Below are 72,089 nucleotides of genomic sequence, written 5' to 3' on the forward strand. Positions count from 1 at the left end.
CCATTCTCACTATGTCTTAGTCTTATAGAATTGAACTCAAATTGGTAGATACATATTCTATAGTTATCACCCCTTGTTTGATAATGAAATTCCACATAGCAACCCAAGAGGGGGTGAATTGGGTTTCTTTTCAAATTTTAAGGATTTTGAAAACTTAGATTGCACTAGTTTTAGATTGAATAGGAAATCAAAAATAGTATTTAAAGCAATAGTAAAAAGCTTACCATAAGAGAAGAGGTGAAGAGACAAGGAAGCTTTGACACAAGGATTTTTATAGTGGTTCGGTCTTAGCTCAAGACCTACTCCACTCTTCTCAAGTTACTCTCCTTGAGGATTCCACTATCTTCTCCAAGGAACTTAAATACGACGTTCCTTCCGCCTTGTACAAATCGAGCTTCACGCTCCAAGGGTCTTCTACGGCGCCCTTTGTGCCAAATACAAAGAAGATGAAATGAAAAAGCTTGCTTGCCTCTCGATAGGCTAATTTAAAGTAAAGCTCACTCACTCTCACAAGAACAAGATGAACAAATGAAGATCCTAAAGTCTCTCAAGAATAATCTAAGGTAAATGGCACAAGAGAGAGATGGAGAGTGAAGATCTTTAAGAGAAGGAGAATGAATGCCTTTTAGTACTCTTGAAATCTTTGTAAACTCCTTAGGTGATGTTCCAAGAGTCCCTAGGTTCATATATATAGAGGGGAGAAAAATACACAATTTTTTTCGCTCCCCAACGGTCTTCTCGGACTCCGGGCTCGGAGCTCCGAGTCTATTTTTTTTTTAACCTGGAACAATTCTTAGAGCTCCAAGAATTTTCTTGGAGTTCCGAGAAGCCTACGACAACAGATATTTTCTTATATTTTTGTTGTTTTTGTTTGTGCTTTTGGAACTTTAATTTATCAAGTGAAATGGAATGTCATGAGGGTCCAACAATGTTGGGACACCACTATGATCATTCAAAAACCCATTAAGTTCTAATTAGTTTGATTTTAAATCTTCTTTGTGCCATAGACCTAGACTATACATTAAGGACCATTTACATTCTAAATTTACTTGGTCTCCAATCTTGTTGGCACCTTGTAGAGGCTTTGACATGTCTTCACTCAACTCCATTAATGCTTGAGCCAAGCTTGAACTTTTGAGTTGAATGCCATTCTTGTGTTTGTGTTCAACCTTGTCTTTGAATACCTTTGAGATGGTGATGCCTTCTTCATGCCTTTGATATCCCTTTGAGCTTGAATGAATTGCCATTTGTCATGCACTCTTGAGGATGCTATGCTGTGAACATTATAACTTTGCCAAAGGAAATCATTAGTGTATAAAACATTTATTTTATAACAAATTGAGTTTGTTAATCATCAAAATATTTCAATAGGAGTACTTGTTGAACCCTTGGGCTAACAGATAATATCTACACGTATGAGATGTTAAATCTAAACTTTAAAAGTCACTCAATTGGTGCCTTTAGCCTTCTTGGATTCTAAGAGGGAGATAGTACATTCACACTAATTAAAATATCTAACAAATTGGCCTTGTGCCAACATCTCAAACATGAATAGGTATACATTTATATGTGATCTCCCTAGCTAGTTATGTATGTTACATACTTAGGGAAGTAAAGCTTGAATTTAAAAATTCTTATATCACATTTAGGGGGAGCATGAGCCAAAGATTGAAAATCTTTTGTGCTATGCTTGTTTATCATGATGAGCTGGACTATGACTATCATTTTATCATGATAAACCGACATTTGGAGAGTAAGTGTCATTGTAGCCCATAAAGGACATCCCTTTGGAGTCTATGCAAGGACATCCCTTTGGATTCATGCATTGCATGATTCATTTTCAAAGGGGGAGCTTAAAGGTAAATTTGTCCTTAGTTACTTATCATATGATTTCTAATGTGGTTATCACCTCACATATGATAAGTACACTCATTTGGAGCATGATTGTTCCACTCGGGCTTGTCTTGTGCTTTTATGTGTGTTTTAGAGTTTAAGATAAGTAGCCCATAGCCTAGGTCTTAGTGACATATTCTTCTAGGCTTATTGACTTATCTTGGATGATCAAATATGATATCATCTATTCCAAGAATAAGTTTTGGTGGCCAAGTATTCCATTGTCATATCTTTGGCCTATTATGTCATGTCATGCCTTAAATCTTAGGTTTATCTAAGGCCAATGACAAATACTAAGGGGAAAAGCTAATTATTGCTATCTTTATGTTTATATGGATCATTGTAAGATGCTAACACTATCCATTCAAACATTTCCTCACTAATTATGCTAAAAATTGCATACCATTAGATTAAAAAAAAAAAGAAGGGGGGGGGGGCTTATCATGCTAAACTTTAAACTTGCTTGTTTTCTTTCATGATAAGTAAAATATAAGCTTTAACTTGCTAATCTATTATTATATTACGATAGGGTAGAATTATATTGGATTTATATATATACAAAGATACACCCTAAATTTTTTTGCTAAAATTGAAATGTCTCTTTGTTTTTCCAACATAGGCTTGATTTGTTTTGTGATTATTCATTTCCTATGTTGATTGTTTCTTATCATGCTATATATAATTTGGATTATACTTTGCTTTTAATTGGTAACTCATGATAAGAAGTTAGGGAGAGCATCATATTCTCATTGAATATCTTTGATACTTTATGTAATTGTGCTTAAATGCTTAATCCTTCCTTTTTGCTAATGTCAAAAGGGGGAGAATTTGTGTAATTGATTAGATCCATCATCATATGCATTCTTGTACAATAATTTGTTAAATATAACTCATGCATATGTTGAGGGGGAGTAGTAATGATTAAATTGTCTATCTAATCCTCATAAGAGGTTCCTCCCACCTATCGAATCAATTTGGTTTGTCATCATAAAAAACTGAGAGATTGTAAGCCCAAGGGTTCCGCATGGGTTTTTTCAATCACCTTGTTTTGATGATTAACAAACATAAATTGATTAGTCTTTTATGGACTAATTGTTTGCCTTGAATGTTGTTGTGCTATACACAGGGAATTCACATGTCAATCCATGCTAGCACACACCATTGATGGCCTATGCTTGAAGATGAACCAAACAAAGGACAAAGGAGCTAGAGCATATTTGGACAAACCATACCTTGGAGGATCAACCAAGGAGAAGTTCCACACAACCATCTCAAAGTATTGAACAAACAAAGAAAGATCAATGAAGGCCAAAGCTTGTGGATCCACAACTTGTAAAGGAGCTTGAACCAAACGGTGGCATCATCCTTTGAAGGTGTCAAGCAAAGAAGCTCAACCTTGAAGATCCCAAAGCAAGCCAAGCACACCATTGAAGATCAAATGAAGATTGGCTCAAGAGAACAAGAGAGTACTTAGAATGGTAGTATGTATCACCTTTCTCTCTTGTGTTTTCTCTTATCAAGGCACATCTTAAAACCCCTAAAAATATATTTTTCAAAGAGACAAACACACCCTTTAAGGACTTAAATGGATAAGTGAATGGCCATGGTGGTGTACCAATATGTTGGGACCCATATGGCATTCAACACAACATTGAACAAAACAGAGTTCCGAAGCAACAACCTGGACCAGCAACTAAAACCTATCAAAACTTGTTTAATACATTTTCAAATATTTTTGAAAATATTTTTAACAGATATCTCTCATTTTTCTCATATCCGTAGAGTATAAGAACATCGAATTCCGATAAGAAACGAAGGAGATATGAATTTTTCAAATGAGACACTGTTTGCTGGAAATCCAATCTCGGAACTCCGAGAATTATTCTCGGAGCTCCGAGCTAGGAACTCCGAGAAATTCTCGAAGCTCCGAGAAATGATCCAGGTTCTAAAATAAAAAGCTCTGTTTGAATTCTCGGAACTCCGAGAATTTCTCAAAACTCCGAGAAATGTTTTTCTTCAAAATAATATAGCCGTTGTGGTGCAACGGCTAGTTGAATATTTGACCCAGTTTTGACTGTTTTACCCCCCAAACGGTCACATGGAGTTGGGACTTTATATATACCCATTCAAGGGTCCAAAATACATGATGAACATTGTCCAACTTCGACAAACCCTAGAAAATCATTTGTGAACTATTTTTGGGTTAAATTCTCTCACCAACCAAACTCTTTGTGTCTTGATTTGAGAAAATCATTTGAGATTAGTTTAGGCTTAAACTTGTTTATTCTTGAGAGCATCCTTGGAGCTTCAACTTGCATTGTAGCCTACATAGAGGCAAAGCTTTTATCTTCTTCTTTATTCGATCGGTGGCAAGGGCATCCGTTGTTTTTAATTCCCTTGGGTGAAGTGGTTAGAACTCGGTGGAGATGGAGCGTCATTGTAAAGGTGGAAGGGCATCCTTATTTAATTCTCTTGGATTGTAAAAGCCTTGGAGTCGGGCGTCGTGGAGGTCTCAGTAGTGGAAATCCTCAAGTGCGACCTTGAGAAGAGTGGAGTAGGCCGTTTGCCGAACCACTATAAATCTTTGTGTCACTTGTGTGATTGGTATTTCTCTCACTCCCTCTCACTCTCTTATTTGATTATTTGTGCTTAGAATTGAATGAGTAGTTAGCATTGATAATCAACCTAAATATCTTAACCTTGCTAACTAGGCTATTAAAATTACCTAATTAAGTTTGCTAATCAACAAGGGTTTTGAACTTATATTAATTAGTAGAAGAGGGAGCTTTCGCAAACGAAGATATATGAATAAAGCGGGAATGGGGAAATAAAGAGAGAGGGTTGGGTGACGGATGGGCCACCTGTCGTTTTGATTTTTTTTATAAACTCAGTTTAAGTTATTTACTGTCGGGCTGTAATAAATTTTATTTGGAGTTGTTAGGTTTTAATTTTGGAGCAGAGTTAGTTTTAAATAAATGGATGGATTTTATTATTAGTTAATGCTTCCGCTCATTTAAGTTGTTCCTTTCAAAAAAAAAAATTTGTGATTTTATTAAAGTAGTTGTAGCAGCCTAGTTATGGAACCGGGTCGTTGCAGTTGTGGTATTAGAGCTGCCATGTTTAGGCTGTGAGAAACCTGGTGAGCAAGTCTTGGGTACGTCTTAAGATGGGATACGAAGACCTAAATAATTAAAAGCTATGGCACCTCCCTGTCACTTCTGAACAAACTTAAAGGAAAACACACACCAACATAGATTGCTAGGATGAATGGGTTTAAAATCCACCCACGCACCCTAAAATGTAAATTGTTGTGTAAGAAAGATATTTTTTCTAGAATTAATTGTAGGCTTGTGTTGGCAGAAGATGAATACTTACCAGACGAGTGGAGCTAGGAGAGATGGCTAGGAATAGGAGCAGGACCCTCTGCGCATGCTTGCGGAGATACTTAGGGGGCAAGCCCGGACTCAGGTAGAAATAATGTGGCGTCAAGCGCAGTCCCAAGCAGCGAATTAGGAGGCTCTCCAAAATATTGCGGCAAATCTGGCCGTGCGCCAGCCAAGGGAAGATCCTACCCAACTCCATCATCAGTTCAGGGATTATCACCCTCCTGAATTCACTGGGATGGGAGACCCTATGGTGGCCGACGGCTGGATCTTGAGCGTCGTATCTTCGCTGTCATGGGGTGCAATGATGAACAGAAGATTAGGTTGGCCTCATTTCTTTCCACTGGCGAGGCAGGAGTCTGGTGGAGAACCACGGTACAGAATTACCCGACGGCGACCACCGAGACTTGGGCGCAGCTCAAGGCGAGATTTGATGCCCAGTTCTTTCCGGCACATGACTCACTGGTTGCAGACTTCGCAGTATTGAAGCAAGAGAGGTTGTCAGTGGCTGAGTATGGGGCAAGATTCAGGACTCTATCCCGCTATGCCCCGGGTTATGCCGCCACTGAGGAGGATAGGGTACGAAAGTTTGTGGACGGGCGCCGCCCCACCCTTATGGCCAGCATTATTATCTTTAATCCTCAGACCTTAGCAGAGGCATGTGCAAAGGTGGAAGTCGCAGAGAGAAGCGAAAGGATTGTTTCGGCTGCAAGGGTGCAATCTTCTGCAAACCGAAATCAACCACCACCTCTGAAGAAGCAGAAGTCAGAGGCTGTCAGTCATACTATCCCAATGTGTCCAACTTGCGGAAAGAGACATGCGGGTCAATGCTGGAGGGGCATGGATGTATGCTATTCCTGTGGGGACCCTAACTACAAACAGTACAACTGCCCTAGACTAGGCAGACAGCAAAGTGGGACCCCAACCCAGCAGCAGCCCCAGACTTTGAGGCAGCCTGCACCTCAGCAGAACCAGTGGATGGGCGACCAATCTCGACCACAGAATCAGGGAAGGCCAGGCCAGGCACCGGCTGCTCGTCTCTTCGCCCTTCCACAGCAGGAGGAAGAAGAGGGAAATGTTCAAGGGGAAGGTCAGTGGTGCTATTTTATTTTATCTTGCATTTAAATTTTATTTTATTTTTCCTAAAATTGTTGTGATAAATTTCTGCGGTTAAGAAGTAAAGTAGATATTTGGTCGATTTCGATGGATTGTCTCTTTTACATCTTAGAGGATGTGAGAGTAAGGATCTAGGGGTTGAGAGTTGAAAGTTTAAGGGAGATTTTGACTAGATGAAGTCTTTGAGGGCAGTAGGGTGTTTAGGTTTGCCATCCCTGCTCTTTTGCATATGGTGGCTTTATCGGTGCCTATAGAGTTGTTACGTTGATGCAGGGACTCTAAGAGGATAAATCAGATATACGGAAATTAGTATGGACCTGTCATGGAATAATGGACCAAGGAATAAAATGTAATTTTGATCATGTTATAAATTTTTGAATGGATAATGATGATGGCTTGCTTATGACACTCTGTTACACTAGAACTCTTTGATGATTTATTAGTGGATTGTAAACTTTGATCAATTATTGGAAATTACTGTTGAGTTTGAAGATTAGACTTCCCGATGGCTAGATTATTATTTCTATGTAACATCGGCTAACTCTATTTTGATACGATATACGGAATTCAGGATGGCTAGACTACTTGTGACCAAGGTTTAAAATTTCAATTTCAGTACCGGTTTCAGACCGTGAAATTTTGAAATTTCAACTGAAATTTCGGTTAAAATCTAGTACTTGACCCGAAACTAATATTTTATTTAATATTAAATTTCGGTGAAATATTAAATTAATATTAAAAAAACATATTTTTTGGGTCAAATTTGGGAAAAACCGAAATTTCAACCGAAATAAATGACCGTTTCGGTTTTGATGCATTTCGGTGTCGGTCTCCACCAAAATCCGAAATTTCGGTCCAAAATTTTGTATTTCGGTCGAAATTTAAAACCATGCTTGTGACAACTAGAAAATCTTCAGCTAAACAGCATCAGAAAAATCAAAAGCCACTCAGGTTAAAAAGGCGGGAACCGAGGTCATTATAATAGAAGATAGTGCCTCCGAGAGTGAACCCTCTGAAATCAAGGACGACCCTGATGCCTCGTCGAGGAACGACACGACCATTATTGCAAGAAATAACCCCAATGGAGCTAGGCACCAACCAATTTCAAGAGAGCACATATTAAGGTGGGCAGGAGTGAGACCCCGTCATACTCGGGAATGGAAGTCACAAGTGCCTTAGGCTCTGTTTGGTTGCAAAAAGTAGGGAAGACGGGTGAGTATTTCTAGGAATATGAGATACCAAATGTTGTTTGGTTGTCATTTTTTAGCTCAAATCCCATTGGACTTCTAGACATGGAAGAGACATAATTATTAGCTTTTGGCTTAGGTGGCGCCTATGTGGCGGGATTGTCCCCTCCCCTACTTTTCCAATGCCAAACCTTGTTTTTGGTAAATTTTAGAGGGGAGAAGAGTAGAATATGAAATGCCATGTGTAATCATTAAGGAAAAAGGCAAAGTTTGAGGTTTTGGCTGGCGAGGTTGTGGGTGAAAACTTTTCAACTATTTCTAAGGTATGATTATTGTTTTCTATTGGTTCAATTTCCTTGATTGCATATTCAGCTCAGTTGTAAGGCACGGTATTTGATAGCCTATGTGACACACCCTTTTTCTTGTTCTCCTAGGATAGTGAATTTCGGGGATGAAATTCGTTTTAAGGGGGTAGAGTGTAACGACCACAAAAAATTATCCCTTATATTTTTATGACAGCATAATCTGAAATTGATATTGACACTCCACTCTTATGTTTTTAAATCAAGTGGGGGTCATCTTGTAACTTAGTTTATAGGGTGTGAGATTATTTTCCGAGTAGAGGATCCTTCAAATCTTGGGCTGATGGGGGGCACATTCCAAAATTATTTTGGAATGTGTCATGCCATGTTCCCCCTATGGGGCGCCACCTTGTTGTGGCTGCCTTCTTAGTAAAAAAATAAAATAAAAATAAAAATAAAAAAATCTAAAGAAGGAATAAAAGGTCGAATTAGATTTTGCAAATAATAAGGGGAAGAAATATATTGGAAATTTCTTTCTTTTTAGCCTAAATTTAAAAAGAAAGTGTATCTATAATATCCTTTTTTCAAAGCGAGTAGGGTTGACTCCAAATTTGCACAATGGGTTAGTCAGCATTCGTTTTATTGTCTATATTTTTTCCATATTAGGCAAGCTAGCAGACAAACCACACCAATTTTGGGGCTGGGATATTCGGTCATGCACCCCCCATTATTATTAAATTGGGTCTCACTTTTGGATCTTGCTTACCCAAGGTGGGTTGACTTGAGTTGCTTCCATTTATATTGGGCCTTAATTTTCACTAATTAAAGAACAACTACAGTAAGTAAATAAATTAGTCTAACTATATTTTCTTATTTAAAAACCCTAACTTAAGAGAGAGGAGGAGGAGGAGGAGGAGGAGATTGGGAGCAAGCCAAAGAAGAAGGAGAAGAGGGATTGAGACTCACCTCTAAATTTACAAGTAGGTACCACCAACTGTAATTTTCTTCTTCCTTGTTTTGTTTCAATTGATTAAACCCAATTCATAACAACTCATTAAAACCCCTATTCTTGGCAACCATGAAACCCTCATTTAATATCACCTTCAATCCACACAGTCATACCCATGAACAACAAGCAACCATCTTAAAAAACCCCCAATTTATTTCAGCCATCTTAAAAACCAAATCGAGGCAACCCAAATCCAATTTTGAAATCCCCGGCTTTCGACTCATCTTACTCGCAAAATTTGTTGGGTGAACCATCGAAGCTTTATGATTCCACACCCAAATCTGTTGAGCAGCAAAGACGCCTTCACGCTCACCCCTCATCCATCTAATCCACGATGCTATTTGATTCACAATCAGTGCACTCCTCTGTGCCCGTATTTTTATCCATGAAATTCACGCCTTCAAAGGTCCGAACCCTCTTGGATAGGACCTGCAAATAGACAGGAAGAAGAGATGTGTTAGAGATGGAAAATAGAAATCGTATTGGGATTTAAAGAATAAAACATTAACCCTTTTTCTACCTTAGGCCACCCTTTTAGTATCATTGTTTCTACTTTCAAACACTACAACGGGGTGGTCCAGGTAAGAAAGGGTGTGAGTAAAACAAAATCGCCAGATGTTGTAACCCCTACTACAGTTCTTAAAATATATAGACCACATAGTAAAATTTCATTGTTAATACTACCACCCTATCATTTAAGCCCTTGAACATGGCCATCAGAGAATCCATCCATTTTAGTTACCCAAACCTGTGCCTCGTTCACTTCCAGCTTTATACAACCTACAATAAGAAATAAAGGTTTAGAACAAAGAAATGTTAATTGAAGGGGAATTTTGACACAAATGCTACATAATTGTTCAGGGTACTTCTCAAGTTGTTTTCGTGAAATTCTCATCAGCATTATCTCACTCCTTTCCACGCAACATCCAGGCAAGTGAATATGGACTCGCATCATAACGATAACTCAGTATAATTGTATGATTTTTTTATATGTAACTGTATTAGAAGGTAAAGACATTACACATGTTTCAATAACATATTTTTCCTAGACTTACATTTAAGGAAGTAAATTGCTGTAATATGTCTAATGTCAGAATAGGAGAAAGTTGTTAAATTAAAAGTAAGCCCAGCACGTTCACGAAGATAATTAGTAGAATCTGTATGCCATTCTAGGATTTGGGAATAAGGGAGGGAGGACTAAGGCAGACCCTTAGATCCGTCCTTGGGCAAAAGCCTAAAGTCACCCAGGCCGAGAGCGTATGACACCTGGCTGGCAATGCATTTCGGGTGGAACCATATGGTGACCCAAAGGGAACCCTAGAAAGGAGCACGTTCCATTAGGGGATGGAGTACTCCTTGATGGTCAATGGTTGACGGCTAGGCTAGAAGGCCACCGAACAAGAATTTATTGGGGAATGCCGTATGACCATTGGGGATGAGAGTACATATTGTTTGATATACTTCCACTCATATCTTTTCCTGAGTTTTGAATAATTAAAATGGCATCGTAGATATATCTCATTTATGTAGAAATTGCGAAAAATTGTAGAGTTTAAAATGGATTCTAACACAGTTCATTGATAATTGTTATACTTGTTGTATTGTGTTGCTTTTATGTCGTTAGCCCCTTTCCTTGCTGTTACAATGCTACTTTTCCCCTCCACAGGATTAGTAGAAGAGGGAGCTTTCGCAAACTGTAGACACCCCATTTTGCTCTACCTTAATCGATAAAGAAATTAGGGTTTGTTTTCCGTCGGTTTTCCAATGTCTTTCTTTCCCGCATCCGTTTGTTACATTTCTAAATATTTTTGGTCATTTCCGTCGTGTTTCGCATTTTCCCGCTAAATGTTGAGAAGGATTATTCAGAAAAATCTAAACTAGGGAGAATTTGTACCCGTTTGTGTGGGACCCGCTGGTGTGGGACCTGCTAGTGTGGGACCTGCTAGTGTGGGACCCGTTTGTGTGGGACCCGCTGGTGTGGGACCTGCTAGTGTGGGACCTGCTAGTGTGGGACCCGTTTGTGTGGGACCCGCTGATGTGGGACCCGTTTGTGTGGGACCCGCTGATGTGGGACCCGCTTGTGTAGGGCCCGCTGATGTGGGACCCGCTTGTGCGGAACCCGCTGATGTGGGACTCACCATTAGCATGACTTAACTTTCTCTACCATTTCCACTAACTTCATTTTTCCCTTTAAAATAACACCATTATCTCCATTACCATTATATATTCCATTATCCCCACCACCATTCCCACCATTACCATTATATATTCCATTATTCCCACCACCATTCTCACCATTACCATTATATATTCCATTATTCCCACCACCATTCCCACAATTACCATTGTTTATTTCCATTATTCTCCACCACACCCACCATTCACATTATATATTCCATTATTCCCCACCACAATTCCCACCATTACCATTATATATTCCATTATTCTCCACCACACCCACCATTCTCATTGTTTATTTCCATTATTCTCCACCACACCCACCATTCTCATTGTTTATTTCCACCTCTCCACTAAGTTTTTCACTATATAAAGAGAGGTGATGAGAGGAGGAGAAAAAAAAGAAACAACACATTGTTTTTGGATAGTTTTCTCTTTCTCTCCCTCAATATCTCTCACTCTCTCACTCTCACACTATCATTATCTACTTTCTCTCCTTATTTGTTTCTCCCCATCTCTCTCCCTTGTTCCATATAAAAAAAAAATATAAAAGAAAATAAAACAAAGAAAAAGAGAAAGAAAGCGGAAGCGGATCAAGCGGCGGTGCGATTTTCGAATTTTTCGGCTCTCGGATTCGGCGAGGATTTCGATCACAGGTAGGTACTTAATTTTTAGATTTTTCTAGAATTATTTGGTATATTTGCATGATTTTTAGTATTTAATTGGATTTAGTTGAAAATTAAATATGTATGCTCAAAATCATGATCTCCATGAGTGTTTCGAAAATAAAATATATACTAAATGAATTCCAAAATTAATGAAATTTCGTGGGAAACTAATATGATACCAGTACATTCTACCATAAAATTTTGAGAATTTTGAGAATTTGTTTGGTATATTATTTTATGCTTTCTTTGAAATTTACCAGCTTTTGGAGGAATTGTTACTGACATCAGATAACAACTAAAATTCTTAAAATTTTTACAGTAGTCTTCAATCTCACATTTCTAGTTACTGTAAAAGTTTCAAGTGATTTGGATCTGTTTTCATATGGGATGTAGGGTTAATTCATAATCTGGTCTGAAAATTAAAAAATCTGAAACTGATAGTAAATGGTTTCCAAAATTCATGCAAATTTCTCAGTATGTTATTTTTACTTATATCTTATTAATGTAGAAATTTCATTGAATTTAGATTCATATTTCTAGTGGTTTCTGTGTTATTTGTGCAATCTGGTCAATCAATTGTTAAATCGAAATTAAATATGAGCTTAATGTAAAAATCTGTAAAACTCTTTCCGTAAGTTACATTTCATCATATCTTGCTGCTGTAGAAATTTCAACTCATTTCGAATTCGTTTGCTACAATTTCACTTGTAAAATCACTCATATGTTTAAAATTGATAAAATTCATTGAAAATCCGAAATTAATTGAAAATCATCTGAATATTTCTAAAGAACCTTAAATCTCTGTCACACATTAACTCCTTAATCCATTGAAACAGAAATCTTAGGATCATTAGAATTCCCTGGAAAAATGGTCAGTGCATCCATAATCGTATCCCAATTGCAACCGATCTTTGACAATTTGAATACTTAAGCTATAGCATGTTGTTGGCTCCGAGGTTACTGTCCACGGAAATCCTGAGATATGCCAGGCAATAAGATGTTATAACCTAAGTATTAAATTGCGCAAGGAAAGAACGCACGATTCCCTTCCTTGGATGCTATTCTGGGCCGAAATTGGTGAACCCTAGAACCATTGGTAATCCTCAAGTGTCCATAAATCGAAAATCCAGGAAATCTGAAATTAATTAACTTCAAGAATTTGAATTGATTTGTCTCGAGTCTTCCGGAACCATTGGATTATGGTTTCCAATCTAAGAACCATTAGAGCCCAATTTAGGAACACTAGTGTTGTGTCGTGTCCTAAGTTTTAGGGAGTCCTAGAGTTAGGAGTCCAGCCTCATCACGGACGCTTGCTATGAATAGCAACCGTACCATAGGTCTAATTACACTAGTCACCCAATCTTTCCTTAAGACAAGCCTAGTAAACTAGAATGTAGGCAAACCTGCATTAGTCTAAGGAACAACTTGCATTTAGGTAAGAATCATACAGCATCTTAGATGAAATCCTAAGATAATAAAATCCTCAACTTGAATTAAATAACTACTTTTAAAACTGTTGAAACAGTCAAATCCGTCTAAGTCGGTGTCCTAGTTGAGTTAGGCATAAGTAGCTTAGCTTAGGTGCACCGAACTACGTCGACTCTGATCCCAGTGAGGCTTGGGTACGTAGGCAGCTTGGATGTCTGACGGCATACCACCCGCGAGTCGGCACCACAACAAATTGTGGTGTTTTGTATATTAATTTTCTTGTAAATGCTTAATCAAATCACTTAGGACTTTCCATGAAATTAGAATTCTAGGAGAACTTTCACTTAGAATGAATCCAGACAAATTAATAAATCAAGATACACATCTAGGATTCACATTGAAATTAGATCATAGGATGCATGTCACTTAGTTCGCACATTAACATAGAGTTGAATGAGCCATTTAAAATAAATTTAAAGGAGTTAGCTTTTGGAATCGAAGACCGATTATCGGGCAGGAATGGTGCATGTGGCGGATAACTCCCCATACCTTCCATTCTCGTAACCAGGTAGCGAGTCTAGATTTCTGGTTAATTATGGGTCCTAGATCCCACATCTAGGTGGCGACTCTGTCAGTCTCTTTCGTGTGGAATTCGGATTGCCTTAGTGATCCCAAGTTCACAGGAAAGATGGATTCAAATCAACAATTAAAAAACACACGCCAATCGCGTGGATACGAGAGACCAAGAGAGTGCATGGCGGCTCGCGCCCCACGCCCCTCTCGCGGGATCGTGTCCCACAGTCTGGCTACTCTGCTGGGGACCACCTAACTTCATTAAAATTTCAAAAGATAATTCATTTGAATTTAATTTAACTGGCTCATAAAAACTCTATACTTGTTAGATTAGTTTGTCTCGTTTTATTTTCTCATCACATTTTACTCGAACTTAATTTAACAAAACCTGAAGGCATCATAGATTGCGCGAACTTATTGCACACACTTACATCACTTGCATCTAAACCCTTGCATCTCACATGCACACACGTCCTATTTTAGGAACCCGGAGTGTTATCTAGCATGGTTGACTGGGATTTCATCACCTGGTGCCTCTGTGCTAGAGAAGCATTCCACCCTTAGCCTAGTACCTTTATGGTGCGTAAACGGATCTCTTGTTCACGTACTGATACGCCGGACACTGGTACAGTATATCGAACATGGATTCGCGCTAAGGGGACTCTTGGCCTTACCCCTACATTAACCCACACATGCATGCAGTATACGAACACATGTGCACCACATGTGTGAACCTAGTTTAGGATATCCTACCCATTTGTGTCTAGATTAGGCCGTAGTCCATCTTCCAATGGCTACGATCGGTCCTAGGTACACAAACAAAGTCATGAGTCGAGATCCTCTCTCCACTCCGCTAGATTAGGATTAGGGTTGATGCCTTCAGGTAACACTGTTAAAATGTGCGAAGACTAAAAACTTTTCCTTTGGGGTTAGGATATAAATCCCATCATTTCTAAAGATCTCATAGGATTAGTTATTCTTGATCTACCCGTTGAAAGTAATCCTATGCAATCTCACATTTTGATCATGTGTCTATCATTCGTCTCTTGTGGGATTCGATTATGTCTTCATTGGCGGAAATTGTGTCTCAATCATTTGATCGTGCAATCTTGATGATCCAATCTTGCCTGTACCCTTGATCTCTTCCTCCTCTAGGGGCTACCTTTTTCAAGAATATTTCTGCTAAATCCTTCAGAGTTTACTCTCATAATCCTTGAACTAAGGGCATTCCCCTCATCATTTGGATTCATTCTATTGTCCCAATTACTTGCTTAAATGTGTAATATTTTTCAGTCATTGAGAAGAAACACTCCATGAATGTCAAGCTCATATACCTCGTGTTCATTATTTCCATGACAGGGCAGTAAACACCATAGCTAACCCTACTATTCCTTGGGTTCGGATCTCTTCTCGATTGCAGAGGAAATCTGTCTCCCCGCCACCTTCTCTGAGGACCCCAGCATCTCCTTCTTTCCCATCCTCATCCTCCCCAATGGCAGAAAACCAGAACAGTAGTCTTCCACCCGCTGCTATTACCGATACTCTCACCTTGATTCTCCGGCAGCTTCAAGAACTCAAAGAAGAGAACCAAGTTATCAAGGCCCAGCTTTCTGAAAAGTTGGGGCCATCGTTGTCCAAAGATAAAGGGTCCATGCACCATACAGTTACTTCAGCCGCACTTGCCCAGCCAGTGTTCATTCCTATCCCTGACAAAACTGAAGAAGATTTTGAAAAAGAGCAGTACAGCGAAGATCGCAGCAGGCCTTCTCAGTCCATGGTTGATAAAGTAGTTATGGAGAAATTAGAAAGTCTTACTAGGAAGGTTCAGGACATTCAGTTTCAGGACCAGGGGGGTTTCAATCCAAGTGACCTCACACTGTTTCCCGAAATCCGTCTCCCTGCCAATTTTCAAATGCCAGATTTCGACAAATATGATGGTGTGGGTTGTCCAATCACTCATTTGCAGATGTTCACCATCATGTGTCAGCCTCAAGGCTTATCTCCTGAGCAAATGGCTCAATTGTTCCCGGTTTCCCTAACCAAGGTTGCTAGGAGATGGTTCATGGTCCTAGACAAGACTCGTTATAGGACATGGAGGGATATCGGTGAACAATTCATCAGGCAATTCACATATGATGATGGGACAGAAATCACCAGAAAGGATTTAGAAAGAACCAAGCAAGATTCAAGGGAATCTTTTCTGACCTTTGTGAAAAGATGGAGGAGAATAGCAGCTCAGATGATGGAGCGCCCTTCTGAGGAAGAGCAGGTCCAAATAATCATGAAAAATATTTCCCCCCAGCTCCAGTATCACATGTCGTTGCAGTATTATCCGGACTTCAAACACTTTATCGTGGCAGGCACCCAAATAGAGGAGGCTATGGCTCAAGGTGTGTTCAACCGAAGTAACCCGAATACCAAAGAATTCAGGAAGCCTCCGTCAGCTGAAATTAATAACCTTTCCCGCTCCAAGCCTCAGCCTTCAAAACCTCAGAACCCCATGGTGATGGATTATACCCAACCTGCTGTCGCACCTCGGCCACAGGCCCAGACAGAATTTACCCCTCTCCCTCTTCCACCATCTGTGATACTCAAGGAGTGTCTAGCCTCAGGTCGCATAATCCTGCCCGACATTAGGGCTCTTCCTAATCCTTTACCAGCAAATTGGCGAACAGATCAACACTGCATAGAAATTCTGGCCATCTCACTGATAATTGCATTGCCCTAAAATTCAGAATCCAGAGGTTGCTCGACAATAAAAGCCTTGTGTTTGAGCCAAGTCCCGTTGCTACCAATAACCCATTATCAAATCATGCAGTACTGCCGCCAGCCGTTCGCAATGCTTAAATAACTGAAGGTTCAAAGGGGCACAGGTCCGGTTGCAATGAAAAGAATCAGAAGTTGAAAGTACCATTTATGAGCCAGCTTTCGCCGAGCCTCCGAAGCTAGACAGTTGCGGCAGTTAAAGTTTTAGTCGTTTATTATTTTATTTTGAGTCAGCCATCATGGTCAGTACAATTGTTGAGTCCGGTTCTACAGTTCAAGGTTAATGCCTAGTCCAGGCAAGTTATCTTTTGCTTTTCTTTTAGAGTTGTGAATCCTGAACATGTTCAGGATAGGTTGTGAGATGTAGTATTTTTTTCTTTAAATAAAATTTCAGTTCCAATAGTTCACTTGTGTCTATTTCTTAAGTGTGCTTCTGATCTTAAAATAAGACTCCCTCCTCAAATGAGGACAAAATTGACGAAACTCCACTTGAGTCACAACGATTACTTGAACAAGAGGAGGAGCGCCAATCTCAGCCTTTCAAAGATGAAATTAAAGTGGTAAACACTGGCACTGAAACCTTGATCCAGTAAATGCCGATTGAAAATACATTACCCTCTGAAGAGTGTGAAGAATTGGTAAACCCATTTTGAGGATAAAAAGATGGTCCAGTAAGCGTTACCATTAATGCCAAGAGAAAGACCCAGATAGAAGGTTCAAGAAAGAATGAAGTGAATATCATATGCTATGCAAAGGGCATGGAGTGGAAACAACTTTCATATTTCCAATCAATGACCTTGGTTCTCAAATTCATAACATGAAGCTAACAAATTCAAGATAAGAAGTTCAAGAGCAAGTATTGAAAAGTGGTCATCAGATATCAAGAGTTACAAATCCATAAATGGACGATGTCAAAGAACAAGTTTCGCTCTATGAAAGTCGAAAGCACGTATTAGAATCTTGAAAGAAGAAGATCCATTATCTCTTACCTGGAAATGCCGTCAAACTCCGAAAAAAAAAATGAAAATAAAATAAAATAATAATAATCAGTACCAGAGGGACTCTAGTAACCTAGATCGATTCCCAATCTGAACATCGGAAGGCCTCCTTTGGCTGAATAAATCCCAAAATCAGAACCCAACGTCAAAAGAATACTGGTTTGCAAACCCTTCGAGCCTAAATGAAATTTTCTTAAAAACCCATCAAACTAGGGGCATTCGCCCCGAACTACGCGATACCTGATCCCTACACTGGGGTACGTAGGCAGCTCGGTTAAACTGAGTTCGGTCGATTCAAAAAAGAAAAGCAATTCAATCAATCAAAAAAAAAAGAAATTCAATCCTTTCAGAAAAAAGAGGGACAAGTTCCTAAAGAAGAGAAGTCAATTATTCCAGAAAGAAAAAAAAATCAATAAACCTTCGAACAATTTATCTTCAAACTAGGGGCATTCGCCCTGAACTACACACGACCTGATTCCTACCTTGGGACATGTAGGCAACATGTTCACAGGTTCGGTCGAAATCTTTGTTGAACCTTAAGCCATTCTTTGAAAAGCCCTATCCTACCTATAAAGTCCTTCCGGTGTTCAGAACTAATGATCTAGGTCCCGAAACAAAAAAAAATTGATGATGAAATGGAGTTTGAAGATCTGCTAGACTGAAAACCTGAAAGGGCGGTTTAGGCAAAATTTAAGATCATTCCCCTGCTAAGTTGAAGACCCGAAAGGGCGGCTTAGGCAAAAGCTAAGGGGATAGCCTGCTGAATCGAAAACCTAGAAAGGCGGTTCAGGCAAAAGTTAAAGCTAGCACGGTCCGCCAAGTTAAAAACCTTGAAGAGGTGACTTGGTCATGGTAAGAGAATCATTGTAAGAAGGCTACAGCCGGTATCAGGACTGAAGATCAACTGAAGTTCAAGCAAATTCAAGTGACATCCTCAAAACTGGGGGCATTGGAGCTAAGCAATCCTAGGAGTTGTAATTAAATCATTGAGGCATTACTGTTTAAGGGAAAAGTCCAGTGTTTACCAATTGAAAAAAATATTCCTTGAAAGGATAGACTTACCAAATAAAACGTTAACTAAGTCAGAAGCATTACTGTGTCTGTCAGTATAGTTAATCAATCGTTGTTATTCTATGTTCATTCCTTCAGAGCTCCTCAATCCTTTGAGTAGTGTCTTTTATCTAAGTTTTCTCTTTAAAAAGAGTCAATCGTCGTCCTTGTGTCCAAAATGATGCAACTGTCTCGGTGAAGGAGGCCCGGCTTCGTCAGCTCCCTGCGATTGTACCTGAAAGAGCTTGAGAATCCAGTCAAACAGCTTCATTTCAAAGATGATCAACCCAGAAGAATTCAGAAGTAGAAACATCAGAAAGCCCAGCTTTCGTAAAAAGATCATACTCCAGGAAGGCATCTTAAGCTAGGAAGAGCCTCAGATGCAATGATGGTCGAGCCAATTTCTCAGAAAGATGAACCGTTAAAATTCAGAATTTCCTTCCAGTTAGTTAAATACTATCTTGGTCAAGAAATGTTTATCTAAACACCTATCAAGAGGCAAGTCCCACTTTTCCATGATTATATCCAAGAGAGCCGTTGTTCTAGATTACCAATTTCAAGTGTCTTGTTCAAGGTTTCAGTCATCCAAATCCCCAAAGACAAGACCAGCAGTCTCTTTGAGAAAAATCTTGTTGAAGTTTCATAAAAGTGTTTCTAATCCATTCTTGTTAGTAATGGTTCTTTGGTTTGCCGTTTCATCATTCGTCACGGTTTGCCGTTTCATCATTCGTCAAAGTCCTAGTTTCCGATATCTTTGTCAAGCACGATCTGTAACATCCTGTGGACCCCGATCCGAGAGAGAGAGCGGTGGAGGACGTGTGCCCCCACGCGAGTCAGTCTCATATGGATCATCCACGTGAATGGAGAGCTCTACCAAGGAACTCTCGAAAGAAGTGCCCCTCACAGCATGAGTGGCGATACCAAGGTGAGATACCTCTCGATTCGGGGACTAGCCCAGATTCGAGGTGTACCTTAAACAAAGAAAGAGTCGCCATCCAAGGAAAAAGGCAAATGAGCCCTGGATCCCATACTATGCTCTGTTGCAACGGATAACCAGAGATATAAAATAAGGTTCGTGCCTGGTTACGAATTCGGAAGGTCTAAAGAGCACCTCATCCGCCCAAGTGCAAACACCTGGTCTCTTATGCCATTTACTTAATAATTTTGAAGAGCTTTGGGCGAAAATCATATGGAATGGGAATGAATATCTCCGAGAAGACGTCTATCTAATCATGCATGTCTCGGAGATGAAATCAAAGGCACACAAGATAAAATAAAAGAAACCTGTGTCACCTAAGCATAGCTAGGTTATAAGTGACATGCCTAATGGGTGTCTAAGTTCTGATGAACAAACACATGCACGACACACCAAAAAGTATAAGGTCTGCGCAATAAAGTAAGAAAACACTGCAAAACATAGAAAAATGACTCGATACTATACAACCCTAAGACTCTAATCTATACCTAGGCCCGAGTCTTTAGATGATCTGATGTTCATCCAAAGAAGCCTACGTATCCCCGCCTCCACGAGAATCAAGGCAACGTAGTTCTTCGCACCTATTCTAAGCTATGATGCCTAAGACATCTAGACTTCTATCCTAGACTCGATCTAAAAGACCAGACTAGTTCTTAAAGCTTCTTATGTGATTGTTTAAATTCCAATGGATTGTAGATTTTAGGACACCCTATATGCCTTAACTAAATGCAGGTTAGCCCTAAGCTAATGCAGGTGGTTCCTATAATCTATGTGTAGCTAGGCTGTACGCCCTAAGGGAAACAATGGGATCACTAACGTATCCAAGACTTAATCATCAGTCGGCGATACGAATCGCCAACTGACTAGACGGAGGCGCTCCTATAACTCTAGGACAAACTCCTAACTCTAACACAAACACAAACAAACCACACAACACATCAAAGACAAACTCAAAACTCTAAAACTCTTCATCCGGGACAAACTCTTAACTCTAGAGGAAGATCTTGTTGAAAACAAAGTTTTGAAGATTTTTGGTATTTTTTCTTAAAATGGGTAAATGATTTATTTACAAAGGTTTGGCTGGACCTGAGATAAGAATCTCAAGCTGCACTACGTACCTCGTGGAAGAGGATCAAGCCAACGTAGTTCGAAATAGATTTCCTAACTACTCCTAATGACTCAAGATTTTTGGTTTTTTAGGTGTTTTTGTTGTTTTTAAGTGTTTTTGACTCGAGGGGAATAAATCCTATCATCATAAGGGGAGGACAGACTCCCGATATCCCGCAAAGGTTGGACAGCATCCTATGCTTTGCGGGGGAAAAGAACAGAAACACAGCTCTACAAGGGTTGGACAGCATCCTATACCTTGCAAGAGCGGATAGAAAAAACACAAGATTTGATGAGAGGTTGGATAAAATCCTAACCCCTAATGATGATAGGACTGACTCCTGAAAGAAAAACAGACTCTCTAGCTAAGGACAGACTCCTAGGCTAAGGACTGACTCTGAAAAAAAAGGATTCTAAGAAGGAGGTGCTAATGAGACAAAGCCTGTCTCCTAAAAGAAAATGAGATAAAGAAGGGTGCTAGTGAGACTATCAAGCTAAGATAAAGCTCACAAGTAATAAGGAAAGACCTTGTGCATATTTAGCAAAGGTAAAACATCCAGCCGGGCCGGACAGCTACCTAGCCCTAGGGTGCAACAAATGTGCAACCAGATACCCATATAGGATAGGGGTATGAAGCCAAGCCGAGTAGGGTGTTCTCCCAAAACCAAATGATACACAAAGAGAAGGTTTAGCAAGAAAATGAGACTAGGTAAGTCTCTTAGACACAGAGGTAGGATAGAGAAAATACTAACAAGGAAAAAGAGACCTTGTGCATATTTGGCAAAGGTAAAACACCCAGCCGGGCCGGACAGCTACCTAGCCCTAGGGTGCAACAAATGTGCAACCAGATACCCATATAGGATAGGGGTATGAAGCCAAGCCGAGTAGGGTGTTCTCCCAAAATCAAATGATACACAAAGAGGAGGTTTAGCAAGAAAATGAGACTAGGTAAGTCTCTTAGACACAGAGGTAGGATAGAGAAAATACTAACAAGGAAAAAGAGACCTTGTGCATATTTGGCAAAGGTAAAACACCCAGCCGGGCCGGACAGCTACCTAGCCCTAGGGTGCAACAAATGTGCAACCAGATACCCATATAGGATAGGGGTATGAAGCCAAGCCGAGTAGGGTGTTCTCCCAAAACCAAATGATACACAAAGAGGAGGTTTAGTAAGAGAATGAGACTAGGCAAGTCTCCTATATACAAAGGAGAGGTATGCAACTTGGACTGAGCGAGTCCCCTAATAATGGGCTTGGGCTATCGCCTTCATCGCCCTGGTTCAACGAAAGGGAATTCTAATATCAAAGAATTTTAACAAAATCTATAAGACTGAGTTAGTCTATCAAAAAGAGAAGAAAGGGTTATCAGATAATCGCAAATTTTATTCTAAAAATAAATTAATTGCCAAGCAAAGAAAAATGTACAATCTAATAGCAATCATAAAATGATAAATAACATTAATTAGTCCAGACCAGCCGCTGGATAGCCTAATAAAGTAAAAACAACATCAAACACTTCAAAACCATCCACAAACCCCAATACGGGGACTCCAATGAAATCAGATGATGCCAAAGTAATCATCTGATATCACATACACATGATAATATTTCTAATCCCGCCTTGAGATCAGACAGTACTCATGTCGATAATATCGAACAGAGTAGTCATCTGATCTCCTTCTTCTTATTAACAATTTATTTAAATAAAAAGGAATGAGTATAATAGGCTTTAAGATAATCTCACCTGAACAATCCATTTATTACCGTCTTCGAACCCTAACTCAAAACTTAAGATGAAATGAACACCTAAAAGCTCAACAACCTGATGGTGTACATATAAATAACTAGTATGTTTATTTAAAAGATGGTGATATCAGTATCAAAACATATAATGAATACAAGCATGTATTTTACAAAACCCTGAAATTTAAATCAATTAGATGATCATGTTACATTAGTATATACTATTGAGTTTACTAACTACAAATACTTAATAATTTAAGTATTCCCAAGCATCTAAAAAAAAAATGAGAAGTTTCAATTAGATTGTAAATATCTCCAAATTTCATTAGGATGCTTACCCTATACATCATATTATGACATGAATCTAGTAAGATTTACTACAAGAAACTGTTTAACTAGTTACTTTCACCTTTAAGATCTACCCATTGATCACAAAATTAGAGGAATCAACAAATATCAAAGCAAACAGTCATGAATATCTTCAATACCTTTGATAACAAAAAATTATCTTTTAAACATTCTCATTAGGTACAAAAAATGGCAACATTCAGAATTATTCATTCTTTTATGAAAAGAATGACCCCCTTTTTTTTTTAAAAAAAAATCAATTAAAGTTCAATAGCTGCTTTTGTATGCACCTGAAGCTAAAAAATGATTTCATAAGACTCTCAGATCCTCATTAGAAATCAAAACATAGCGATACAAATATCAGCCCTCTTTTTGCTACGACATGAATATAAGCAACTACGTATAACAGGCAGGTTTTTTGTATCTCAATTATTACAGCAATAGCACTATCAAACACACTATCATACTTTATTTAATCGGAATTTAATCAAAGCTATTGCTCTAATCGAACAGCTAATTATAACTCCAAATATATGAGTCCCAAATAATTGGCACAAATTCACTTTATTAGAAAAAAAAAATATATATATATAGGATACAAAACACTGATGGATCTCATAGCCTTTCATAGTACAATTTTCCAAATATCCAAATTAATTAATTCAGACCTCATTCCTAAAAAAAATCAACAGTTTACAAACAAGTTTTAACGCAAAAGGGAGGCTTTTCTTTAATAGACATCAATTTAAGGACAAAAATAATACTAAAAGACTCTAATATGAACATTGAAGTTAAAACAGAGCTCAAAGTAAATACTACATGCAGGTTCCAGGTTTAACCTCAAACATTCCAGATAAAAATAGAAATTTTATATTCTAAAACAAAAGAAAATTATACTCTTATGTTCTAAATACCCGTATTCAAGCCAACACAGAGCTTAAAACAAACACAGCATACATATTTTAGATTCAAACTCAATCATTCAAGCAATTGGTAAAAAAAAATGAATCAAAGATGAAATTGAACTGAAATACTCTGGAATTTCCAGATCTGCTCTTTAATTAGGACAAAAATAAAGAGTTTAGTTAATCAAAAGAACAATTAAACAAAGACTTACCTCAATTTAACGATTGCTTGAAAAATTACTCTTTTTTTTTTCGATCTCCAAATTTCTGTCCGTAAAAGAAGAAACACCTTTAGGATAGATCCTCTTACTTTTCCTCTCTTTCTAATCTCAGATAATCTGAATTTCTTTCACTTCCGCTCGGATCTGAGCCCTTTGACCCCTTTTTTTTTTTTAGATCTAAGATCTAAGATACGAGATCTCTCTCTTTAGCTGGAAAAATCTCACCAGAAGCCGACCGGAGTATTGTCGGATTCTAGCCGGAAAAGAAGGGAAAGTAAAATTAGGGTTTCAACTTGAAAATTATCTGTATATTCTCCCTCTCTTTTTCCTTCTGCAGATCTAAAGCTTTCACAACCAGATCTATAGTTTAGAAAACCTAGATCTAAGAAAAAAATGAGAGCTCGAAGTAGGGTTTCAGCTTTTTGAAATTTTAAACAAAAGGGAAGATCTGCAACAGATTCGTATCTGAGAATAGTAGATGAAGAATGAAAAGAAAAGAAGGTAAAAAAAAAAAAAAAAAAAAAAGTCTGCTGGAGCTTGATCGGAGCTGACCGGAGCGTGAGCCGGAGGAGATCGGAGAAGAAAGGGGTTTTGGCGAATTTGGGGATCTCTCCTCTTTCTCTACGCGAATTTTTTTTTTCTTTTTTTTTCTGAAAATTAGCCTGTTTTTTTATATATATAGGCAAAAAAGGGAAACAATATTGGCACACCCACTTGATGAAGCGCGCGGACCTTTGATAGGCGCGCGAAATTGCGCGTCTTTTTCGGCCCAAAGCTGTATTTTCCAAAATAAATTCGCCCCCCTCTCGGGTAAATTCGCCCCCTTTTCTGATTTACACAACAGTCTTCTCGCGGCTCGTTCGCTAAGCAAACGCACTCCGATTTTGACGAGATTTTGCAGGGACCTTGCCGGGACCCTAACCTAGCTAAGGGTGGAATTTGGGACCTTGGCTCAAAGATTTGATGGGGGTTTTGCACAAAATTGGATGGCTCAGGGTATGGTCAAAATGGGGTGTCTACAGATGCCCCTCTTTGGCAGAGCGCTTGTCGCGCGTATGTCAAAGCTGAACAGACAACACATTTTGGCCGACCCAAAAAAAAGAAAGCAAATCAAATTTTGATTTTTGTTTTTTTTTTTTTTTTTGAAAATAATATTTACAAAGATAACATGGTGAAATAGCCTTTTACCGGATTCTGACTCTGCAAATGCTGGTGAGATAGCCTCTCTCCAACTCGTAACTCAACAATTGATATATGGGCGAGATAGCTTCTCTTGCAAAACATTAAATGATAGATTTGATTGTAAATGATCTTGAAGTTTGGAGAAAAAATGGATTTGAATGCCGTGTAGAAACGGACTTGAATGCCGCGTGGAAACGGACTTGGAATGATTTGAATGCCGTGTGAAAACGGACTTAGAATGCCATGTGAAAATGGACTTAAATAAACTTTGAATGCCGTGTGAAAACGGACTTGAATACCTTGAATGCCGTGTGAAAACGGACTTGGAATGCCATGTGAAAATGGACTTGAATACCTTGAAATAAAATCTTTTAAATGATGAGAGAAAATGACCAAACTCCAAATCGCGGAGCCATTGGCAAAAACATCTTTTAAAATCTTTCAAATGGTGAAAGAAATGACCAAACTCCAAATCGCGGAGCCATTGGCGAAAACAACTTTTAAAATCTTTCAAATGGTGAAAGAAATGACCAAACTCCAAATCGCGGAGCCATTGGCAAAAATAGCTTTTAAAAATCTTTCAAATGGTGAAAGAAATGGCCAAACTCCAAATCGCGGAGCCATTGGCAAAAACAGCTTTTAAAATCTTTCAAATGGTGAAAGAAATGACCAAACTCCAAATCGCGGAGCCATTGGCAAAAATAGCTTTTAAAAATCTTTCAAATGGTGAAAGAAATGGCCAAACTCCAAATCGCGGAGCCATTGGCAAAAACAGCTTTTAAAATCTTTCAAATGGTGAAAGAAAAGACCAAACTCCAAATCGCGGAGCCATTGGCGAAAACAACTTTTAAAAATCTTTCAAATGGTGAAAGAAAAGACCAAACTCCAAATCGCGGAGCCATTGGCGGACATATATTTTTTAAATGAAAGGAAAATTCATTGAAACGATTGAAGAAATGACCAACTTTGATCGATTTCACAAGGTGAATAAGTCATTCTTTGCCAAGAATGATTGAAAATGCATGATCTTCGCCGAAGATAAAACTCAAGGAACTTGAAGAAAATTTCAGGTATTGACCCTTTAGAATGAGTGAAAAATATTTTGCTGAGGATTTGACGATCGCAGGAGCAAATTCTAAACTCCGCTAGGGATAAAATTTTCTGAAAACTTGACTTTAAAAGAAAATAATTTGATTGAAGAGATTGGCTCAAAGATTGTACTCAAGCTTCTCTGGTTTTCATTTGCTGAGAATAGCTATCCTAGTTATTATCACGCTTGATATCTTTTATGACGTAAGTCATAAAAGATGCCCCTAGTATGAAATACTTCCATAACAGATTCATAAGAGAGCAAAACACAGGAAATGGTTAAAAAAAAATTTCATTTCATTGAACATCTGAGGTTACAAAGCTTTCAGGTTTACAACAGGCTGTATCTGCCCGACAATTGCCTTTCAATTCTGACGATCTCTGCCATTTCATATGGACTTGAAGACTGCCATATGGACTTGAGAATCAATCATCTTCTGAACTTCACTCTGCTGCACATCACCCTTGAGGGGATACAAATTCATCATTTTTTTTTCTCATCACCCCAGCCTTGGGAAAGATACTAAATACACAGGACTTTGGAGTTTAAACTTGACTTGACATAGAAAAGACTTGGACAACCAGCAAACGAGGACTTCGACGGGCACAATGACCTGAACTCTAAGAGAGACTGAATCTGCTTCTTAGTCTGATAAATATTTTTAAAATGGTACAGTCTACCACTCTTAAAATCTTTTGAAAACCGTATTTAAAGGTGTTTCATTCATTTTTCCGGTATTTCCATCATGGTTATTATTCCCTTGGATTGCTTAGTCTTAACCCCTTAGCCTTGAGAGTGTCAGAAGAATTTCTGTCGGTGCTTACTCAGACTTTTGAAGTAGTGCCGCCGAAGAAATGAAAGTCTTGCTGGCTTTCAGAGGTTCTGTCCTTTATGAAGTCACTGCCATGACCAAATCGCTTTTTCAGGTTTTCGATTTGGCGGACCGCATGCCTTAATTTTTGCCTAAGCCGCCCTTTCAGGTTTTCAGCTTAGCGGGCAAATGACCCTAACTTTTGCCTAGACCGCCCTTGCGGGTTTTCAGTCTAGCGGGTCTAAGACTCCATTATATTTTTTTATTTTCTTTCTATTTCTCTACAAACCTGGGCCTAAGTACACCAGAAGGACTTTTAGGTAGGCTTGGGTTCAAACAGGTTAACATTTGGTAAGTTTTCACGTATTTGACCGAATCTGGCCCTCCAGACTGCCTACGTATCCCCAAAGAAATGAGAATCAGGTCCGCGTAGTTCGCCCATTTGGGTTTCAAAAATTGTTTATTTTGTTCTTTCTTTCCTTCTTTTTTTTTAAGGATTTGAAAAGTTTGAAGGATTTGACCGAACCCGAATTGATCAGGCTACCTACGTACCCTGGAGAGAGGGATCAGGTCATGACGTAGTTCAGGTTATTATCTTTTATGACGCAAGTCATAAAAGATGCCCCTGGTTTGAGTTTATCAAAGAATGAAAGTGTTTTTTTTTTTTATTTAGGCCCAAAGTGTTTGCAAATGGTTTTTTTTTTGACTTTGAGGTTGTTGGCTTTTGAGCTCTGATCGATCAAAGACGGCCTCCTGGTGTATCTAAGCATAGTACTTTTTTAGTTGGTCCAGGTTTGTAGGTTCTGTTAATTTTTCTCCATTTTCATTGAGGAGTCTTACGGCTTTTCCAGGCAGGACTTCATCAACAATGTAAGGACCAGACCAATTTGGCCTGAACTTCCCTCTGGGATCAAACACTGGTGCCCTGTAAGACTTCAAGACGAGATCTCCTGGTTTCAGGTCCCGGACCTTGACTTTCTTGTTAAAGGCTCTTTCAATTCTTCTCTGATACCCTTGGATGTGATACAAGGCTCTCAGCCTCTTTTCATCAATCATCTGTAATTCCTGATGTCTGGCTTTGGCCCACTCAGACTCTGGCAGATTCGCTTCCATCATAACTCTTAGAGACGGGATTCTCACTTCAACAGGGAGGACTGCTTCCATTCCATACACCAGAGAGTATGGAGTTACACCTGTAGAAGATCTGATCGATGTCCTGTAAGCCCATAAAGCAAAAGGGAGCTTGTTCGACCAGTCTTTATAAGTCTCGGTCATCTTACTGATTATGACCTTGATATTCTTATTTGCTGCCTCTACAGCCCCGTTTGTTTGCGGTCTGTAAGGAGATGACTTGTGATGCTTGATTTTAAATTCTTCGCACAGGTGCACTACCTCTTTCTTGAAGTGAGATCCATTATCAGAAATCAGTTCATGAGGTACTCCATATCTGCAAATGATGTTCGCACGGATGAACTTCGCAACTGTATTGGAAGTTATGGAAGCATATGAAGCAGCTTCTATCCATTTTGTGAAATAATCAATGGCCACCAAGATGTACTCGTGCCTACTTGACGATTTGGGATAGACTTTGCCAATGATATCAATTCCCCATACTGAGAATGGCCATGGCGAGGTCATAGAATGCAGCTCTGACGGAGGCACATGAATAAGATTCGCATATACTTGGCATTTATGACATTTCTTCACGAATGCGAAACAATCTGTTTCCATTGAGGGCCAATAGAAACCAAGTCTAAGGATTTTCCTTGACAGCATCTTACCATTCATGTGAGGACCACAAACACCTTCATGTGTTTGCTCTATGAGCTCTGCAGCCTGATCTTCATCAACACACAGAAGCTGTATCCCATCAAACGACCTTCTGTACAATTCTTCACCACAGATGATGAAGTTGGCAGCGAACCTCTGAAGAGTTTTCCTCTCTTTGCTGGAAGCTTCAGGCGGATGCCCCTTGCCTGAAATGAAATTTCTGATATCTGTATACCATGGCTTTCCATCTGGACACCTGGCAGATATTTCAATGGCATTCACATGTGCTGGAGCCCATTGCAACCTTACAGCTAAAGGTTGAACCTCCATTGTAGCAGAAATGTCCAACATTGATGCCAGAGTAGCCAGAGCATCAGCAAAGTGATTTCTTGTCCTCGACAGATGAGTGAAGGTGACATTCCTGAACTTTTTGACCAGAGATTCGAGATAAGTATGATATGAGATCAACCTCGCCTCTTTTGTCTTCCAATCCCCATTTATTTGACAAATGATCAGGATTGAATCTCCAAATACATCGATGTCTTGAATTCGCAAAGCCAAAGCTGCCTCAAGTCCTGCGATGCATGCTTCATATTCTGCCATGTTATTGGTGCACTCAAATTGCAACTTGATGGATAACGGAATGTACTCCTTCTTTGGAGATACCAAAACAGCCCCTATTCCTTGACCGTGATTATTGACAGCTCCGTCAAAGTACATAAGCCATTTGGAACTCGGAATCTCTTCTTCAATGTCCATAATCTCTTCATCAGGAAAATCAGCCTTCAGAAAAGCATTCTCTTCAATAGGAGCATCAGCCAGCTGTTCAGCAATGACCCGTCCCTTAATTGATTTCTGAGTGACATAAGTGATGTCAAACTCAGACAACAATAGCAACCATCTGGCTGTTCTTCCAGTAAGAGCAGGTTTTTCGAACAAATATTTCAACGGATCCATCCGTGAGAGCAAAAATATCTTGTTCGACAGAAGATAATGTCTAAGCCTTTGAGTCGCCCAGACCAATGCTAAACACGTCTTTTCCAAGACAGTGTACTTGATTTCATACTCCAACATTTTCTTACTGATGTAGTAAATGGGCTTTTCTTTCTTAGACCCTGCCTCCTGCTGAGCAAGCATACAACCCATTGCTGTATCCGTGATGGACAAATACATCAACAACGGTTGACCAGGAATGACCGGGGATAAGACAGGAGGCAAAGACAAGCACTGCTTGACCTTTTCAAACGCTTCCTGACATTCTTCATTCCATTTCTTAGAGGAATTCTTTTTCAATAACTTGAAGATGGGTTCACACGTCATAGTTAAATGAGATATGAATCTCCTCAAGTATTGCACTTTGCCAAGGAATCCACGAATCTGCTTTTCTGTCTTTGGTGGTTGCATTTCTTGGATAGCCTTGATCTTCTGAGGGTCCACTTCGATTCCTCTTTCACTGACCATGAATCCAAGCAACTTCCCTGACGTGACCCCAAATACACATTTATTAGGGTTCAAGCGAAGCTGAAACTTTCGGATTCGCTCAAAGAACTTTCTCAAAGCGACTGTATGCTCTGGCCGAGTCCTGCCTTTGACAATCATGTCATCTACATAGACCTCGACCTCCTTATGAATCATGTCATGAAGAAGAGTAGTCGCGGCCCTCTGATAGGTGGCACCAGCATTCTTGAGACCAAATGGCATCACTCTGTAGCAATATGTCCCCCACTGAGTAATAAATGCCGTCTTCATCATGTCCTCAGGCGCCATTTTGATCTGGTTATACCCTGAGAATCCATCCATAAAGGATAAGAGTGCATGTCCAGCGGTATTGTCAACCAGGAGATCAATATTCGGAAGCGGAAAATCATCTTTTGGACTTGCCTTGTTCAGATCTCTGAAATCGACACACATCCTGACTTTTCCATCTTTCTTGGGCACAGGTACAATATTTGCAAGCCATTCAGGGTACTCGACTACTTCAATGAATTTCACTTCGAGTAGTTTCTTAACCTCGTCATGAACTTTCAACTCCCATTCTGTTTTAAGCTTCCGGAGTTTTTGCTTCTTAGGCTTGATGCCAGGGATTAGAGGTAATTTGTGTTGGACAATGTCCTCACTCAATCCTGGCATGTCGTCGTAAGACCAAGCAAAAACCTCCTTAAACTCTTTTAGCAAGGTGATTAATTCTTCACGCTCCTCAGGAGATAAAATTTTGCCAATTCGTATTTCCCGAATTAAGGTTTCATCACCTATATTTACGGTTTCAATTTCCTCTTCAAGTGGTTTAGCGCGGCGACTCTCCTCTTGTTGAATCATATGCTTGATTTCAAGGGGGGTTTCGTCGACTACCTCATTAGAGGGGGAGTCTTGATTATCATTATTAGTTACTTGATCAGGTTTAGAAGCAGGATCAGTAGAAGAGACAAGTACAGGAATGTAAGCAAAAGAATCTTTTATTTCATCAGAATGAATGATTACATCAGATGACTTGCCCACATCAGGCGTTACAGATTTTGAAACAGAATGAAAAAATAAGCCGACATCAGTATCGACGTGATGAGAAACATGTACAGCCAAAGAATCAATGAATACGCCCTCAGACTCAGACTCGACACCACCAAGGACAGACTCGTCACCCATTCCAGAGGTAGACCCGACTTCTACAGTACCTGCATCAAAAGAAAAGTTAGAAATGACAGACTCTGGGATGGACTCAGAAACTGACACATACTTTGAAATAACTGACTCTTTTGAAAGGACTGGAATGTACTGAGGGATTACTTGGGGTATAACCTGTGAGGTCCAGTTATCCAGAGGTCCCTCGGCTGGGGTGATATAGTCCTCTGGGTTCAGAAAAGGTGCATCTCTTCCAATCATAGCAATGACTGGTGCCTCGGTCTGAAACAAAGAATTCAAGAGTTCCGGTTCGAAGTTTTCAACCCAGTCTGAGTCTGGTTCCTCTGTCACTACTGCCTCTGCAATCTGCTTACTGTAAAATTCCGCTGGCAGCTCATCCGCAAAGAAAATCTCAAGACCCGGCAGCTTGGTCCCATTCTCATCATACCATGGCTCTGAGAAACCATAATAAGGGCAATCAGCTCCCTCTTTTCGGAATCTACCATTCATGACTTTGCTGAAAGGTCCCATTGGAAACTCTAAACCTTTGCGGCGACATTCTGCCCATTTAAACATGTAGGCTCTCATTTCCTGCACCTCCTTGCGAGTCGGCTTGTATCCCAACCCAAACAACCCATCAGATGTTTTCAACTCGGGCCGCTCAGTCGGACCCTGCATATTCTTTCCCAAACCTGCCCCTGGGAGATACCCAAATCGGCGCATCATCTTGACTACCCGAGTATTAGTGCTAGAGAGAAACATAATTTCTTCACTCATAGCCTCTTTCATGGTGATAGCCGAAACTTCTACTGAAAATCCTGTCAGACTGATATCTCTTGTATTTTCAGTAACAAGCTCTTGAGATATTTGTCCGACTTCTGGCTCAGGATCTCCCTTGACTGTGATCACCCGATTGTTTCGAATGAACTTTAATTTTTGATGAAGCGTGGAAGGGATAACTCCAACTTTGTGCAGCCAAGGTCGACCAAGCAACAGACAAAAGGAAGTCTTGATATCTAACACCTGAAATTCAATGTCAAAGGTTTCTCCTCCAATGACAATCTCAGTAGCCAATGTTCCAATAACATCTCTTCGAGTCCCATCATATGCCAGTATGCCTTGCTCAGACGGAATGAAGTCTTCAGGCCCAAAACCCAGAGTAGTGGCAGTGCTCAAAGGACACACGTTCAAAGCTGACCCATTGTCTACCAGTACTTCGGAGACTTTCTTCTGGTTGCAAAGCAGGGTAATTTTGAGAGGACGAGTATGGTCCTTCCCTTCTGACGGCAAATCTTCGTCTGAGAAAGACAAAGCTTTTGAAGCTTTGGTCATGGCTACCAGGCCGACTAACTCATCTGGAGTAATTTCAACAGATACTTGGGACGAGTTCAGCTCACGAAGTACAACCTGTCTGTGCTTCGGCGATGCCATCAATAAACCCCAAATGGACACATTAGCTTGTGTCTTCTTGAGCTGATTCAACAAATTGTCTTCTTCTTCCTCAAGCCTCTGTTTCTGTTTCTGATTGTCAACCCCTCTTGCAACCTCAGCTGGATTATCAACTCTGAGTTCAGCTGGCTTAAATACTCGTCCACCTCGTGTGACGTGGCGGAGTTCATCACATTGATCGCTCAGGAGCAACAAATCTTCATCTTCTATCCTAAGGGTGTAAGGGGTTTTTATTTCTTCTCCCTCATCATCACCCACCCTTAAGACATATAGAGATTCAGAATCTTTCTCCTCATCTTCACACTGGAAAATATATGACTGGTTTGATGGCCCAGCCACATCAGGGTCGTTCCAGGATAAAACATACGGCCTTTCGGATTCTGCCCACTGATCTTCTTCTTCAAATTTCCAGACATAGGGTTCTTCGGATTCCACAGCACATATGAAGGAAGCCGGATCAATGATAGACTCCTCGGCGCAAATGACATTGACCGAGGATGGAGGCGGCATTGCATGCGTAGGAAGGGGGTTTCTAGTTACATTTGGTAACTGGATTGACAGTTCCTTCCTATCGATCATGTTCTGAATTTGGTGTTTCAAAGCTAAACACCTGTCAGTGATATGGCCAGTGTTACGGTGGTAATCACAGAATTGATCTTCTCTCCAGGTTCTTGGCAACGGGTTGGGAGGAGGTTTAATGTCAGGCAACTTGATCTTCTTGTCCTTCAATAGCTTCTTCAAAGCTACGGACAAAGAATACGGAAGGGGATCGAAATGACGAAGAGGCTTCTGCTCCATTGTCGGCCTTCTTACTTCAGTAACTACTCTGGGTGGGGGCGGCCTGACATAATTGACATTATGGACCTCTTTCGGCGCCATCACAGGTCGCTTCCCTTCTCTGCCATCAGATGGAATTCTTGATTTCAAGCCTTTAGCCAATGCATCTTCTATCTGAGTCCCAGTCTTAATGAGATGATTGAAATCGAGGAAATACTGAATAGCCATATGGTGATAATATTGTGGTGACAGATTTTTCACCACAATCTTGATTTGATCCTCATCTGACAGACGATGAGTCATCTGGGCGGCTTTCCTTCTCCATCTACGGATGAAGGAAGTGAAGGTTTCATTATGGCCCTGTTTCAAAGCCTTCAAATCTCTCTTAGTCACGTCGATTCCCTCCTCCATGGAGAACTGCTCGACGAACCTATTTGCAATATTCTCTAGAGTTCGGATCTCCTCTGACTTTAAGCTCAAGAACCACTTTTTAGCCACTCCGACCAAAGATCTGGGAAATAAAAGAGCAACTTGCTCCGGAGATAGACCATGCTGTTGTAAAAGCGGAAGAACTGACATTAGATGGCTTCGAGGACACCCGGTCCCATCGTATTTATCCATGTCCGGAACTTTGAATCTAGGAGGCAATGTGACTCCCGGATACAACATAAAATCGGCCATGTTCAACTTTTTCGGGCCTTGAAATTTTATGTTTTCCATCTCTTGGGCCAGCCTATCCATTCTGTCTGCCATCGCTCTGTCCTCATTGGCTCTATTCAGATTAGGATGACGATTTTCTTCTTCATACTGCTCATTATCAAGATCGTCTTCGACGTTCAAGACCGCAGGCCCGGCCATTGCAGGAGGGGGAGGAGGTATAACTGATGGGTGCTGAGCTACATGCTCTCTGGAAGTAGACTCTCTGTCATTTTTCAGACGGGCTATCTCTTCATTCATATTATTCATCTGTTGAAGCATAGCCTTCATCATCTCACTCATCTCAGCTATAACGTTTCCAGAGTCAGCCATCTGTGCAATAGGAAATTGGACGGGCGAAGGGATTTCCTGGAGATTGGAGAAAGGTAATGCAGGGGAGGTAAAAGAAATTGGTGAGGAAGAAAAACGACTCAGCCTGGAATCAGCGGACTGACGGGACCAGGTTGATTTTGAAACGAGGATTTTCTTAGGAGCAATGGCTGCTCAATCAAGAATCCTGATATGGAAATATAAACACTAGATTAAAAAAATTTAATAATTGAGATAAACTATTCTCATCAAATAATGACAAGAGAAACAGAAAACACACTTTCATTGATAGAAATTTGGGATTACAATTGATGAAAACATCAGTCTTTGACTTCAATTAGATAAACAAATGGTAATTGAAAAAAATCAATACGACAAAAATATGATAAGATCTTCAAGGTCTTTCGATACGGGCTCTCTTTCCCTCGGGTTCTTCTGAAAAATCATTCCGCCCGATTTTAGACGATAGAGCAAATCTCTGACTGATGACTTTGTTTCTCCAGGCAGTTACAATAGACTGGATGAGATCAGGAGTAAGTTTCTCGCAAAGAGGAGGAGTTACGATTCTGGGAGGATATGACTTTCCCGTAATCTGGTAAAGCAAACGCATGGGTGCGTAGAAGGTTGATTTTTCCAAACCCATAAGATATACAAAGGAATATGGGTAAGTACTAGTAATGACCTGAAGGCATGAATGACTTACCATGTGAAGTTTGTCATGGTCTACATGCTGCAACCAATGGTGCCATTCGTCAATGGATTGGGGTTGGTTGGCCATTGATTGCCATGACGAATGATCCTTAAGGGTATACTTAATGGAATTTTGTGGCTTAAGAATAGTAAGCTTTTCACAAAGCCACAAATAAAGCAGTTTAGCACACCCATAGAAACTATTTTGGACTTTTGAAGGATCAATACGATCTAGTCCTAAGATAGTTTCTGCCAACATAGTAGGAATAGGATTTCTTCCTTTGTTAATCTGGTCTACTATGCCCAGCAAAGCCAATGGGGCAACACGGGGGTCGCCACGAATGATATGGCGAGCAAAAACTCCAAAGATTAAGGCACTACGCCGACAGCTTTGGAAACGGGAGTTAGTAGGGTCAGTGTTTTTAGAAAAAATTTCAATAAGGATATGGACCTCTACATGTGTGCCTTTGAAGCAAGGTAAGGCATCAACGATGTCATTTTGGAATAACCCGCAAAAAAGGGAATTAGAAGAGTTTATGTTTGCAGGTTGAATCCAAAGCCCTTCAGATGTGATCTCTAGCAAGGCGCACCAATCTTCAAAGATTGGGCAAAGTTCAAAAGAACCGAATCGAAACACATGAAGAATGGGATCCCAAAGCTTTGCAACTGCCTGAAGAAATTTCCAATTTATACCAGATACGCTCAAGTAATTGAACGTGCTTATGAACCGATCGATCATGCTTCGCTCATGCTCACGCGGAAGGGTTCTGATGACTTCACTTATCCAAATCTTCAACATATTATTCGACATGATTGAACCTGACATTCAGATAAGATAGAGATTACGAAGGAATAAGAAGGACCTTGCAAATGATAAGAATAATTTGACAATCATTTATATAGGAAGGATACGATTGGTGACAATGGATTTTTCATCTATGATCAAAATGATCAACAGATCAGAAGATAGAACACAGTCATGGAATGACAGAAGTAGGTCATAGGCTGGATCTAAATCTGGCGATGAATATTAACTTTACGATCAAGGAGATCAAGATGATAGATCATGGTCATGAGGATAACAAGGAAGCCATCGGCCAGATCTCAAAACGAAACAGGTAGACAACAAATATATGCACAAATTGAATCTATGATACAACACAAGAATGGTTATCCTCCAAAAAAGGATAATAAAATAGATTATGAGCAACAATGACATGTATGGGTCACTGACGAAAGAACGTGAACGCAATTGATCAAATCAAAGATTCCCATTAAGAGTGAAATTTTAAGCTAACTGATACATGAAAATGGGAATCGAAACAATGCAAACTGACTCTAAAGACTAGCAGTCATGCTCAAAATGATTTGGATAAAATCCGGCAGCATAACGGCTATACAGGGAGGTCAGGGTAAAGTAAACTCATGAGGCAATGATAAGATAGGCTCATGGTTATCTAACTCTATCACAAAAGGTTCTAGGTAAAATTTGACAGCATAACGGTGCTACAAAGGGTATATGGGTAAAAAGAAACAGTAATGTAGCACTCTGAACAAGAATACTAATCATCTCGAAATGACAGTGTTACGAGAAGAAGGTAATTGGATAAAATTTGACCAAAGTTGAGTCTATGTGACACAGGGTCTAATCCAATAGCCGAAAGATCGAATAACAGATCATGACGATGATAATGGACAAATAAGAGTCAAAGACTAGATCTGAGACTGGATAATAAGTGGAGATAACCTACTGAAATGAATAAGGATCCCTAACTAAAGGGAGAGAGGAGAACCCTAATCTAACAATCAAAATATACATATATATATATACACATATATATCCTAACCAGGGGCACCAGCCCTAAATATATCCAAACAGAGTCAAGATACTTGACTCAAGACAGACATGTGAGTGTACTAGGACCGCATTGTAACCACATAAGGTGAGTTACAATAATCTATACACAGGACAAGGCTCCTAAATCTAGGCTCCAACATGTGTAAGCAACACATGTTCGCTCCTATATGAATAAAATACATATATTAGTACAAGCAAGTCCTAATTGGGTTTTTACTAGGTTAGCAAATATACTCATGTACATAATATATGTGAAAGGAAAGTAGAGCTCCGGACTCAATTAGGTACTATGCATATGATCCATACTTAGTATGTATAACACAAGTGCACCGAGTGCTATACATAGTATGCTTCATTGCTCATCGGCTGCTGTAAACACAAGTGCACCGAGTGTTTACGGGTGCAGCACGAGCGCATAGCTTGGAAATAGATACAACAGCACCAACAGGGTAATGACATCCCATGTGGCACGCATTGTTTCTATCCCGTGGAGCCAATTATAATAAAATCAATAAAAGAAAATAAAGAACAAAATGATGTATGTCTCTGTGCAGTGTGTGAATCCCTTGTTTTAAACACCTATTTGGTGCCCCTGGATTCTAATCGATTGAATTCCAATTTATAATGATTTTAGCTCAAAATTCTTCAAAATTAGTAACAAATGGCATTTTAACAGAGTTAGGCAATATCTCGAAAGAGAATTTCCCCAGCAGAGTCGCCAGCCTGTGGACCCCGATCCGAGAGAGAGAGCGGTGGAGGACGTGTGCCCCCACGCGAGTCAGTCTCATATGGATCATCCACGTGAATGGAGAGCTCTACCAAGGAACTCTCGAAAGAAGTGCCCCTCACAGCATGAGTGGCGATACCAAGGTGAGATACCTCTCGATTCGGGGACTAGCCCAGATTCGAGGTGTACCTTAAACAAAGAAAGAGTCGCCATCCAAGGAAAAAGGCAAATGAGCCCTGGATCCCATACTATGCTCTGTTGCAACGGATAACCAGAGATATAAAATAAGGTTCGTGCCTGGTTACGAATTCGGAAGGTCTAAAGAGCACCTCATCCGCCCAAGTGCAAACACCTGGTCTCTTATGCCATTTACTTAATAATTTTGAAGAGCTTTGGGCGAAAATCATATGGAATGGGAATGAATATCTCCGAGAAGACGTCTATCTAATCATGCATGTCTCGGAGATGAAATCAAAGGCACACAAGATAAAATAAAAGAAACCTGTGTCACCTAAGCATAGCTAGGTTATAAGTGACATGCCTAATGGGTGTCTAAGTTCTGATGAACAAACACATGCACGACACACCAAAAAGTATAAGGTCTGCGCAATAAAGTAAGAAAACACTGCAAAACATAGAAAAATGACTCGATACTATACAACCCTAAGACTCTAATCTATACCTAGGCCCGAGTCTTTAGATGATCTGATGTTCATCCAAAGAAGCCTACGTATCCCCGCCTCCACGAGAATCAAGGCAACGTAGTTCTTCGCACCTATTCTAAGCTATGATGCCTAAGACATCTAGACTTCTATCCTAGACTCGATCTAAAAGACCAGACTAGTTCTTAAAGCTTCTTATGTGATTGTTTAAATTCCAATGGATTGTAGATTTTAGGACACCCTATATGCCTTAACTAAATGCAGGTTAGCCCTAAGCTAATGCAGGTGGTTCCTATAATCTATGTGTAGCTAGGCTGTACGCCCTAAGGGAAACAATGGGATCACTAACGTATCCAAGACTTAATCATCAGTCGGCGATACGAATCGCCAACTGACTAGACGGAGGCGCTCCTATAACTCTAGGACAAACTCCTAACTCTAACACAAACACAAACAAACCACACAACACATCAAAGACAAACTCAAAACTCTAAAACTCTTCATCCGGGACAAACTCTTAACTCTAGAGGAAGATCTTGTTGAAAACAAAGTTTTGAAGATTTTTGGTATTTTTTCTTAAAATGGGTAAATGATTTATTTACAAAGGTTTGGCTGGACCTGAGATAAGAATCTCAAGCTGCACTACGTACCTCGTGGAAGAGGATCAAGCCAACGTAGTTCGAAATAGATTTCCTAACTACTCCTAATGACTCAAGATTTTTGGTTTTTTAGGTGTTTTTGTTGTTTTTAAGTGTTTTTGACTCGAGGGGAATAAATCCTATCATCATAAGGGGAGGACAGACTCCCGATATCCCGCAAAGGTTGGACAGCATCCTATGCTTTGCGGGGGAAAAGAACAGAAACACAGCTCTACAAGGGTTGGACAGCATCCTATACCTTGCAAGAGCGGATAGAAAAAACACAAGATTTGATGAGAGGTTGGATAAAATCCTAACCCCTAATGATGATAGGACTGACTCCTGAAAGAAAAACAGACTCTCTAGCTAAGGACAGACTCCTAGGCTAAGGACTGACTCTGAAAAAAAAGGATTCTAAGAAGGAGGTGCTAATGAGACAAAGCCTGTCTCCTAAAAGAAAATGAGATAAAGAAGGGTGCTAGTGAGACTATCAAGCTAAGATAAAGCTCACAAGTAATAAGGAAAGACCTTGTGCATATTTAGCAAAGGTAAAACATCCAGCCGGGCCGGACAGCTACCTAGCCCTAGGGTGCAACAAATGTGCAACCAGATACCCATATAGGATAGGGGTATGAAGCCAAGCCGAGTAGGGTGTTCTCCCAAAACCAAATGATACACAAAGAGAAGGTTTAGCAAGAAAATGAGACTAGGTAAGTCTCTTAGACACAGAGGTAGGATAGAGAAAATACTAACAAGGAAAAAGAGACCTTGTGCATATTTGGCAAAGGTAAAACACCCAGCCGGGCCGGACAGCTACCTAGCCCTAGGGTGCAACAAATGTGCAACCAGATACCCATATAGGATAGGGGTATGAAGCCAAGCCGAGTAGGGTGTTCTCCCAAAATCAAATGATACACAAAGAGGAGGTTTAGCAAGAAAATGAGACTAGGTAAGTCTCTTAGACACAGAGGTAGGATAGAGAAAATACTAACAAGGAAAAAGAGACCTTGTGCATATTTGGCAAAGGTAAAACACCCAGCCGGGCCGGACAGCTACCTAGCCCTAGGGTGCAACAAATGTGCAACCAGATACCCATATAGGATAGGGGTATGAAGCCAAGCCGAGTAGGGTGTTCTCCCAAAACCAAATGATACACAAAGAGGAGGTTTAGTAAGAGAATGAGACTAGGCAAGTCTCCTATATACAAAGGAGAGGTATGCAACTTGGACTGAGCGAGTCCCCTAATAATGGGCTTGGGCTATCGCCTTCATCGCCCTGGTTCAACGAAAGGGAATTCTAATATCAAAGAATTTTAACAAAATCTATAAGACTGAGTTAGTCTATCAAAAAGAGAAGAAAGGGTTATCAGATAATCGCAAATTTTATTCTAAAAATAAATTAATTGCCAAGCAAAGAAAAATGTACAATCTAATAGCAATCATAAAATGATAAATAACATTAATTAGTCCAGACCAGCCGCTGGATAGCCTAATAAAGTAAAAACAACATCAAACACTTCAAAACCATCCACAAACCCCAATACGGGGACTCCAATGAAATCAGATGATGCCAAAGTAATCATCTGATATCACATACACATGATAATATTTCTAATCCCGCCTTGAGATCAGACAGTACTCATGTCGATAATATCGAACAGAGTAGTCATCTGATCTCCTTCTTCTTATTAACAATTTATTTAAATAAAAAGGAATGAGTATAATAGGCTTTAAGATAATCTCACCTGAACAATCCATTTATTACCGTCTTCGAACCCTAACTCAAAACTTAAGATGAAATGAACACCTAAAAGCTCAACAACCTGATGGTGTACATATAAATAACTAGTATGTTTATTTAAAAGATGGTGATATCAGTATCAAAACATATAATGAATACAAGCATGTATTTTACAAAACCCTGAAATTTAAATCAATTAGATGATCATGTTACATTAGTATATACTATTGAGTTTACTAACTACAAATACTTAATAATTTAAGTATTCCCAAGCATCTAAAAAAAAAAATGAGAAGTTTCAATTAGATTGTAAATATCTCCAAATTTCATTAGGATGCTTACCCTATACATCATATTATGACATGAATCTAGTAAGATTTACTACAAGAAACTGTTTAACTAGTTACTTTCACCTTTAAGATCTACCCATTGATCACAAAATTAGAGGAATCAACAAATATCAAAGCAAACAGTCATGAATATCTTCAATACCTTTGATAACAAAAAATTATCTTTTAAACATTCTCATTAGGTACAAAAAATGGCAACATTCAGAATTATTCATTCTTTTATGAAAAGAATGACCCCCTTTTTTTTTAAAAAAAAATCAATTAAAGTTCAATAGCTGCTTTTGTATGCACCTGAAGCTAAAAAATGATTTCATAAGACTCTCAGATCCTCATTAGAAATCAAAACATAGCGATACAAATATCAGCCCTCTTTTTGCTACGACATGAATATAAGCAACTACGTATAACAGGCAGGTTTTTTGTATCTCAATTATTACAGCAATAGCACTATCAAACACACTATCATACTTTATTTAATCGGAATTTAATCAAAGCTATTGCTCTAATCGAACAGCTAATTATAACTCCAAATATATGAGTCCCAAATAATTGGCACAAATTCACTTTATTAGAAAAAAAAAAATATATATATATAGGATACAAAACACTGATGGATCTCATAGCCTTTCATAGTACAATTTTCCAAATATCCAAATTAATTAATTCAGACCTCATTCCTAAAAAAAATCAACAGTTTACAAACAAGTTTTAACGCAAAAGGGAGGCTTTTCTTTAATAGACATCAATTTAAGGACAAAAATAATACTAAAAGACTCTAATATGAACATTGAAGTTAAAACAGAGCTCAAAGTAAATACTACATGCAGGTTCCAGGTTTAACCTCAAACATTCCAGATAAAAATAGAAATTTTATATTCTAAAACAAAAGAAAATTATACTCTTATGTTCTAAATACCCGTATTCAAGCCAACACAGAGCTTAAAACAAACACAGCATACATATTTTAGATTCAAACTCAATCATTCAAGCAATTGGTAAAAAAAAATGAATCAAAGATGAAATTGAACTGAAATACTCTGGAATTTCCAGATCTGCTCTTTAATTAGGACAAAAATAAAGAGTTTAGTTAATCAAAAGAACAATTAAACAAAGACTTACCTCAATTTAACGATTGCTTGAAAAATTACTCTTTTTTTTTTCGATCTCCAAATTTCTGTCCGTAAAAGAAGAAACACCTTTAGGATAGATCCTCTTACTTTTCCTCTCTTTCTAATCTCAGATAATCTGAATTTCTTTCACTTCCGCTCGGATCTGAGCCCTTTGACCCCTTTTTTTTTTTTAGATCTAAGATCTAAGATACGAGATCTCTCTCTTTAGCTGGAAAAATCTCACCAGAAGCCGACCGGAGTATTGTCGGATTCTAGCCGGAAAAGAAGGGAAAGTAAAATTAGGGTTTCAACTTGAAAATTATCTGTATATTCTCCCTCTCTTTTTCCTTCTGCAGATCTAAAGCTTTCACAACCAGATCTATAGTTTAGAAAACCTAGATCTAAGAAAAAAATGAGAGCTCGAAGTAGGGTTTCAGCTTTTTGAAATTTTAAACAAAAGGGAAGATCTGCAACAGATTCGTATCTGAGAATAGTAGATGAAGAATGAAAAGAAAAGAAGGTAAAAAAAAAAAAAAAAAAAAAAGTCTGCTGGAGCTTGATCGGAGCTGACCGGAGCGTGAGCCGGAGGAGATCGGAGAAGAAAGGGGTTTTGGCGAATTTGGGGATCTCTCCTCTTTCTCTACGCGAATTTTTTTTTTCTTTTTTTTTCTGAAAATTAGCCTGTTTTTTTATATATATAGGCAAAAAAGGGAAACAATATTGGCACACCCACTTGATGAAGCGCGCGGACCTTTGATAGGCGCGCGAAATTGCGCGTCTTTTTCGGCCCAAAGCTGTATTTTCCAAAATAAATTCGCCCCCCTCTCGGGTAAATTCGCCCCCTTTTCTGATTTACACAACAGTCTTCTCGCGGCTCGTTCGCTAAGCAAACGCACTCCGATTTTGACGAGATTTTGCAGGGACCTTGCCGGGACCCTAACCTAGCTAAGGGTGGAATTTGGGACCTTGGCTCAAAGATTTGATGGGGGTTTTGCACAAAATTGGATGGCTCAGGGTATGGTCAAAATGGGGTGTCTACACATCCCCGATTTCATTAAGTTCAAAAAATCAAAAATTCATCAAATCCAATCCTATGTCAAATTCAAGTTCATGAAAAAACTCTAAATTCTTCGTTGTTGAATTCATCAATCAAAGCTATCTTGTTTCTTTGAGCCTGTTTGTGAACGGTGCCTCTTTTCTCGAGTCCATTTCTAAATGGTCCCGTCTTCTCCTTGAACCCGTTTGTGAACGGTGTCTCATTTTTCTGAGTCCATTTGTGAATGATCTCATGTCCTCCTTGAGCCCGTTTGTGGACGGTGCCTTATTTCTGAAAAATCAAAAATTCATCAAATCCAATCCTACGTCAAATTCAAGTTTATGAAAAATCTCTAAATTCTTCGTTGTTGAAGCTATCTTGTTTCTTTGAGCCCGTTTGTGAACGGTGCCTCATTTCTCGAGTCCATTTATGAATGGTCTCATGTTCTCCTTGAGCCCGTTTGTGAACGGTGCCTCGTTTCTCGAGTCCATTTGTGAATGGTCTCGTCTTCTCCTTAAGCCCGTTTGTGAACGGTGCCTCGTTTCTCGAGTCCATTTGTGAATGGTCTCGTCTTCTCCTTGAGCCCGTTTGTGAACAGTACCTCATTTTCTGAGTCCATTTGTGAATGGTCTCTTATCCTCCTTGAGCCCGCTTGTGAAAGATGTCTCATTTTCTTTTAAAAACCGCTTGAGAACGATCTTTGTTCTTTCTCTTCGGAATCCATTCGAAACTGGTATCTCATTCTCTCGTTGCCCGTTTGTGAACGGCACCGCATCAGGATTTCTTATTATGTTCTAATTTTAGGATTTCATTTAGGGTCTTGCATTAGGTAGTAAATGTTTGCGTCTAGGCTCCGTTTTGTGTAGAGTCTTTTGTCGATTAAAGCTACGCAAAATGGCTCTGTCATTTTGACTTTGGTATTCGATGACTACGTCATCTCTACCAAAGAGGGGCATCTGTAGACACCCCATTTTGCTCTACCTTAATCGATAAAGAAATTAGGGTTTGTTTTCCGTCGGTTTTCCAATGTCTTTCTTTCCCGCATCCGTTTGTTACATTTCTAAATATTTTTGGTCATTTCCGTCGTGTTTCGCATTTTCCCGCTAAATGTTGAGAAGGATTATTCAGAAAAATCTAAACTAGGGAGAATTTGTACCCGTTTGTGTGGGACCCGCTGGTGTGGGACCTGCTAGTGTGGGACCTGCTAGTGTGGGACCCGTTTGTGTGGGACCCGCTGGTGTGGGACCTGCTAGTGTGGGACCTGCTAGTGTGGGACCCGTTTGTGTGGGACCCGCTGATGTGGGACCCATTTGTGTGGGACCCGCTGATGTGGGACCCGCTTGTGTAGGGCCCGCTGATGTGGGACCCGCTTGTGCGGAACCCGCTGATGTGGGACTCACCATTAGCATGACTTAACTTTCTCTACCATTTCCACTAACTTCATTTTTCCCTTTAAAATAACACCATTATCTCCATTACCATTATATATTCCATTATCCCCACCACCATTCCCACCATTACCATTATATATTCCATTATTCCCACCACCATTCTCACCATTACCATTATATATTCCATTATTCCCACCACCATTCCCACAATTACCATTGTTTATTTCCATTATTCTCCACCACACCCACCATTCACATTATATATTCCATTATTCCCCACCACAATTCCCACCATTACCATTATATATTCCATTATTCTCCACCACACCCACCATTCTCATTGTTTATTTCCATTATTCTCCACCACACCCATCATTCTCATTGTTTATTTCCACCTCTCCACTAAGTTTTTCACTATATAAAGAGAGGTGATGAGAGGAGGAGAAAAAAAAGAAACAACACATTGTTTTTGGATAGTTTTCTCTTTCTCTCCCTCAATATCTCTCACTCTCTCACTCTCACACTATCATTATCTACTTTCTCTCCTTATTTGTTTCTCCCCATCTCTCTCCCTTGTTCCATATAAAAAAAAATATAAAAGAAAATAAAACAAAGAAAAAGAGAAAGAAAGCGGAAGCGGATCAAGCGGCGGTGCGATTTTCGAATTTTTCGGCTCTCGGATTCGGCGAGGATTTCGATCACAGGTAGGTACTTAATTTTTAGATTTTTCTAGAATTATTTGGTATATTTGCATGATTTTTAGTATTTAATTGGATTTAGTTGAAAATTAAATATGTATGCTCAAAATCATGATCTCCATGAGTGTTTCGAAAATAAAATATATACTAAATGAATTCCAAAATTAATGAAATTTCGTGGGAAACTAATATGATACCAGTACATTCTACCATAAAATTTTGAGAATTTTGAGAATTTGTTTGGTATATTATTTTATACTTTCTTTGAAATTTACCAGCTTTTGGAGGAATTGTTACTGACATCAGATAACAACTAAAATTCTTAAAATTTTTACAGTAGTCTTCAATCTCACATTTCTAGTTACTGTAAAAGTTTCAAGTGATTTGGATCTGTTTTCATATGGGATGTAGGGTTAATTCATAATCTGGTCTGAAAATTAAAAAATCTGAAACTGATAGTAAATGGTTTCCAAAATTCATGAAAATTTCTCAGTATGTTATTTTTACTTATATCTTATTAATGTAGAAATTGCATTGAATTTAGATTCATATTTCTAGTGGTTTCTGTGTTATTTGTGCAATCTGGTCAATCAATTGTTAAATCGAAATTAAATATGAGCTTAATGTAAAAATCTGTAAAACTCTTTCCGTAAGTTACATTTCATCATATCTTGCTGCTGTAGAAATTTCAACTCATTTCGAATTCGTTTGCTACAATTTCACTTGTAAAATCACTCATATGTTTAAAATTGATAAAATTCATTGAAAATCCGAAATTAATTGAAAATCATCTGAATATTTCTAAAGAACCTTAAATCTCTGTCACACATTAACTCCTTAATCCATTGAAACAGAAATCTTAGGATCATTAGAATTTCCTGGAAAAATGGTCAGTGCATCCATAATCGTATCCCAATTGCAACCGATCTTTGACAATTTGAATACTTAAGCTATAGCATGTTGTTGGCTCCGAGGTTACTGTCCACGGAAATCCTGAGATATGCCAGGCAATAAGATGTTATAACCTAAGTATTAAATTGCGCAAGGAAAGAACGCACGATTCCCTTCCTTGGATGCTATTCTGGGCCGAAATTGGTGAACCCTAGAACCATTGGTAATCCTCAAGTGTCCATAAATCGAAAATCCAGGAAATCTGAAATTAATTAACTTCAAGAATTTGAATTGATTTGTCTCGAGTCTTCCGGAACCATTGGATTATGGTTTCCAATCTAAGAACCATTAGAGCCCAATTTAGGAACACTAGTGTTGTGTCGTGTCCTAAGTTTTAGGGAGTCCTAGAGTTAGGAGTCCAGCCTCATCACGGACGCTTGCTATGAATAGCAACCGTACCATAGGTCTAATTACACTAGTCACCCAATCTTTCCTTAAGACAAGCCTAGTAAACTAGAATGTAGGCAAACCTGCATTAGTCTAAGGAACAACTTGCATTTAGGTAAGAATCATACAGCATCTTAGATGAAATCCTAAGATAATAAAATCCTCAACTTGAATTAAATAACTACTTTTAAAACTGTTGAAACAGTCAAATCCGTCTAAGTCGGTGTCCTAGTTGAGTTAGGCATAAGTAGCTTAGCTTAGGTGCACCGAACTACGTCGACTCTGATCCCAGTGAGGCTTGGGTACGTAGGCAGCTTGGATGTCTGACGGCATACCACCCGCGAGTCGGCACCACAACAAATTGTGGTGTTTTGTATATTAATTTTCTTGTAAATGCTTAATCAAATCACTTAGGACTTTCCATGAAATTAGAATTCTAGGAGAACTTTCACTTAGAATGAATCCAGACAAATTAATAAATCAAGATACACATCTAGGATTCACATTGAAATTAGATCATAGGATGCATGTCACTTAGTTCGCACATTAACATAGAGTTGAATGAGCCATTTAAAATAAATTTAAAGGAGTTAGCTTTTGGAATCGAAGACCGATTATCGGGCAGGAATGGTGCATGTGGCGGATAACTCCCCATACCTTCCATTCTCGTAACCAGGTAGCGAGTCTAGATTTCTGGTTAATTATGGGTCCTAGATCCCACATCTAGGTGGCGACTCTGTCAGTCTCTTTCGTGTGGAATTCGGATTGCCTTAGTGATCCCAAGTTCACAGGAAAGATGGATTCAAATCAACAATTAAAAAACACACGCCAATCGCGTGGATACGAGAGACCAAGAGAGTGCATGGCGGCTCGCGCCTGTGGGACATGATCCCGCGAGAGGGGCGTGGGACGCGAGCCGCCGCGCCTCTCTCTCTCTTGGTCTCTCGTACCCACGCGATTGGCGTGTGCATTTTAATATTGATTTGAATTCGTCTTTCCTGTGGACTTGGGATCACTAAGGCAATCCGAATTCCACACGAAAGAGACTGACAGAGTCGCCACCTAGATGTGGGATCTAGGACCCGTAATTAACCAGAAATCTAGACTCGCTACCTGGTTACGAGAATGGAAGGTATGGGGAGTTATCCACCACATGCACCATTCCTGCCCGATAATCGGTCTTCGATTCCAAAAGCTAACTCTTTTAAATTTATTTTAAATGGCTCATTCAACTCTATGTTAATGTGCGAACTAAGTGACATGCATCCTAGAATCTAATTTCAATGTGAATCCTAGATGTGTATCTTGATTTATTAATTTGTCTGGATTCATTCTAAGTGAAAGTTCTCCTAGAATTCTAATTTCATGGAAAACCCTAACTGATTTGATTAAGTATTTACAAGAAAATTAATATACAAAACACCACAATTTGTTGTGGTGCCGACTCGCGGGTGGTATGCCGTCAGACATCCAAGCTGCCTACGTACCCAAGCCTCACTGGGATCAGAGTCGACGTAGTTCGGTGCACCTAAGCTAAGCTACATATGCCTAACTCAACTAGGACACCGACTTAGACGGATTTGACTGTTTCAACAGTTTTAAAAGAAGTTATTTAATTCAAGTTGAGGATTTTATTATCTTAGGATTTCATCTAAGATGCTATATGATTCTTATCTGAATGCAAGTTGTCCCTTAGACTAATGCAGGTTTGCCTACATCCTAGTTTACTAGGCTTGTCCTAGGGAAAGATCGGGTGACTAGTGTAACTAGACCTATGGCACGGTTGCTATACATAGCAAGCGTCCGTGATGAGGCTGGACTCCTAACTCTAGGACTCCCTAAAACCTAAGACTCCCTAAAACCTAGGACACGACATGACGTAAGTGTTCCTAAATTGGGATCTAAGGGTTCTTACGACGGAAACCGTGATCCAACGGTTCCGAAAGACACAAGACAAATCGATTTAAATTCTCGAGGTTAGTGGGAAAAAGGATGGAAGAGATGATGAAATAGTGTGAGGGAATGAGAAAGATAGAGAAAGGTGCGACTGAACTTGGGAGTGCCAAATTGCCTACGTACCCCGCGATGGGGATCAAGCCACACGTAGTTCCGAACAGATTTTCCTAACTACACTCTAATGACTCGAGATTTTTGAGATTTTTGATTTTTCAGATGTTTTTGATTTTTTTTCGACACAAGAGGACAAAATCCTATCATCACAAGTGGAGGACAGACTCCTGATATCCCGCAAAGGTTGGACAGCATCCTATGCTTTGCGGGGGGGGATGAACAGAATAACAACTCTGCGAGGGTTGGACAGCATCCTATACCTTGCAGGAGTGAATAAAATCACGTGATTGGATGAGAGGATGAACAGAATCCTAACCCCTATGATGATAGGACAGACCCCTGAAAGACTGAATGACTGACTCCTATGCTGAAGACTGACTCTGAAAGATGGAAGGACGGAATCCTAAACTCTCTAAGACAGACTCTAGAAAAAAAGAAGAAATCCACAGAAACGGGCCTCACACAAACGGGTCCCACATCAGCGGGCCCCACATAAGTGGGTCCCACACACAGCAGGTCCCACATCAGCGGGTCCCACACAACCGGGCCCCACACACAGCGGGCCCCACACATCAGCGGGCCCCACACATCAGCGGGCCCCACGCCACCGGGCCCCACACACAGCGGGCCCCACACATCAGCGGGCCCCACACATCAGCGGGCCCCCTACATAAACGGGCCCCACATCAGCGGGTCCCACACATCAGCGGGCCCCACACACAGCGGGTCCCACACATCAGCGGGCCCCCCCACATCAGCGGGCCCCACACATCAGCGGGCCCCCCCACATCAGCGGGCCCCACACATCAGCGGGCCCCACACCAGCGGGCCCCACACCAGCGGGCCCCACACAAAAGCGGGTCCCACACAAACGGGTCCTACATAAACGGGCCCCACATCAGCGGGTCCCACACAAGCGTAAACGGGTCCCACACAAACGGGCCCCCATAACTAGAAATATCAAAATCTCAGAAAATCCAGCGAAGACTTCCTTTCACAGTAGTTTTTCTCTTATTATTATTATTATTTTTTATTTTTATTTTTTTTAACCAAATTGTTAGGAACATCCATTAAAACAACGAAACCAGATTCCTAATCAAATCTACTCAAATACAATCAACTGAAACATAAACTTTGTATATATAAAAAAAATCACACAGGAAAAGCTAACATCCAAAGAAAACATGATTTAAATTTCCAGTTCTAAGCATAAGCATTGAAAATAAAATGAGAAGAATTATGAAGGAAAATACCTTCTTTTAGTCAATTCTAGCTATGCTTTGGTCCAATCTACTCTGGTTCTTCCTCGATCAACAGTAAGAGAATAGGTTTGCAGTAAATTGAGGAGATCGCGACGGATTACAAAGATCGGAGAAGACGATCGGAGCTAAGGTTTGGATCGGAAATGAATCGGAGATGGATCGGAGAAGTATCAGAGAAGGATCTCAGATCGGAGCTTAGATCGGAAAAAATGAATCTCAGATTTGCAGAAAAGGCCGGAGGAAAATGGGGGAAGACGATCAGAGCACGGCCGGAGAAAATGGAAGCCGTAGGATTGGAGGTGTAGAGGTTGCCGGAGAAGGCGGTGGTGGCGGCCGGTGAGGGAAGAGGAGATGAAGGTTGGATCTCCGGCGGATTTGCCGGAGATGATGAGCTCTCTCCCTCTGCAATTCTCTCTTTCTCTCCCTCTTTCTTTTTTTCTTTTTTTCTCTTTTTTTTCCTTGGTCTTTCTCTCTTTGATTTTCCACTGTCGTTTTTTCTCTCCCCTCTGGTTCTCGTTCTCCTTCCCTTTTTCTTTTTTTTTTTTTGTTTTTCTTCCTTGCAGAGAGAGAGCTTGAGTGGGGAGACCATCATGAGAGAAGAACTCATGATGAGTTTGTCCCCCTCATGTCCCCCTCCCATTTCCCATTTTTTTTGCAAAATAATAAATAAAAAAATAAAAAATAATTTTCAAATGGCATTGGATGCCATGCGAAAACCAAAACCACTCATTACGCTCACTTTAAAAACAAAGAAAATGATGACTGTCCATATTCTCTCTTTGACCACATAAGCGGGTCCCACAACAGCGGGCCCCACAAAAGCGGGCCCCACGCAAGCGGGTCCCACACCAGCGGGCCCCACAAAACGGGTCCCACAAAAGCGGGTCCCACACAGGCGGGCCCCACAAAAACGGGTCCCACACCAGCGGGCCCCACAAAAACGGGTCCCACACCAGCGGGCCCCACACAAACAGGTCCCACATCAGCGGGCCCCATACCAGCGGGCCCCACACAGGCGGGTCCCATACCAGCGGGCCCCACAAAAACGGGTCCCACACCAGCGGGCCCCACACAAACGGGTCCCACACCAGCGGGCCCTACATTCTCTTTTGCTCGGATTTTTCTGAATAATCATTCTCAACATTTAGCGGGAAAATGCGAAATGTAACAAACGCGGGAAGGAAAGACATTGGAAAACCGATGGAAAAACCCTAATTTATTTATCGATTAAGGCAGAGCAAAATGGGGGTGTCTACAGATGCCCCTCTTTGGTAGAGATGACGTAGTTATTGAATACCAAAGTCAAAATGACAGAACCATTTTGCGTAGCTTTAATCGACAAAAGACTCTACACAAAACGGAACCTAGACGCAAACATTTACTACCTAATGCAAGACCCAAAACGAAGTCCTAGAATTGGAATGCAATAAAAAAATCCCGCTGCGGTGCCGCTCGACATCACATTTATATGATGTTCAAAGAGAAGAGACCATTTTTGAATGGACTCAGAATGAAATACCATATTTTTACGGCTTCCAAGAAAATGAGACATCACATTTGTATGATACTCAAAGAGAGTAAGAGAACATTTTTGAATGGACTCAAAAGGGAATGGAATACCGTATTTTTACGGAGTTCCAAGGAAATGAGGTATCATATTTGTATGATGCTCAAAGAGAATAAGAGAACATTTTTTAATGGACTCAGAAGAGAATGGAATACCGTATTTTTACGGAGTTCCAAAGAAATGAGGTATCATATTTGTATGATGCTCACAGAGAATAAGAGAACATTTTTTAACGGACTCAAAAGAGAATGGAATACCGTATTTTTACGGAGTTCCAAAGAAATGAGGTATCATATTTGTATGATGCTCAAAGAGAATAAGAGAACATTTTTGAATGGACTCAGAAGAGAATGGAATACCGTATTTTTACGGAGTTCCAAGGAAATGAGCTCTCATATTTGTATGATGCTCAAAGAGAATAAGAGAACATTTTTGAATGGACTCAGAAGAGATTGGAATACCGTATTTTTATGGAGTTCCAAGGAAATGAGTATCATATTTGTATGATGCTCAAAGAGAATAAGAGAACATTTTTGAATGGACTCAGAAGAGAATGGAATACCGTATTTTTACGGAGTTCCAAGGAAATGAGCTATCATATTTGTATGATGCTCAAAGGGAATAAGAGAACATTTTGAATGGACTCAGAAGAGAATGGAATACCGTATTTTTACGGAGTTCCAAAGAAATGAGGTATCATATTTGTATGATGTTCAAAGAGAATAAGAGAACATTTTTGAATGGACTCAGAAGAGAATGGAATACCGTATTTTTACGGAGTTCCAAGGAAATGAGGTATCATATTTGTATGATGCTCAAAGAGAGTAAGAGACCATAGTTGTATGGACTCAGAAGAGAATGGAATACCGTATTTTTACGGAGTTCCAAGGAAATGAGGTATCATATTTGTATGATGCTCAAAGGGAATAAGAGAACATTTTGAATGGACTCAGAATGAAATACCGTATTTTTACGGCTTCAACTTCGGTTGAGATGAATTAATGAATTTGACAATGAAGAATTTGGAGATTTTTCATGAATTTGAATTTGACGTAGGATAGGGTTTGATGAATGATGTACCGTTCACAAACGGCCTCAAGGAGGTTAAGAGACCATTCACAAATGGACTCGGAAAATGAGACACCGTTCACAAACGGGCTCAAGGAGGACATGAGACTATTCACAAATGGACTCAGAAAATGAGACACCGCTCACAAACGGGTTCCAGGAGAAAACGAGACCATTCACAAATGGACTCGAGAAATGAGGCGCCGCTCACAAACGGGTTCCAGGAGAAAACGAGACCATTCACAAATGGACTCGAGAAATGAGGCGCCGTTCACAAACGGGCTCAAGGAAACAAGATAGCTTTGATTGATGAATTCAACACCGAAGAATTTAGAGATTTTTCATGAACTTGAATTTGACGTAGAATTGGATTTGATGAATTTTGGATTTTTTTATTTTTTTATTTTTTTATTTTTTTGATAAATTTTGGATTTTTCATGAATTTGACGTAGAATTGGATTTGATGAATTTGGATTTTTTTTTTTTTTGATAAATTTTGGATTTTTCATGAATTTGACGTAGAATTGGATTTGATGAATTTGGATTTTTTTTTTTTTGATAAATTTTGGATTTTTCATGAATTTGACGTAGAATTGGATTTGATGAATTTGGATTTTTTTTTTTTTTTTTGAACTCAATGAAATCGGGGATATTATAGATCGTGCCCGGTAAAGATATTGGAAACCAAGACTTTGACGTATGATGAGACGGCAAATCTTAGGAACGAAGAACCATTACTAACCAGAATGGATTAGGAACACTTTTATGAAACTTCAACAAGATTTTTCTCAAAGGGACAGCTGGTCCTGTCTTTGGGGATTTGGATAACTGAAACCTTGAACAAGACACTTGAAATTGGTAATCTAGAACAACGGCTCTCTTGGATATAATCATGGAAAAGTGGGACTTGCCTCTTGATAAACATTTCTTGACCAGGATAGTATTTAACTAACTGGAAGGAAATTCTGAATTTTAACGGTTCATCTTTCTGAGAAATTGGCTCGACCATCATTGCATTTGAGGCTCTTCCAAGCTTAAGATGCCTTCCTGGGGTATGATCTTTTTACGGAAGCTGGGCTTTCTGATGTTTCTACTTCTGAATTCTTCTGGGTTAATCATCTTTGAACTGAAGCTGTTTGACTGGATTCTCGAGCTCTTTCAGGTACAATCGCAATGAGCTGACGAGGCCGGGCCTCCTTCACCGAGACAGTTGCATTAGTTTGGACACAAGGACGACGATTGACTCTTTTTAAAGAGAAAACTTAGATAAAAGGAACTACTCAAAGGATTGAGGAGCTTTGAATGAGTGAACTTAGAATAACAAAGATTGACTGACTGCACTGACAGACACAGTAATGCTTCTGACTTAGTTAACGTTTTATTTGGTAAGTCTATCCTTTCGAAGAATGCTTTTTCTTTTTTTTTCTTTTTTTTCTTTTTTTTTTTTGAAATCGTAACACTGGACTTCTTCCTTGAAACAGTAATGCCTCAAGAATTTAATTATGACCCCTAAGATTGCTTAGCTTCAATGCCCCCAGTTTTGAAGATATCACTTGCATTTGCTTGAACTTCAGTTGATCTTCAGTCTTGATACCGGCTGTAGCCTTCTTATATCGATTCTCTTACCGTGACCAAGTCACCTCTTCAGGGTTTTTGACTTGGCGGACCGCGCTAGCCTTAACTTTTGCCTGAACCACCTTTCTAGGTTTTCGATCCAGCAGGCTATCCCCTTAGCTTTTGCCTAAGTCGCCCTTTCGGGTTTTCAACTTAGCAGGGGAATGATCTTAAATTTTGCCTAAACCGCCCTTTCAGGTTTTCAGTCTAGCAGATCTTCAAACTCCATTTTTTTTTTTTATTCATCATCATTTTTTTTTTCTTTTTGTGTTTCGGGACCTAGATCATTAGTTCTGAACACCGGAAGGACTTTATAGGTAGGATAGGGTTTTTCAAAGAATGACTTAAGGCTCGACAAAGATTTCGACCGAACCTATGAATAGGTTGCCTACATATCCCAAGATAGGAATCAGGTCGTGTGTAGTTCAGGGCGAATGCCCCTAGTTTGAAGATAAATTGTTTGAAGGTTAATTGATTTTTCCTTTTTTTCTTTCTTTCTGGAATGATTGACCTCTCTTCTTTTGGAACTGGTCCCTCTTTTTTTTTTGGAACGATTAAATTTCTTTTCCTTTTTTCTTTTTTTTTGAATCGACCGAACTCGGTTTAACCGAGCTGCCTACGTACCCCAGTGTAGGGATCAGGTCTCGCGTAGTTCGGGGCGAATGCCCCTAGTTTGATGGGTTTTCAAGAAAATTTCATTCAGGCTCAAAGGGTTTGCAAACAGGTATTTGTTTTGACATTGGGTTCCGATTTTGGGATTTATTCGGCCAAAGAAGGCCTTCCGATGTTCAGATTGGGAGTCGATCTAGTTTACTAGAGTCCCTCTGGTACTGATTATTTATTTATTTATTTTTCTTCTTCTTTTTTTTTTTTTTTTTTTTTACGGAGTTTGACGGCATTTCCAGGTAAGAGATAATAGATCTTCTTCTTTCAAGATTCTAATACGCGCCTTCGACTTTCATAGAGCGAAACTTGTTCTTCGACATCCTCCATCTAAGGATTTGTAACTCTTGATATCTGATGATCACTTTTCAATGCTTGCTCTTGAACTTCTTATCTCGAATTTGATGGCTTTATGTTATGGATTTAAGAACCAAGGTCATTGATTGGAAATATGAAAGTTGTTTCCACTCCATGCCCCTTGCATAGCATATGATATTCACTTCATTCTTTCTTGAACCTTCTATCTGGGTCTTTCTCTTGGCATTAATGGTAACGCTTACCGGACCATCTTTTTATCCTCAAAATGGGTTTACCAATTCTTTACACTCTTCAGAGGGTAATGTATTTTCAATCGGCATTTACTGGATCAAAGTTTCAGTGCCAGTGTTTACCACTTCAATTTCATCTTTGAAAGGCTGAGATTGGCGCTCCTCCTCTTGTTCAAGTAATCGTTGTGACTCAAGTGGAGTTTCGTCAATTTTGTCCTCATTCGAGGAGGGAGTCTTATTTTAAGATCAGAAGCACACTTAAGAAACGGACACAAGTGAATTATTGGGACTTCCAATTTCATTTAAAGAGAAAGCTCTTACATCTGACAACCTATTCTGAACATGCTCAGGATTCACGACCCTAAAATAGAAAAATCAAAAGATAACTTGCCTGGACTAGGCATTGACCTTTAATTGTAAGACCGGACTCAACAATTGTACTGACCATGGTGACTGACTCAACATAAAATAATAAATGACTAAAACTTTAACTGCTGCAACTGTCTAGCTTCGGAGGCTCGGCGAAAGCTGGTTCACAAGTAGTTGGGACAATAGAATGAATCCTAAAGGACCAAGACATGACAATGATGACAGATTCGCATAGGGGAATGCCCTTAGTTCAAGGATTATGAGAGTAAACTCTGAAGGATTTAGCAGAAATATTCTTGAAAAAGGTTGCCCTTAGAGGAGGAAGAGACCAAGGGTACAGGCAAGATTGGATCATCAAGATTGCACGATCAAATGATTGAGACACAATTTCCGCCAATGAAGACACAATCGAATCCCACAAGAGACGAATGATAGACACATGATCAAAATGTGAGATTGCATAGGACTATTTTCAACGGATAGATCATGAATGACTAATCCTATGAGATCTTTGAAAATGATGGGATTTATATCCTAACCCCAAAGGGAAAATTTTTAATCTTCACACATTTTATCAGTGTTACCTGAAGGCATCAACCTTACTCCTAATCTAGCGGAGTGGAGAGAGGATCTCGACTCATGACTTTGTTCGTGTATCTAAGGACCGATCGTAGCCATTGGAAAATGGACTACGGCCTAATCTAGACACAAATGGGTAAGATATCCTAAACTAGGCTTACACACGTGATGCACATGTGTTCGTAGACTACATGCATGTGTGGGTTAATCTAGGGGTAAGGCCAAGAGTTCCCTTAGCGCGAATCCCTGTTCGATATACTGTACCAGTGTCCGGCGTATCAGTACGTGAACAAGAGATACGTTTACGTACCATAAAGGTACTAGGCTAAGGGTGGAATGCTTCTCTAGCACAGAGGCACCAGGTGATGAAATCCCAGTCAACCATGCTAGATAACACTCCGGGTTCCTAAAATAGGATGTGTGTGCATGTGAGATGCAGGGTTTAGATGCAAGTGATGTAAGTGTGTGCAATAAGTTCGCGCAATCTATGATGCCTTCAGGTTTTATTAAATTAAGTTCGAGTAAAATGTGATGAGAAAATAAAATAAGACAAACTAATCTAACAAGCACAAGCATAAAAGAGATAGAGTTTTCATGAGCCAGTTAAAATAGATTCAAATGAGTTATCCTTTGGAATTGTAATGAAGTTAGGTGGTCCCCAGCAGAGTCGCCAGACTGTGGGACATGATCCCGCGAGAGGGGCGTGGGACGCGAGCCGCCGCGCCTCTCTCTCTCTTGGTCTCTCGTACCCACGCGATTGGCGTGTGCATTTTAATATTGATTTGAATTCGTCTTTCCTGTGGACTTGGGATCACTAAGGCAATCCGAATTCCACACGAAAGAGACTGACAGAGTCGCCACCTAGATGTGGGATCTAGGACCCGTAATTAACCAGAAATCTAGACTCGCTACCTGGTTACGAGAATGGAAGGTATGGGGAGTTATCCACCACATGCACCATTCCTGCCCGATAATCGGTCTTCGATTCCAAAAGCTAACTCTTTTAAATTTATTTTAAATGGCTCATTCAACTCTATGTTAATGTGCGAACTAAGTGACATGCATCCTAGAATCTAATTTCAATGTGAATCCTAGATGTGTATCTTGATTTATTAATTTGTCTGGATTCATTCTAAGTGAAAGTTCTCCTAGAATTCTAATTTCATGGAAAACCCTAACTGATTTGATTAAGTATTTACAAGAAAATTAATATACAAAACACCACAATTTGTTGTGGTGCCGACTCGCGGGTGGTATGCCGTCAGACATCCAAGCTGCCTACGTACCCAAGCCTCACTGGGATCAGAGTCGACGTAGTTCGGTGCACCTAAGCTAAGCTACATATGCCTAACTCAACTAGGACACCGACTTAGACGGATTTGACTGTTTCAACAGTTTTAAAAGAAGTTATTTAATTCAAGTTGAGGATTTTATTATCTTAGGATTTCATCTAAGATGCTATATGATTCTTATCTGAATGCAAGTTGTCCCTTAGACTAATGCAGGTTTGCCTACATCCTAGTTTACTAGGCTTGTCCTAGGGAAAGATCGGGTGACTAGTGTAACTAGACCTATGGCACGGTTGCTATACATAGCAAGCGTCCGTGATGAGGCTGGACTCCTAACTCTAGGACTCCCTAAAACCTAAGACTCCCTAAAACCTAGGACACGACATGACGTAAGTGTTCCTAAATTGGGATCTAAGGGTTCTTACGACGGAAACCGTGATCCAACGGTTCCGAAAGACACAAGACAAATCGATTTAAATTCTCGAGGTTAGTGGGAAAAAGGATGGAAGAGATGATGAAATAGTGTGAGGGAATGAGAAAGATAGAGAAAGGTGCGACTGAACTTGGGAGTGCCAAATTGCCTACGTACCCCGCGATGGGGATCAAGCCACACGTAGTTCCGAACAGATTTTCCTAACTACACTCTAATGACTCGAGATTTTTGAGATTTTTGATTTTTCAGATGTTTTTGATTTTTTTTCGACACAAGAGGACAAAATCCTATCATCACAAGTGGAGGACAGACTCCTGATATCCCGCAAAGGTTGGACAGCATCCTATGCTTTGCGGGGGGGGATGAACAGAATAACAACTCTGCGAGGGTTGGACAGCATCCTATACCTTGCAGGAGTGAATAAAATCACGTGATTGGATGAGAGGATGAACAGAATCCTAACCCCTATGATGATAGGACAGACCCCTGAAAGACTGAATGACTGACTCCTATGCTGAAGACTGACTCTGAAAGATGGAAGGACGGAATCCTAAACTCTCTATGACAGACTCTAGAAAAAAAGAAGAAATCCACAGAAACGGGCCTCACACAAACGGGTCCCACATCAGCGGGCCCCACATAAGTGGGTCCCACACACAGCAGGTCCCACATCAGCGGGTCCCACACAACCGGGCCCCACACACAGCGGGCCCCACACATCAGCGGGCCCCACACATCAGCGGGCCCCACGCCACCGGGCCCCACACACAGCGGGCCCCACACATCAGCGGGCCCCCTACATAAACGGGCCCCACATCAGCGGGTCCCACACATCAGCGGGCCCCACACACAGCGGGTCCCACACATCAGCGGGCCCCCCCACATCAGCGGGCCCCACACATCAGCGGGCCCCCCCACATCAGCGGGCCCCACACATCAGCGGGCCCCACACCAGCGGGCCCCACACCAGCGGGCCCCACACAAAAGCGGGTCCCACACAAACGGGTCCTACATAAACGGGCCCCACATCAGCGGGTCCCACACAAGCGTAAACGGGTCCCACACAAACGGGCCCCCATAACTAGAAATATCAAAATCTCAGAAAATCCAGCGAAGACTTCCTTTCACAGTAGTTTTTCTCTTATTATTATTATTATTTTTTATTTTTATTTTTTTTAACCAAATTGTTAGGAACATCCATTAAAACAACGAAACCAGATTCCTAATCAAATCTACTCAAATACAATCAACTGAAACATAAACTTTGTATATATAAAAAAAATCACACAGGAAAAGCTAACATCCAAAGAAAACATGATTTAAATTTCCAGTTCTAAGCATAAGCATTGAAAATAAAATGAGAAGAATTATGAAGGAAAATACCTTCTTTTAGTCAATTCTAGCTATGCTTTGGTCCAATCTACTCTGGTTCTTCCTCGATCAACAGTAAGAGAATAGGTTTGCAGTAAATTGAGGAGATCGCGACGGATTACAAAGATCGGAGAAGACGATCGGAGCTAAGGTTTGGATCGGAAATGAATCGGAGATGGATCGGAGAAGTATCAGAGAAGGATCTCAGATCGGAGCTTAGATCGGAAAAAATGAATCTCAGATTTGCAGAAAAGGCCGGAGGAAAATGGGGGAAGACGATCAGAGCACGGCCGGAGAAAATGGAAGCCGTAGGATTGGAGGTGTAGAGGTTGCCGGAGAAGGCGGTGGTGGCGGCCGGTGAGGGAAGAGGAGATGAAGGTTGGATCTCCGGCGGATTTGCCGGAGATGATGAGCTCTCTCCCTCTGCAATTCTCTCTTTCTCTCCCTCTTTCTTTTTTTCTTTTTTTCTCTTTTTTTTCCTTGGTCTTTCTCTCTTTGATTTTCCACTGTCGTTTTTTCTCTCCCCTCTGGTTCTCGTTCTCCTTCCCTTTTTCTTTTTTTTTTTTTGTTTTTCTTCCTTGCAGAGAGAGAGCTTGAGTGGGGAGACCATCATGAGAGAAGAACTCATGATGAGTTTGTCCCCCTCATGTCCCCCTCCCATTTCCCATTTTTTTTGCAAAATAATAAATAAAAAAATAAAAAATAATTTTCAAATGGCATTGGATGCCATGCGAAAACCAAAACCACTCATTACGCTCACTTTAAAAACAAAGAAAATGATGACTGTCCATATTCTCTCTTTGACCACATAAGCGGGTCCCACAACAGCGGGCCCCACAAAAGCGGGCCCCACGCAAGCGGGTCCCACACCAGCGGGCCCCACAAAACGGGTCCCACAAAAGCGGGTCCCACACAGGCGGGCCCCACAAAAACGGGTCCCACACCAGCGGGCCCCACAAAAACGGGTCCCACACCAGCGGGCCCCACACAAACAGGTCCCACATCAGCGGGCCCCATACCAGCGGGCCCCACACAGGCGGGTCCCATACCAGCGGGCCCCACAAAAACGGGTCCCACACCAGCGGGCCCCACACAAACGGGTCCCACACCAGCGGGCCCTACATTCTCTTTTGCTCGGATTTTTCTGAATAATCATTCTCAACATTTAGCGGGAAAATGCGAAATGTAACAAACGCGGGAAGGAAAGACATTGGAAAACCGATGGAAAAACCCTAATTTATTTATCGATTAAGGCAGAGCAAAATGGGGGTGTCTACAGCGCCCTACGCCCCTCTCGCGGGATCGTGTCCCACAAAACGAAGATATATAAATAAAGCGGGAATGGGGAAATAAAGAGAGAGTTGGGTGACGGATGGGCCACTTGTCGTTTTGATTTTTTTATAAACTCAGTTTAAGTTATTTACTGTCGGGCTGTAATAATTTTTTTTTAGAGTTGTTAGGTTTTAATTTTGGAGCAGAGTTAGTTTTAAATAAATGGATGGATTTTATTTTTAGTTAATGCTTCCACTCATTTAAGTTGTTCCTTTCAAAAAAAAAATTTGTGATTTTATGAAAGTAGTTGTAGCGGTCTGGTTATGGAACCGGGTCGTTACTGAAGTGGAGACCTTCTAGGCACAGCTAGTGGCGAAGGGCTATAGTCAAAAGGCTGGCATTGACTATGAGGAAACCTTTTCACCAGTGGCCATGCTAAAGTCCATTTGGATATTGTTAGCGTTAGCAGTACATTATGATTATGAGATCTGGCAGATGGACGTCAAAACCGCATTTTTGAATGGAAACATTCAGGAAGACATTTACATGGCCCAGCCTGAGGGTTTTGAGGCTGCTGGAGATGGTAGTATGAAAGTGTGTAAGCTGTAGAAATCCCTCTCTGGATTGAAGCAGACGTCCCGTAGTTGGAACCTCCGTTTTGATGAGGCGGTCAAAGAGTTTGGCTTCTCTCAAAACATGGACGAAGCTTGTGTATACAAGAAGGTCAGTGGGAGTGCAGTCACTTTCTTAGTACTATACGTTGATGATATACTGCTGATTGGAAATGATGTAGGGAAGCTTTCGAGCACAAAGATATGGTTGTCCAGCCAGTTTGCGATGAAAGACTTGGGAGAAGGGTCGTATATTCTTGGCCTTAAAGTGTTTAGGGACATGAAGGATAGGTTGCTTGGACTTTCACAGGAGAGCTATATCGATAAGATATTAGCTTGGTTCAGCATGATGGACTCTAAGAAGTGGTTAATACCCTTTCATCATGGAGTCAAGCTTTCCAAGATGATGTCTCCCGAAATATCTGCTGAAAAGCAGACAATGAGCATCACTCCTTATGCATCAGTTGTGGGTAGTTTGATGTATGCCATGTTATGCACTAGGCCAGATATTTGTTACTCCGTGAGCGTGGTTAGCAAATACCAGGCCGACCCAGGTCTAGAGCACTGGACGATAGTGAAACATATTTTTAAGTACCTCAGGAGGATTAAGCATTACAACTTAGTCTATGGTGGGAATGATTTGATCGTTTCAGGATATACCGACTTAGATTTTCAGTCTGATGTTGATGACATGAAATCTTCCTCGGATTTTGTGTTTACTTTAGGAAATGGGGCGGGGAGTTGGAGGAGCTGCAAGCAAGAGACTACAGTGGATTCCACAACTAAAGCGGAGTACATTGCTGCGTGTGATGCGACAAAGGAGGCTGTATGGCTGCGAAAGTTCTTGGGTGAACTTGGAGTTGTTCCCTCAGTTGAGAGGCCCATCACGTTATATTGTGATAACAACGGGGCCATAGCACAAGCAAAGAAACCCCGATCTCACCAGAAGTCAAAGCACATCCTTCGGAAGTATCACGTGATACGTGAGATCATCGGTAGAGGAGATGTAGCCATTGAGAAGATAGCTTCAACGGATAACGTAGCGGATCCCTTTACCAAGGTTCTCACAGAAAGAGTGTTTGAGAAGCACCTAGAGGGTATGGGTCTAAGATACATGCACAACTGGCTTTGAGTGCAAGTGAGAGATTGTTAGAGTGTATGCCCTAAAAGCCAGTGTTTGATGTATTGAGTCATATTTATTAATAATATCATCATTTCATGACATCCATGGGTACTTCTATTGGAGTGTGTGACGTGCTCATTAACACACATTTATCCTTAGGTAGCATCGTACGAAGTGTCATGTCCATGGATTCATAGATACTATGGGACGGGGAGATATGACATTCCATCTCTTTGCAGACCTAAAATGTTCTTGGTTGGGGTTGAGGCTGAACACCTCCTCCTGTATACAAGCACCATCAGATCTTGCCTCCATACACGAATTGGGGTGAATTATCTCGGTCACTGGGGGTAGGGGACCCTAAGCAAGGTAGAATGGGTGCCATGAATAGTTCACGCACTGAATAGGATCTTCTCTTGAATAGCTTGTGGACAGGAACATTGGGTAACGCTATTCTACTCAAACAGGAGCTTTATATGTCCTTGGACCTAAGGGGTCATATTGATCTATGGGTCCGCTCTGTGACTTTAGCCTGTCTTAGAGTTGTTCCTAATTAGGGATTGCTTACAGATAGTACTAGGTCATAGGGTGACCCTCGAGGTCAATAAGGATGCCCAATAAGGAATCCTCCACCTCTTTAATTAGAGGAAAGTCATTTACAGTTTCAGTCTTAGCTTATGCCTCTGAAAATACCTGGCTAGGTGATTTGATAAATAGTTTGTCAAAATGTTTTCAAATTATATAAGAATATATTTTCGGAAGAATTTGCAAATGCATTTTCAGGCCCAAGCTACTAGATTGGAAGGTATACCATTGGGTGAGCCCAGGGGTACTGAGTGTCCACCCCCCGTAGGGCCCAACCCAGTAAATGAGGAATGGAGGTAGGATGTACGTATAGGATACGATTAGGGGTATTAGATGATCTGACGGTCATCTTCAGGGTAATGTCTTGGTGAGTGGCACTGACCTAAATGCGACCGTGGTTGGACTAGCGGGCATAGTCGCAGTGGGGCCCATCATGGGTTACGCAGGATAGGCCGTTGGATCCCTGCGTCCATCCCACTCAATTACTTGCTTGTCCCATAAGGATCATTGGATGATCTGGGATCTGGATTTTATGCTTTGCACAAACGGATATGATCGCCTATATAAGATATAGGGAGGAGGTGCACCAAATCATGTGGTGCGCACACATGTACAAAATATTAATAAATGTGATTTATTAATTATTTAGATAGTGCTTGAATCTTATTGGCTGAATAGATTGCAGAGAATATATGGGAGAGATTGCTTTTGCTTTTTGGGAAACCCTGGCCTGCATGGAGATTTGCCAAAAGTGACACCCATTTAATTTGGAATTGCTTGCTGTTAAAGTAAAAGTGATTGAATGGTTTTCTCAAAATGGAAATAAAATCGCAGCACATGTTTTAAAAGTAGCAAGCATGTGAGCTTGCACATCTCTTACTAAATATTTAAAAGGGTTTTTGTAACGACCCGGATTTTTACTGCACGGATCGCTACGGGCAACAAAATATATTTATTCCTAATTATATAGCGGAAGGTTAAAGCATATCCTGAATTTACAAAAATCCCAAGTATGACATATTCAAAACCTTTTTACATCTGAGGAGATTGACTAGGTTCATCATTTTCGTATTTCCTCAAGTGGCTTTCACACTTCTCATAACTAAGGTTCCTCATTGACAAATACTCCTGCATCCAAATTTTCAAATCCTGATGGGAAAAAGTGGGTTAGGAGAGCAGGTATATAGAAGCTTCGACAAGTAGCTGAAATCAATAATAAGAGACAGTTCTATAAAAATATGCAGTATTTTGTATAGAACATAATGTGAATTTAAAACTAATACTAATAGGATTTTTTATAGAAATAATTTAACCAGATAGTAAAACAAACCATTTAAAGCCCAATAGTTTCTAACTGTTTCTATTTCTGAAGAAGTTTCCTGTAACGATCCGCCTCACCCTCATATTGTCCGCTTTAGACTTGGACCGCTTCCGCTTTTGGGTAAGTCGACGGCTCAGAGGTACAAACACATCACACGAGAGAGACTATTGCACATTTACCTCTTCCATTTCTTTCATTTCTCATTTTCGTTCAAACTTTTCGTGCATATGAAATCCAACATTTCATTTCATTTTCCAAAATGAAACACATTTCATCATTTTGAAACAAATATGATTTGATATTTCCCAAATGTAAAAAATGAATATTTCAAGTAAAACGGATAAGAAATATCTGAATAAAACAACATATAATCATATCCTTATCACTTTCATTGAGAAAAGATAACAGTCGAGTCTAGCTATCACCTCCTTTATCAAACCTGAGAAGTGGGAATTTGAAGATTCTTGACCTTGAAGATGGCAACGATCAGGGAGAAGTGATTCTCTTAGCCTTTTCCTGCTTCTCCCTCTCATCCCTTTACTTTCTCTTTCTTCCTATTCTTTTCCTGTCTGCTCTATTTATAGGAAAAAATGAGAGGAATAGTAACATGTGAATAGTTTTTATGCATAAAAACTGTTATTTTTACCGGGTATTATATTCTACCTCCCTTAAAAGAATTCCGTCCCTGAAATTCCTCTCTCCACACTCTCAGGAGAAAATGGTTCCACCCCAAGGTTTTAAATCTCGATTTCGGTTTCGGTACGAAATTTCGGACGAAATCTTGTAAAAATTTCACCAAAATTTTGGTGAAATTTCAGAAATTTTCGAAAAGTTTCACCAAAATTTTACTGAAACGAAACGTTTTGGCCAAAATTTTTGAAATGTTTCGGCAAAGTTTGGTACTTTTCCAACTCACTGTGAATTTCGTTTTGTTTTCCACCGAAACAGAAATATTTAGGCCGAAACGAAACTTTTCGGTCGAAATTTAAAACCATGTTATACCCAAATCGTAACAACAAGCAATGGTTACATTCTTCAACTGTAAGACGAATACACGGAGGATTAGATATATTTGAACCTCGATCTATTGTCTATGTTTCATCTATCTAACCCCTTTCCTAAGACATACCCAAGACTCGTGCAACCAGGTTCCTCACAGACTAAATCTGGTGGCTCTTATATTGTCTGGTTCTAGACTGCAGCCATCCTAGTTTTGTTTTTCCGCAGAAGACGCTTCTACACAGGGAAGGTGGAGATCTACACAAATAGCCCAAGAACTTTTTATCTCCGCTTCCGGTGTGGGACCAACACACCCTACTACAGGAGATACAGCTCTGATACCAACTGTAACGACCCAGATTTTTACTACATGGATCGCTACCGGCAACAAAATATATTTATTCCTGTAATTATGTAGCGGAAGGTTAAAGGGATCCTGAATTTACAAAAATCCCAAGTATGACATATTCAAAACCTTTTTACATCTGAGGAGATTGACTAGGTTCATCATTTTTGAATTTTCTCAAGTAGCTTTCACACTTCTCATAACTAAGGTTCCTCATTGACAAATACTCCCGTATCCAAATTTTCAAATCTTGGTGGGAAAAAGTGGGTTAGGAGAGCAGGTATATAGAAACTTCGACAAGTAGCTAAAATCAATAATAATAGACAGTTCTATAAAAATATGTAGTATTTTGTATAGAACATAATGTGAATTTAAAACTAATACTAATAGGATTTTTGTTAGAAACAATTTAACCAGATAATAAAACAAACCATTTAAAGCCCAATAGTTTCCAATTGTTTCTATTTCTGAAGAAGTTTCCTGTAGCGATCTGCCTCACCCTCGTATTGTCCACTTTGGACTTGGCCCGCTTCTGCTTTTGGCTAAGTCGACGGCTCAGAGGTACAAACACGTCACACGAGAGAGACTATCGCACATTTACCTCTTTCATTTATTTCATTTCTCATTTTCGTTCAAACTTTTCATGCATATGAAATCCAACATTTCATTTCATTTTTCAAAATGAAACACATTTCATCATTTTGAAATAAATGTGATTTGATATTTCCCAAATGTAAAAAATGAATATTTCAAGTAAAACGGATAAGAAATATCTGAATAAAACAACATATAATCATATCCCTATCACTTTCATTGAGAAAAGATACCAGTCGAGTCTAGCTATCACCTGCTTTATCAAACCTGAGAAGTGGGAATTTGAAGATTCTTAACCTTGAAGATGACAACGATTAGGGAGAAGTGATTCTCCTAGCCTTTTCCTTCTCCCTCTCCTTCTCCCTTTTCTTTCTCTTTCTTCCAATTCTCTTCCTGGTTGCTCTATTTATAGGAAAAAATGAGAGGAATAGTAACATGTGAATAGTTTTTATGCTTAATAACTGTTATTTTTACCGGGTATTACAGTTTTATTTTTGGAAGGCCTCTTGCTTCCATTAACTTTCTAACATGAAAGCTTTGAGCTTTAGTAATAAATCCCAACAATGATTCAATTTAAGAAAACCATGAAGCATGCAAGGGATTTTCTAAAAACAACGTAATTCTTTTAGCAAGTGCTTTTGCATATATTCTCAAAAGATAACAAGCTCGTTTAAAAAGTTGGAAAGCATGCAATATTACATGGAAAGCAATGCAATTCTATAAAGAGAGGTGTCTGGATGTCCCAAATATCTATCATTCTTTGGGCTTCTTTGAACGCCCAGTACTCTCCTCCCTTCACACTTGCAATCTCCCTCTCTCACTTGGTTCAATAAAGGACCAAGACCAAGGGCATTGGAAGTTTTTCCTCTTACTCTCAGCCAAGGATTTTCAGCACTAATACTTGCTGAAATAAAATTCTAAAAGTGTTGGAGAAGAGTTCTCCAACACTCATTAAGTCCGAGCAAAGACGAGGAAGCCGCCACTTCAACTTCCGGAGTCCGCGCCTTTGAGAAGGGCAAGCCGACCAAGCGAGGAGTGAATTTTGCAAAGATTGTCGGCTGGGCAATCACAAAACCAATGTAATGTATTGTTAAAGTATGTATTTTATGTTTCTCTCCAATAGCATCTAGTAACTAGGTACGTGGGATGGCGGGAAACGGGCAAAAGTTTTTCGTTTTACTACTTTCGAGGCTTCCACTGCTCCTCTTCACCCAGCTCCCCCGCTACACTGGTATCAAAGCCAGGTTTTTCTCTTAGAGAAGAATGTAACATCTGTCAATATGGTGGCCCTCTCGCTGACAATGGGTACACTAAGGATGGCCATGGCCACCACTAATAAGACCACTGCCACGGTCACATCCCCGACCTCAGCCAAAGGAACCGTCCGCACTAACTGAGCGACTACCACTATAATAGGCAGCCAGAGCAAAGCTGCCAGAAAGGATGACCTATAAAGTCTCACCAACACAATGTTGGGCACGTGAATAGACCTCGGTAAGTGTAACAACCCGGATTTGGGGCAAATTTTTAGACATGATTGTTTTTTTCAACATCTCAAAATCCGAATCGCTACCCCAAAAAGGGAAACAACAACTAAACAATTATATTCCATTAACAGAATGTCTATTACATGATTTATCTCAACCCTAAAAGAAATCGTATGAGTGCTCTCTCCCATCCCATGTGCCACCTAGATTTGCTCATCGACGAAGGCTCCTTCACCTTCCTCACCTACAGGGTCTGGAAAATAATCAAAGTTAATAGCAAGGTCATGTGACTGGCTCAAGCAATAAGAGTGACAAAAATATAAATTGCATTATAGTAGTGGTTCTTATTGTATTCACATGATAAAAAGGAAACAACAAAAATCTCAAGATAAATGATCAGGATATGGAATACCGTGAAATATGTGAGTATCAACTGATAACTAAATATGATGACAACACGTAGCAAGTAACAGAGACACAAGGATAAAGATACGACCAATAAATCATCTTTTATAAAGATATGAAAGTCACATCTAATGCATCATATGTATGTACTTGGTGAACATCATCACGAACCATAGTCTGTGGCTATCTAAAACCATATACATATACAGACATCTCATACCTTAGTATGAGGCAACAAAGGTTCCCGTGTATATAGCATATGGCCTAAAAATAAAAATCCTAAGTAGGCACTTCTAACCGCAGATTTTGTTAACAGTTCAAGGATACATGTTATAGGATATGAGAATAGTCATATGAAACAAAACTACAATAACAAAATCATTAATGTAACCATTATTACAAGAGTCAATCATCACTTGCCTTATAGTTTGACTATAGAATGAGACGAGAAGCTCTATGTACCAATCGGAAAGGAACTCGAAGACGAAAACCCAAAAGGACAAAAAACACCAATTCTTCTTCTCCTTTTCTTCTCTTTTCCTTTTCTTTTCTTTCTTTCTTTTCTTTCTCTCTCTCTCTTGGTATGCACAAGTAGGGTTGCAAAAGCCCATGTTTTGGATTTTAATAGCTAATGAGTAATGTGCTTAAAGTAGGTTTTCCAATTAGATTTAATGTTAAAAGTTAGTTTTCTAATCTAAGTCTTCCACAATTAGCAAGAGTCCATCTTTATTAAAACTCCCTAAGGGTGTACTTATTGAATTTAACAACTAACGTAAAGTTTTAAATAAAAAAAAACCCAAAAGTTGCATAATAAGACAAAACTCATAACTATGCCTAATCCTAATAGAAAAAAGGTCATAACTTGCTCAAATCAAGTCTGAATCGCTAAATCTTGGATCCGTTTGATAGGTATTTGAAATTTCCATCTGCCGGGACCAAAATCATGTCGAACGGACAAGATTTAATGTCCCAAAAATTGGTTATACTAAAAAGACGAAAATACATGTTGTGATTTTTGGTCTGGGGATCTACGATCCAAATTTAATTAAGGCTATTAACTTTCTAGGGCTTTGTGGGGCCGAGTCTTTACAGTAAGGGACAGAATAGAACTAGAGCCTGTGGACCCCGATCCGGAGAGGACGAGTGCGGCGAGGGACGCGAGGTCCCCACAGCAATCCTCTAAGATCTCCACAATGTGAAGGAGAGCTCTGCCAAGGAACTCTCGAAACGGATGCCACCCTCACAGCATAGCACGAGTGGCGATACAAAACGAATGAGATACATCCTGATCAGGAGCCAGGGCTCGAAACCGAGATGTACCTAAAAAGAACTCAGAGTCGCCATCCAAGGAAAGTGGGCCAAGGATCCCATACTATGCTCTGTTGCAACGGATAACCAGAGATATAAAATAGGGTTCGTGCCTGATGACGAATGGGGAAGGGATTAGGCGCCCCCAATTCGCCCAAGTGCAAGCACCTGGTCTCTTATGCCATTTTCATTAACTCCAAAGAAGTTTGGGTAAAAATCATATGAAATGGGAACAATCCTCAGGAATCGTCTACCTAAGCATGCATTTCCTGAGAATGAAGAAATAAACACATAAAATGAAAATGTGTCACCTAAGCAAAGCTAGGTTATGGGTGACATGCCTAACTCTAATGCAAGACTGGACTCGGACCAGAATGGCCATCCATCCTAGCTGCACTACGTATCCCGGCCTCGGGAAGAATCGGAGCCCACGTAGTTCGATGCCCTATTCAAAATTATGATGCCTAAGACACCTAGACCTCTATCCTAGACTCGATCTAAAAGACCGGACTAGTTATTAAAGCTTCTTGAACTATTATTTAAATTCCAATGAATGGTGGATTTTAGGACATCCTATATGCCCTAACTAAATGCAGATTGATTAGCCTTAAGCTAATGCAGGTGGTTCCTACAATCCTATGTGTAACTAGGCCGTGCAACCTAATGAAAACCACGGGATGACTATATGCCTAGTCTAGCCATCGGTTCGACTAAATGTCTAACCGATCGACTCGAGGCCTCCTAACTCTAGGGACACTCACACGACAGGACATACCATATCAATACAAATCAAGACAAACTCCTAACTCTAGAACACAACCTAAACTGCTAGGACATACTCCTAACTCTAGAGGAAGATCTTTTTGAAAATGGTTTGAATATTTTTGTAACTTTGAAAGATTTAAAATTTTTATTTTTAAAGGTTTGGCTGGACTTGGGATGTGGATCCCAAGCTGCACTACGTACCTCGTGGAAGAGGATCAAGCCAACGTAGTTCGAAACGAACTCTCTACCTATCAAACACTTACGGCAAATCAACTATGCTCTAATAATACTATTATAAGAGCAAATGAGTCAAAGACTCTCTAATGACAGTAACTGGAGAATAAATGAGTCAAAGACTCTCTAATAAAAGCGACTAAAGGATAAACGAGTCAAAGACTCTCTAATAAGAGCAACTGATAACACTGAAATGAGATAACGAAGTCAAAGACTCTCTAATAATACTGCAAATAAAACAGATGAGTCAAAGACTCTCTAAAAACGGAAACACGAGTCAAAGACTCCAATGACACCAACTAAAAGATAAATGAGTCAAAGACTCTCTAAAGGAAAAGAAATACGAGTCAAAGACTCCACTAACATTAACTAAAGGATTAATGAGTAAAGACTCTCTAAAAGAGATGAAAAACACGAGTCAAAGACTCCACTAACACCAACTAAAGGATATATGAGTCAAAGACTCTCTAAAGGAAAAGAAATACGAGTCAAAGACTCGACTAACACCAACTAAAGGATAAATGAGTCAAAGACTCTCTAAAAGAGATGAAAATACGAGTCAAAGACTCCACTAACACCAACTAAAGGATATATGAGTCAAAGACTCTCTAAAGGAAAAGAAATACGAGTCAAAGATTCCACTAACACCAACTAAAGGATAAATGAGTCAAAGACTCTCTAAAAGAGATGGAAATACGAGTCAAAGACTCCACTAACACCAACTAAAGGATATATGAGTCAAAGACTCTCTAAAGGAAAAGAAACACGAGTCAAAGACTCTACTAACACCAACTAAAGGCTAAATGAGTCAAAGACTCTCTAAAGGAAAAGAAACATGAGTCAAAGACTCTACTAACACCAACTAAAGGATAAATGAGTCAAAGACTCTCTAAAAGAGATGAAAACACGAGTCAAAGACTCTACTAACACCAACTAAAGGATATATGAGTCAAAGACTCTCTAAAGGAAAAGAAACACGAGTCAAAGACTCCACTAACACCAACTAAAGGATAAATGAGTCAAAGACTCTCTAAAAGAGATGAAAACACGAGTCAAATCAGATAATATAAGATTGAAAATCTGTGATCAAGATGAAATGAGATAGCATAAGATTGCTTTCAACGGATGGATCATGAATGACTAATCCTATGAGATCTTTGGAAATGAATGGGATTTACATCCTAACCCCAAAGGAAAAGTTTTTTTAATCTTCGCACATTTTATCAGTGTTACCTGAAGGCATCAACCCTAACCATAATCTAGCGGAGTGGAGAGAGGATCTCGACTCATGACTTTGTTTGTGTACCTAGGACCGATCGTAGCCATTGGAAGATGGACTACGGCCTAATCTAGACACAAATGGGTAGGATATCCTAAACTAGGCTCACACACGTGATG

General features: G+C 39.9%; 1 protein-coding gene across 1 annotated transcript; it reads right to left on the bottom strand.

Moving 5' to 3' along the window:
* Positions 1–9,214: 9,214 nt before the first annotated feature.
* LOC143888714 (uncharacterized) lies at positions 9,215–33,773 on the bottom strand. The gene is made up of 2 exons (XM_077393138.1): positions 32,379–33,773; positions 9,215–9,319 (listed from the first exon to the last, which is right to left on the bottom strand). Exons 1-2 carry the CDS (start codon positions 33,771–33,773, stop codon positions 9,215–9,217), a joined length of 1,500 nt encoding a protein of 499 aa, XP_077249253.1.
* Between the last annotated feature and the right edge of the window lie 38,316 nt (positions 33,774–72,089).

Source organism: Tasmannia lanceolata, unplaced genomic scaffold (genome assembly GCF_043159265.1).
Source record: "Tasmannia lanceolata isolate RefF3 unplaced genomic scaffold, GAP_Taslan_0.1 ptg000012l, whole genome shotgun sequence".
Taxonomy (NCBI): Eukaryota; Viridiplantae; Streptophyta; class Magnoliopsida; order Canellales; family Winteraceae; genus Tasmannia; species Tasmannia lanceolata.

Bases quoted from the DNA above. Each gene is read 5' to 3' on its own strand.
- LOC143888714 (XM_077393138.1), bottom strand. From the start codon at position 33,773: ATGGCTATTCAGTATTTCCTCGATTTCAATCATCTCATTAAGACTGGG. The intron at 9,320-32,378 runs GTCATTGGAGGA...GTCTATTTGCAG, and splicing joins GAACATTGGCTACTGAGATT to GTCCTATCCAAGAGGGTTCG.